This window comes from Triturus cristatus, chromosome 8, assembly GCF_964204655.1.
Source record: "Triturus cristatus chromosome 8, aTriCri1.1, whole genome shotgun sequence".
Taxonomy (NCBI): domain Eukaryota; kingdom Metazoa; phylum Chordata; class Amphibia; order Caudata; family Salamandridae; genus Triturus; species Triturus cristatus.
In genome coordinates, this window is record NC_140591.1 from 356,803,218 (window position 1) to 356,875,306 (window position 72,089).

Genomic DNA, 72,089 nt, shown 5'->3' on the forward strand with positions numbered 1-72,089 from the left:
TGGTAAAAATTATAAAGATCCTCTGGCTGCTTTGTCTCTGGATGCTGAAAAAGCATTCGATCGTATAAATTGGCAGTTTATGTTTAATACAATACAATGGTTTGGTTTTGGCCCTAATTTTATTTCTTTTATTAAACTGTTATACTCATGTCCGAGGGCTAGTATTTTTGTTAATAACCAATTTTCTCAATTTTTCCCCCTATCTAGAGGCACCAGACAAGGTTGTCCTCTCTCCCCATTACTCTTTATCCTATGTTTGGAACCCTTCCTTGAGCGTATTAGAACCAATCCTAAAATTAAAGGTTTTGCCTCTGCTTCTGTTGAAACTAAAATATCTGCCTACGCGGATGATATATTGGTATACATGTCCAATCCAAGTGAATCCCTTCCCCCTTTTTTAGAGGAGGTCCGCCTTTATTCTTCCATTTCTGGGTACAAACTTAACCTATCCAAAACGGAGGTTCTTCCTTTAAATTCGATATGTTATCAATTTATGTTTGCGGATACTGCCTTTGCATGGTGTCCTTCCAAAATTAAATACCTTGGCATTTGGTTTGCCTCCAATATAGCGGATACTATTAAATTCACTTTTAACGCACTAATGAATAAATTGAAATCTCTTCTCCTCGTGTGGTCCCCCTTATTTTTATCATGGTGGGGTAGACTAGATACTATTAAGATGATGGTCACTCCCCATATCCTTTATACTGTTTCTATGCTCCCTGTCAAAATCCCTAACACATTTTTCTCCCAATTAAACTCTTTATGTATCAAATTTTTATGGAACAATAAACACTCCCGCATTGCTTTGAACAAACTTATTCGCCCCAAGGAAGAGGGGGGAGTGCGCTTTCCTAATTTTAAATTGTACCACTCTGCTTTCTTGATTAAACAATCTTTCTCATTGGCCTTCGATTTTGGGGATACGCCTATACCTCGATGGATTATCTTTGAGCGGTCGCTTTTAAAAGAGTTTCAGTTTCAGCATGTTACATTTATGTCCAACTGCACCTTTTTGTCTAAAAGCCCTGTATTAAAATACTCCCGTGAATTGCTGTGCAATACATTTCTTAAAGACCTATCCCCTATCCAATGTTTTTTAACTTCTACCCTATGGTATAACAAATTTCTTAAATATAAAGGTAGATCTTTTTATTACAAATACTGGAAGGAAAAGGAGATTTTTTTTGTGCATCAGTTTTTGAATGGGTTTTCTATCATCTCCTTCCAAGAACTACAGACACGATATCAGCTCCCTGACTCCTTTTATAAGGAATACATTATTATCTCTAATGCTATACAAACCCAATTAGCTACTTACTCTCTTCCATCAGTTTCACCCCCTTTAATACCCTCTTCACCATTATATTCTCTATTCCCGGCGCATAAACTTAAAGCTGCCACTGTTTATAAGTTATTGTTATCTAATGCCAATGTTCGTTCTAAATCCAACATTGAGAGTGCATGGGAAATGGACCTATCCATCTCTCTTTCTATTGATAGTTGGGACAAATTATGGTTGAAATTATTTAAAGTTTCGGCTGCAGCCAGGATAACCCAATCTCTGTTTTTTCTATATCATAGAGCCATTATTACTCCTGTTGCTATTTGTAAGTTTTCCCCTACATCCTCTCCTCTTTGTTGGTCCTGCTCTACCGAAACTGGTACATTAGTCCATCAGCTATATGAATGTGCATCTGTTTTATCTTTTTGGAATTCAATTTGGAATGTATGCATGTTAGTTTTCAACTTTAATGCTACCTTAACTTTTGTAAATATCTTTTTAGGTTCTTTAGCTCCTGATATGGAAACTACTTTACCTAGTTCTAGGTTATTTGATCTTTTTATTGCATTAGCATTTAAAGTGATCTTGTCTGCTTGGAAAGACAATTCTAAACTGTCGTCAATCACTTGGTGGAATTTTATTTGTGACGAACATAGGATTGCTTCCGTTTCCTCCTCTTCTGTTTCCCAAAAAATCAAAGTTGACCTTCTCTGGCTCCCTTTTACTACTCATCTTTCCTCGCACCCTCCCATGTGATAATTCATTTTCTTTTCATTTTCTTTTCTCTCTGGTTTTCTCTTTTATCTTTCTCTCTCTTTTCTTCGCTCTTTCCTCTTTTCCTCCCCCCTTTCCCTCCTATCCTATTTACCAGTGCCCTTTCCTTAATTACCCTATTATTGATCCTTTTTTTTGATTGCCCAGTTATTGTAAACCAATTTCGTTTATATATTATTTCTTTATGGCACTATATTGGAATATTTGTTTATTGTATCATTTGTTTTTTCTTTCTCTGAAAATTCAATAAAAACTTCTTAAACAAAAAAAAAGAAATATATTCTTCTATAACCCACCACTTCTTCCAGTGGAAATTCTTCAAAATGACACATCAGGTGCATAATGGAGAGTTTCATTCACAAAACATGCTTTCTAGTGCAATCGCCCCCTTTGCATCAAAGCACTCTGTGCTCTGCGGAAACTGTGGGGAGAAATGACTTGCAACGGGTCACTGATTGGGTGGGGGTAATGACAGGACCAAGTTGAACTGAACACCAGAAACTGCATCCATTTTAAACAAATGATCTCTTGTGTGAAAATGTGGCATAACTATATTGCATTATTAATCAGACATCTAAACAAAGTAATTAAGTTGTTTCAAGTGCAACATCCTTAATTTGTTGGTTACGACTATATGTATCATTAAAATTACTCAGTCACACAAGTAATTTATCAAAAATCTTTTACAGGCAGAGATGGTGTTGTGCAAGCAGGTGAAGTAAAGGACTTGGACTTTTTGTAATTTAGTAATGGTGCAATGTTTTTCCAAACACAGATATTGCCACAAAGAAAATTCACAATGTGATTTTAAGCATTGCCTTGCAAAACCGTTTCAAGTATCTACATTTTTTAATTAATAAAAAATAAAAAGTATTTTTTGGGAAGAAATTATTACATGTACCCTTCAGTTGCATATCTTACAGTACAGATCTGTAGTTTCGCTTGACAGATGTATGTTCATTGTTATCTTTGATGACTTGGGGAGCATTTCGCTGGGTGTAGCGCCTCATCAGTTCTTTCCCTCAATAACCCTCCTGATAGCAATGTGATTCTTCCAGACCATGGTAAAGGAATCCAAAGAAGCCCGCATGGTGATACCTTCCATAATTTATGGGACCAGAGCCCTTCAGATGTGTTTACATGTGGCGGGTCAGAGAGCGGACTCTGGATGCTGCTGACAGCCTGCCAGCTTTAGCAACAGGAAGATTTTATGAACAGGCTGAACAGCAATTTTGCTGAGTGGGATAAAGTTAGAATTTTGTGTTCAGCAATGCTGTTTTATTGTGCTTTGAGCTTTATTTCTGGACGCCAGCCATCATTTTACAGCTGTGAGCCTGTGCAAGTAAAGGTTGGTTCAGCTTCACACAGTGAATACATCTGCAAATGAAACTCAGCTTTGCTGGGAGCCAATCACGTGCCAGGAGGAATGTCTCAGGCTTACACAGTAACCTAGAGAATTCTCAAGAAAGTGTTAATTATTGTTCAGTGCTCATTGTTTACTAGACATTTCCAGAGACACAGTAAAACAGACTGATTGTGCAGGTGCACTGTATTGCAATTGTATTTATATAGCACCAAACCATTTTGGGTGCACAGATAGCGCGTCAGTCCATAGGGTTGGACTCTGGGTGAGAGATTACTTGATATGTAAAATATTTCTCCAGAAACGCACCTATGATAAACCAGAACATCCACTTGTGGTATGTTGCTTTCTTTGAAGGCCTACAGGCAGTAGCAGATATGAGAGGTTAGTCAGGTAAAGCCATATATCATGATGTGTGATTCAAAACATCGCTAATTGTTAGGCAGAAAGTTCTTAATGTCAAATGTAGATATTCCAGGGAAGACCCAATTTAAAATATGCAAAGGCTCAACCCCCACTCGCGTGTTTTCAGCCTCACCTGAACCTGATTCAACATTGAGACCGGAAATCGGCACTACAGTTGCCCTTTTCATCTACAAGGGCATCCACCCTTGTTTTACCTATGTCATTCCTTATGCTCTTGCTACATTTATCCAGGACTTTAAGTGGGATGAAACAAGTGTGTATTGGTGGGGGCCTCTAAATGGGGTGTGGCCTGTATGATTAAGGGCGTGGGTTAAACATGTAAACTAATTTTCTATGATTCCCATAGTATGCCACCCAACCAGTATTGTGGTGCCTTCATGAGCTTTCTCTTATTGCAACCAGATATTTAACACCACAACTGGCATACATCTAGAACAGCCAGGCCTTTTGGCTTTGTCAAGTATAACTAGATGTTTAAGATGAAGCACTAAACAAGGGTAATACGCTACAGGGGAAAAAACACAAAAAACCCCAACAGATTGGAAATAGTTAGCATTCTTAGGTAATTTAAAATTAAGTGAAACAAGTGAACTAAATGTCTGACATGGATTAACTTAACGTCTTTTACACTCATTATTCAGGAATCACTCACTATTTTTACCAGTATAGTTAAGGACAATGGTATAGGAACCGATAGAAGCCAATTTCAATGTCCATTTTGTATTACTACTGGGTCTGAGACCCACATGGGCCCAGACCACTTAACGCCCAGTCTTTATCTATCTCTGCTCCTCTCTCCTACAGCCTCATTTACGAGGCTCAGCGGCACTTTTGTGCAGCAGGATCGTCACTTTTTTGATGCTCCGGTGGCGCAATGTGCCGCAGCATATTTACAAGGCCACACAAAGCCACTTTACGTGGCTTTTCATTGCCTTGTAAATATGTGCCCCTTTCATGTAGAACACTGTGTGAAAGGGGCGTTCCATGAGTGTTGCTGTGGGTGTTTCCACGCAGCACCCATGGAATCTGAAGCATTCCCAGACGTACGAGGAATCGTAAACCTGGGAATGCATCAGATTATCACAGCACCCCAGGGAGGGCGTTAGCGAGGCGCAATATCCTTATTTCTCCTAGTTTTTTCGTCATTTTGCAGCACACATAGAAAGAGGAAATTGCCTCCACTGACTGATTTCCTGCAGAAAGGTGTCCCTTCCTGCACAAAATCAATAATCCCTGCAACGCAGGTACCGTTGCAACATGGTGCAAGGGCGCTTGCGTTGCCGATAGGCAGCTTTATTAGTGTTGGCGCAGGTGCCAGTACAGGAAAGCACCGTATTCTTGTAAATACAACGCATTCCTGCACTTTTAGAATAACGAAGGCACGGCGCTGCAAAATTGCTTGCGGGACTGCGCTGCGCCATTCTGTTGTAAATGAGATCCCCTAGTGCGTTGCACTGACGCAGGCAGAGGTGATTCCGAGATGTCATCAGCTCACTTTTGGGAGCTTTGGTACCTCAAAGCCTAACCCTGCCAGAGATGCTGTGATATATAGGAAAGAATCAGCACATTGTACAACTGTTAAAATCCTATAATTACTGGGACAATATAAATTGTTCTTTTCAAGGACAAACCTAGCACAATTTGCATTTGCCACTATATTTACCTCTATGGGCTCATTTTTGCATATGTTTTTCACAGCACTGGTAAGTTCATGGAGAGCTGCCCAGTGGATATAGACCTGCTCATTACACATTATAATGGGAACATGGTGGGCTTGGAAAATGAGTCCAACATACTTCATAGCAGCAGTGCACATATGTCATTGCAAATGCAAATCTTCAACATGTCACTCAACCGGGCCCTCAGTCGGCGACTGAAGATCAACAGCGGGGTTTTCAAGACCTGGCCCCCCTTATCTCAGTGGCGTAGCTAGGCCTTAGGCAGCCCTTGCGTCTGAGCAGGGGGGGGGGGATACTGGCACTTCATGCAGCCACGACAGCCGAAGGTCAGACTGGGAGGGGTGATGACGATTCTTACAGTTGAAGGTAAGAGCGGGGGGAGTGGCGTAGCTGGGTGGGGGGGCGGTGGGGCCGCACGCTGACCCCAAAGCTCATGCCACCTGGGGCGGTCTGCCCCCACTGCCCCCACTGCCCCTCCCCTAGCTACGCCACTGCTCCATCTCGATGCCATTGTCAACCGCAAGTAACCACCCATGGTGCAAAGGCTTGTCCCAGAGTGTTTTTCTGCAGGTGGCTAGCCCCATGGCATGTCTGTCATACTTCGCGGTGAGACCTTAGTAGTCCATCATTCACTAACGCTTTGGTGGTGGTAGGGCCTCATGCAGAATAGGCGCTTCTGAAATGGCTCAGGACTGAAGTTGGGATGAAAGAACAAATTGGAGGACATTGTCCACTTATTGATTAAATTTCATCCCAATATTCATATTTGGGGCCCACCACATAATATTCCAACTAAAACCTCCCCTATTTAGCTTGTATTGTGCATTTACTATGAGATATTTGTTTCGACTCATTGTGCAGTTTTGCACTACTCCGAGTAGTTTATGAAGCCAAAAGTAGCCATTACATTATGAGTATTTTCGTATTTTATGTGGTTTGTCTCATGTAGCCTGGAAGTGGCAATTTGGCCTTACGTGAATACCTAAATCAACATATGGGTCTAGTAACTGCCATAGAAAACTGCAAATGCAGAAAAATTAATCTTTAAACCCAAGTTTACATAAAATGGAGCATTTTTTTTATTACTAAAAAAGCTGTGCTTCAGTGCTGTTACGAGCCTAAATTACTTGAAACGGCGTACTCTGAATTATAAAATCGAGCTTGTTGTGGCTGACTGCAATTAGTCCATTGCCCTAATAGAAATGCTCAATTTGAGAAAAGAGCGGGTCCCCTGCAAAACTGATACTAAACCCAGGCAGGGAAATAACTCAATGGGAAAAAGGGAGGGAACACCCGGCACAGTGTATATAATCTATAAAATGCATGTCAACTCTAGACGGGCAAATTGTCTAAACTAGAAATACAATCATAAATATAAATAAACAGTGAGAATTTTTTTGTGAATTACTTAATTTTTAATATTCTGATTTCTCTTTTTTAGATATACAAAAATAATTTTTTTTGATAGATAAAAGATATTCATAATAAATTAAATGTGTCAATAATATTTATAACCACATAAATTCATTTCCATAGAGCAAAAAAGATACATATATCTGATGGTTTCATAACATTCAATGTCTACTAATATACATGATATAGCCTTATTGCATCACTTATTATCATTATACAATCTGATATTTGAATCTGTGTTAAGTATTTAGAGTATTGGAGGCTTGGTGACAAACAACGCGTTTCGGCTAAGCCTTCATCAGGTATCCGCTCATTGTGGTTAACTAAATGAAAAAATAAACATCATTATAATCTAGAGTTGACCAGTCTAAAAACAAATCTATTAAAATTAGAAACACAATTACATTTGAGGTAGAATTAATTTAGTCTGAGGTTCCTGTACTCTTATCACGCAATATAACTCATATTAAACTATTGATTGCAACGAAACATACATTTGCATAATGTTTCTGTATAAGTTAGCATAAGAGAAAAAAACGATTTAATAGGAAAGGGAAAGGATTGCTGTGTGAACCTATACTCAATTGGAGAGTGTAGAGATAGCAATAACAGTGATGACATCCAGACAGAGCCACACACCAGTGTACAAAATTCACAAATGATGAATGACTCAAACACAATTTAATAAGGAATATGTCTTGTTGGGATGTGAGAATATCACTCATGATCTAGGGTTAAGACTCTTAAGGCCTACCTCTTCAATATCTTGACGTAACTATCTTCAGGTGAATATGGCTGTAGATGATGTTATTCTCAATTATAGGAATAACTGTATTCATTGAAACAAAAGAGTAGGAAGAAAAACCTAATATTAGTTGCTCATATTTATATAATGCAAAATTAGGTTTTTATTAATTAACTCGATCTGATCTCTTGGTTAATATATACCTACTGAGAGGCTATTCTTATTCTCTTTCTCTCGGCTGGGCTGATATAGCGTTGGTAGCTATGCTTCTGTATTAATGTTGTTCAATAGGCATACACCTAATATTAATAATAAAAGCAACAATAAGGAGAACATGGCTAAATACTAGTCAGATAATATCTGTTAAATGTAAGTAAGATTGCCATCTCGACCTATAAATGTCTCGCTGGCTAAACAATATAAAATCTGCTATTTATGCAGATGTGGGCAGAGACATTGTTACCTTTTAGTAGTCATTCATAGTTTCTATTTTGAACGTTTTAGTTCTTCTTCGAAAAAAGAGAGATCTCAATAGCCTCAAAAAATGATTTGCCTAAAAAAGATTAAATAGATAAACATGTAATCTGTATCTTAAGAGGCAAGTATTCCTCATATAGCTACAACTTCCAAATGTCTACTGACCTTATGGTAATAAGATAAAACGATCCGCTTTAGACTTAGTTATTAAAGATACTGATTGAAGCTCCTTCAGGATATCTCTGTATCAGTCAGAAGGATAAATGCAACTAGAGTACAGACAAAAGGGTGCCGATATAAGTATAAAGCAATATGTCATGATGCCAACTCATGTGGGTGTGCTTCAGTGCTAGTACGAGCCTAAATTACTTGAAACGGTGTACTCTGCATTATAAAATCGAGCTTGTTGTGGCTGACTGCAATTAGTCCATTGCCCTAATAGAAATGCTGCCTGCCGAAATTTAGATTTGACCACCGAGCTGGCGGTCATTTCCAAAGTATTGCCGGGAACTGCCATCCCCGTCGTTCCTCTAAATTCTGTTTACAATTTGGTGAAGGAACGTGAACATGATGGAGCCCTGCATCAAACAGTTTCTTTTTTTTTCTTCAAAAGAAACCCCCGAAGCGGGATTTCTTTTTTTTAAATGAAAAATAAAATGCTCCCCTTGCCATGTGAGTCATCTCCAATGGCGAGTGGAGCATTATTCAGAGCCCCCTACTGCCAGAGCTTTCCTGGTGGTGACGGGCAGTGAAAACCCAGCTTTAATTGCACCCATCTAAATTAGGTGGGCGAAATTAGAGGTCTGTCTTCGACAGCCCTTACTCCATAAGGACATCAGAGGGGTTTAATCACAACAGACACAGAGCTGTCTCAGCTGTGATTAAAGCTAAGGTCCACCCGCATAAATTTGGCTGGTGGACCATTATCTTGGCGGTATAGATATAAATCGAACCCCTTAGTCCACAGCTGTTACTTTGTTGAATGCTATGGAGAAGTGGATATAATAGGCAAATAAGTCATTTCCATTGATTATTATTGCCCTTCTTGCTAGGGCGGCTATAGCCAGGACGTTATCAATTGTAGAGCATCCAGACCTAAAACCTCATTTGGTGGAATTGTATTATGTTAATTTCCTTGAGTCAGTCAGACAGGAACGTTAAGAAGATATTTGCCCAAAACTCTCCCTTCTGTAGGGCTTCTACTTGGGTCCAATGTCATCCATGTTTATGTTTTGCCATTAAAATGGGTCCTTTTGCTAATGGTAAGATTTGTTTTATAAAAATCACAAAATTATATGGAGTTGCCAACAGGTTACCCCACTTTGCGTTTTCATCTTTTATGACTACTGTGGGAATTTCTTTTTGAGCCAGGTTAGCAAGATACCTTACAGCTTTTTATTAGTGTCACTGCGGTCTTTAATAACTGTCTGATGTTTGTATGGTGTGTATTTTGATTGGGGTGGTGACTTCTTTTCATTAAGGTTCAGATATAAATGCTTCCCAACACCTTCCCAACACCTATATGTAATGAGATAGCCGCAACTCTGCTTATAGATTTGGGTACCATAGCTTGCTAAAGACCAGATTTTGTACATATCCTTACTTCTTAAAGCTTCTAAGAGTTCCAGACACTTTCCGTGCTTGCCTTTCCTTGCATAGTCATACATTTATTAATTTCTTGAGCTCTTCCTAGTAATTAAAAAAAATACATATTTTTTGTTCAGTTTTTACAGCACATCACAACAAACCAATTTGAAAAAGAACTAACAATGCCGGCAGGCGTAACTCAGAGAAAGGGCAACTGTGATCAGTTAACATAATAGATGAACAGTTAGAGGTGAAAACAAAATCAACATGCTCTTGCAAGGCAGTGCGTCCCCCTAAGAAAGGGCCCAGAAGACCAAAGGAGTATGATGAACACAAAATTGAAGTGGACAAGAAGTGCCACCCCCTCTCAACCTACCCACCATGCACAGACCCCAGGAGCACTCACCTAAGACGGTCTGAATAGGCAGAGCAGTGAAATAAAGAGATCTGAGGGCCAGCAGGGGGCGCCACTCGAGGACGGACTCAGCGCTCCAGCGTTTGAAGCCGGCACAGAGCCATCTGAATGAGAATCATCCACAAGCACTCAGCCCTCTCGGTCCATACTCAGATAAGCTAACAAAATGGTATCCCATACAAGCAGTATCGGTATCTCCCGAGGCTGCCCGAGTCTCCTCCCGGCAAAACACCTCCTTCTCGCAGTCCACCCATTTCTTCATCTCTGACCGCCACTGATATTGGGATCCCAGGTGGAGTTACAACTCATAGTCAGTTGTCTGCAGGCGAGGATCAAAATGAGATCTACGGCGGTGCTGCATCGGAAAAACAGCTGCAAGAAGGGTGATGCGTCGGTTTCTTCTGGTTCTTCCAGCTCCCTACAGCAGTAACAACCTCCAGAGGCCCAAAACTGGAAGAGACACCTCCTTGCAGGTCAGAAATCTCCGCAGTAGAGTTCAGGGAAGCTGTGGGGGAAGTCTTTGTGTCCCTGAGACTTCAGAACAGGTGGCCAGCACACATAGGCACATGGAAATTCTTCTTCAAACAAGTTCACAGTAAAGTTCCAGTCTTTGTCCTTTCCTTGGCAGAAAAAGCACTGCAGGCTAACCCCACACAGCACACAGCAAAGGCGCAGTATTATTCCTCACAGCTCTCCAGCTCTGCTCCTTGGCAAAGGTTCCTCTTGAGTCCAGAAGTAATCTAAAGTTTTGGGGTTGAAGGTCTACTACATATACCCCATGTTGTTGTTGTTCTTCTATGTGCAAGAGTCTCTGAGCCCAGTCCAAACCAGTTCTGTCCTCACTGGTGCAGTATGACCACGGCGGGTGGAGACAGGATTGTGCAAGAGAGTCAGGCGCTATACAGGTGCAAGGAAAAATCCTCTCACTTCTCTAGATGCAGCCTAGCCCCATTCAGCTTAGCTCTGAGACATCCAGGAAGGGCCAGGCACACCTCATCCTCCCCACCGCCCAGTGACAGTCAATCCCCATACAGGCAGAGGCACATAGAATGGTTAAACAAGAAAATGCTTACTTTCTAGTGGCATTTTCAAACACATAATTTAAAAACCATTTTTACTAAAAGATGTGTTATTAAATTCCGAGTTCAGAGAGCCTAAACTTTATTTATCTTTCTTATCTGAATGGGAAGGTATATTTGTAAGATGTTACAAATTAACTCCCATGATATCCTCTGGGACAGGTAGCCTTTCAACAGTGAAAAACGAAATTGACAGTATTTCACTATCAGGATATGTCACATATACCAGTTCATGTCCTACCTTTTACATACACTGCACCCTGCCCACGGGGTAACTTGGGCCTACATGAGGGGTGTCCTATATGTAAGAAAAGCGAAGGTTAGGGTCTGGCAAGTGGGTGCACTTGCCAGGTCGACATGGCAGTCACAACTCCGTGCAGACACCAGTGCAGCCAGAGTGCCATGCTGAGGGGACCCCCTGGAGCTTGGGGGCCCCCACACCGCGGGGGCTGCAGGGACTGCAGGGGCCTGGCTTACGCCCCTGGCAGACACTTCAGTGGCAGGTATGAGATACCATTTCAGGGCTACTCATCTGGGTGGGCCAATCAGTGCTGCAGGCCCACTAGTAGCATTTGATTTACAGGCCCTGGCACACTGAGTGCACTTTACTAGGGACTTACCAGTAAATCAAATGTGCCAATCAGGGAGAACCACTTGTAATAGCAATTTACACAGGGAGCACTTGCACTTTGACACTGATCAGCAGCACAAATGAAATCCAGCACAGCATCAAAAATACAGGAGGTAGAGGCAAAAAGTCTGGGGAAACCACGCCAAAGATGACAAGTCTAACAGGTACTATTTGGACACCACAATTTCTAAAAACATATTATTTGATAGTGCTGAATGTTTTACCACCTAGCTTTAACTGTGTATCTGGAGTAGACCCACAATATTCCAGGAACAGATCAGAACACTGTCTAGGGAGATCTATGATTCTGGGAAATATTTTTACCAGGACCACTGTTGTCAACTGTTGTTTTTTGCTTCCTGTTGTTCAAGAGTTGTTGGTCAGTGTTTGGTGCTTCAGATGCAGGAAGGTATACTTGTCTTGACATTTTTGGGTAGTTTCTTACCCTGATTTCTAAATTATCTTCATTTGTAGCAAGTGAATCTATCTGTTGTGTTTGCCAAAATGGGGCTAACCTCGAATAATCCACACGAGTTTTGCTATTCCACTTTCCTTTTTTTATAAATATATATGACTATTTCTTTTTCCCTGCTGTTTTTAAATTAATTCCCTAGTTTCCAATTTTTCTGTCTTGGCCCAAATTTAGTTTAGACATACATTAGTTATCCAGCATGTCCTCATGATATGTTTTCCTGAGCTGTAGTCTGGAATAAACACCATGGGAACTAGATCATGGACTTTTATCTTGCTCAATTCCTTCAAAAGAGTGGAGCAGTTTTAAAATGTTCTGCCTCTTTAAGATGTACTGGTGGCCCTCAGAGTGGTAGGTAGAGAACTCTTTTTCAGATATACAGTATATATGCAGATGCACAGAGGTTAATATACTCCTCCCCTCTGATCCTTCACAATGGTAGTAAGCAGCATATTGAATTCAACAGATCTGCATGTATGGTTTATTTCATGCTGTTTAATCATGTTCAATAGTTTTCGCCAAAAATGTACAATCATAATCAGAACTCAAGAGGGTAAATACGTGCAGTTAGAAAGTGAGATGAATTCACACTAATCAGACCTTTAGCATGGCCTCAGTTTTTTTCACCTGAAAATTGATTCCAGAATCAGTGCTTTCTCAAGTCACTTAGGGTATACTGTGATAGGCATACTGTTAGAAAAATGTAAATAAATACAGAGAGAGAATCCACATGTCTGCTTTGAGCCAGGTTCTGCATAGGATATGGCACTAAAATCACTGCATGTAAATGATGCAGTGCCATCATTTGCTGTCAGCTTGATCTGAAGGATCTGGGAGACCCTTCTATGGAAGGGCCTCCAAGCTGCTTGAGTGCAGGTGGAGAAACTCTCAACTGACTGTCTCCAGCATCATCAAGTCTGATCAGTTTCAGTGCCATCAGTGAACACTTTAAGGCCGATACCGAGCTGCTTAACTTCAGCAGATGGAGCTACAAGCTGAACCCACAACTAAACATCCATTAAATATAGATTACCATAATATGGTGAATGTAAGCGCATATAGATATGTATAGATTTACCATTCTTTTTTTTTTGTTAAATCTTTTAATTAAACATACTTCAGCATCAAAATATAGCATTATCATGAGTCTGATATTCTATGCATCCTCAGTACACTAGTGCATAATCAGCAATCAGTATTCGTATATGACAATGAGCATGTTACAATCAGAATCTCAATCTAACACAAATCTCTTCTCCTACATTCTCCCTCATCTAGTTTCCAGGAATATCCCAGTTGCCCCTATAGGATTCCCACTGTTGCCATACTTTTCCCCACTTCTTGGGACAACCCCTACTTTCGTATATAATCTTTTCTGCGGTACAGCACCAGTCAATGTCTCGCTTCTATTGCGTTGCTGTTGGCGTTTGTGTGGCCCCCCAAGCTCTGGCAATGTTCTGTTTGGCAACCATTGCGGCCACTAATAGCCATTGTTTTGGGTATTTAGGCCATGCTTGTTCCCCTGATACACATAATATATGCCACCGGGCTTCAAGAGGTACCTCCTGTCCCACCACCTCTGACAATATGCGTATCACTTTCCGCCAAAAATGCTGGATGACAGGGCATTCCCACACCATATGAAAGAAGGTACCACTTTGACTACATCCCCTTTGACATTGTTCCGTAGGAATATGCCCCAGCTTGAACGTGAGTATACTAGTGGAGTAGGATCTGTGCATTATTCCTAGTTGAACCAGCCTGAACCTTGCTCGAATCGCCACCTCCCTGGGGCTTTGTATCACCTTTGCCCAGTCATCATCTTCTAATAGGCCTACATCAGTTTCCCAGGACTCTCTTAACTTTATCAGGAGATCCGGGGCATTATTAATTATCTTTCTATAGGTACATGACAGTGCTTTTTCCGGTATTGGGACCAGTAGCAGTCTATCTTCAAGTGGGCTATATTCGGGTATCTGTTCCCCCTCCTTTAAATATTTGTTCAGAGCGTGTCTCAACTGTAGATACCTGTAACGTTCTGTTCCCGCTAACTGCTAATCAGTCTGTAGTTCAGAGAAAGTAAGCATATGTTACGCCCGCCACACATCTCCTAGTCGCAATATGTCAATCAGTTTCCATTTTCCAAAGCTCTGCAAATTACCTACTTCCTGGAGCATATCACTGTCCCAGAGGGGGGTCTGTTCCGTTAATTTATTAGTCTAGCCGAGAAACCGGTTGGCCTTTATCCATATGTCAGATTTACCATTCTTAACTCTACCTCTACGTACCTATATATATATCTTCAAGATGCATATATATAAAGTTAAGAATAGTAAATCTTTACTTATCCATATATATTTATCTTCACAATATTTCGGTAGTCGATATTGTGGCACAACATTTCTGTTGCACAACATTTAAAATACAATATTGTCGTGGTATACCGTGACATTGTTCAGAAATTGCTACAGTTCAAATGGACGTTTATATTGGGTTTGGTGCTCATCCCTCCAGAGAATTTGTGGGGAAATTCTAAGGTAAACTGTGAATTTTAAAGTACACTGGGCCAGTAACATTGGTTAGAAATGGATAGAGTTAAAGTAGAAGTGTATAGTAGGTTGAGTGCTCCTCCTCTACAGAAGTTTTGGAAAATCTGCAGATGTTTGCTTATTTTAGAGTTTATTAGACCATCAACACTTGCAAAACTGATGAACATATAAAGGCAACTTTAAAAAAAAATTGAGGAATATCTGGTTAGGATTTTAGGTAAACTTATTAGAAATAACGGTTTTTTAAAGAACACTAAACCAGGTCAAAACTGGTTAGGATTTAAAGACCGTTTTAGAGGGATGTGTTGAGAGTGCTTCCCCCAATAAATGTTCTCGCAAAATGGTACATTTTGACACACATTTGGCTAGTGACACCAGTCAGAATTCTTCAGGATCTTTAAGCAGTGTCAAAGATGGTGGTGGTTGGCAATGGAGCATGGGGGTCTCCATGATGGGTGGGTTCCTTAGACTTCTGTTGCAATTCTAGCCATCTTCAGTTGGAGCTGAGCTTTCACTTTGGTGGCTAGGGAGCATAGATCCTGGGGCACTCATCTGGGTGGCTCACTGGTAGCCCTCCATTGTAGAGAGCCCAACAAGCCACTGAGACAGGTTGTTCCCCAAATTATAATGGCAATGACGTTACAGTGTACAGAGGCCAGGCGCCACTGGTATGCAGGTGTTCCCGAGTGATATCCTGGCGACCCCAGGAGGAATGTGGTGATCCCTCCAAAACAGCTGGGTTAGGGGATGGAGAAAGATGTGGACAGGCTGGTGTGGTGTGGAATTAAAAGACCTTGCAGGGCAAAGCAGGTGAGCGCTAAAATGGCAATTACTCTGATCTTCCCTACTCAGTAACATTCAGTGTGAAGCTCCATTGCGGAAAGTGGCACAGGTTCCCAATACTCCATGGATCCAAAAGAGAATAATCAGCATGGCACTAATTCCAAGAAAGACTTTCTTATACCGAGGGCTTAGTCTGTTAAGGGATTTCAAGAGGAAGATGACAGCCTATTTTTTAGCTCCATGTTGACCCTCACACAGGAGAAAGAGCTAATAATGGCCACCACAAAACGTTCATGGAACGACCATGAGGATAAATAAGGGACCGGCCTTGCTTGAAGGAACCATGGATTAGATCAAAGGCCTCATTGCAGGAGTGGAGAAAGAAGTAAGCTCCCTCAATTAGTGAGTGGTTTCTATAGAGATAATGATGGCTGGCCAGGAAAATACGAATTAGAGCTACCACAGATTTGAGAATTTTGCTTTTTCATCCATGATAAATCTGGAGGCCCAGATAAAGCTTTTGGAGAGCAAAGCGGATAAGATTTGCATCCTGGGCCTTCTGGACTTTCTGAAATCTAGCGATTTGAGATCAGCAGTGCAACAATTTATGAGAGAGGACTACTGGTGAATAATACAGAGGCCAAGGTCTTTGTACTAAAGGCTTCCTCATTAACAACCAACCAGAGGAATGAAGGATACAGGTGCTTGTAATTTCAGTTTTACTATTATAAGTATGGACTCAAACGACCCAGCATGCAAACGGTTGCTGACTAATAGCCAGGACTGGCTGTGGTAAACACACAATAAGCTGCTATGGAAATGGTAATTGTGCCCCCAAAATGTGGTCATATGGCTGGGGTGTACTATAAGCACACATTGCATACTGGATGGGTATAGATGGGCTTGCGAAATTAATATCATTCTAAAGAGAGAGCAACATGCAATTAACAAAGCCAAATAACAACCTCCAGATTAACTGCTCTCACCTTGATGTACTACTTAAATGGTAGCAGGACACTCCCTAGCCTACCTGGTAGTCCATAAGTCAAAAGCTCCACTCACCTCTAGGATTGGTACACTGTAAAAGTGTAACAATTAGGCTAGAGCAGTGCTTTCCAAACTTTTAAGAACCGCAACCCAATTTATAGAGCAAAAATCTTTTGTGACCCACCGCCTTGTAATGGAGATGATGCAGGGTGATTATTTATGTTACTTAAGGATCATGTAGTACTGCATTCTTTTTTTTAACAACAAATTTTATTCGTTTTCAGAGGTGCCAAAGAAGCAAAACCAACAAGCATTATACGCGATACAGGCATATTGTAGAAATTTTCGACACCCTAAAACACCCCCCGAGGTCTGCAGAACATCAGACCACAACCCCCACGTAGTACTGCATTCTTATTTACAGACATCACGTTTTCCATTGAAATAGCCACTAATTTTTCACAGGCATAGACTTATAGTTTTATTGATAAACCTATATTGAACACAAATGATAAGGAGTTAACATTGGGTTTCTGCGAATATTTAACATTACTGCATCTCCACCTAAAGTGTCTTGATTTGTTTTGATCCTATTAAAATCCCTGTTTCCAGCACAATTCAGAATTTAAAAAAAGATATGTTCTTCGTTTATTCTTTCCTAACTGCTGAAATAATACAGTTCATTTACAGGTATTTGCATTTTGTTGTGTGTTGTCAAACAAATGACATCATACAGCCTTTCCTTTCACACTCTATGGAATCCAGCAAGATTGTCACATAATTCACTTTGCACTCCTCTCACTTTGCAGTCAGAGAAAAAACAATTAAACAGCAATCCTCATGTTAAAAGAAGAAGCACCAATTTGTCAGAAGACATAACCTGATATTTGACCTCCGTCTTTGAAGCACCTGGAAATGTGAGAAGATAAACACAGAATTTACATCTTTGTTTAGCGGTTTGACTTTCCTGACCCACCAATAATCAGCTTGCAACCCACAGTTTATGAAATGCTGGACTAGAGATTTCACCAATCCAGACTCCATGTTACTATAAGGCATAATGGTTATGCCCCTAACAAGACACCCTGAACAGAGCTTTTTGCTGTCAATAGTGACACAGAAACAGTTTTCCTATGTCGTTGTTGTTCTCATTATTGGGTCTCTTCCTTACCTGAGTGGTGCTTTAAGATGACATCTGTTGATTACAATACATATGTGAGATGGTATAACACAGTAGCTCTATTTAACCTGCTATGCCGCCTAATTAGGAATCGTCCTCCATTTTATAAAATGGGTGGAGTTTGCATATTTGGATTCCACTAAATATCTTCTCCCATCTGTAATTAGAACACATTCCTAACAGAGGACCCAAATTAGAGTTTAGTAGAGAGGGTACTCTGTTGCAAAGGCAACGGAGTACCCTTTCTGCCAAACGCCTCATTTGGAGTTGGGTGGAATTAAAGTATGTCAGCAGCGGAGACTACTCAGTTTCCACTGTCCATATACTCCTCCGACAGCCCAACAGGGTAAGGTTCATTGGAGGTTTTGCCATTTATCGCCCGCCCTATTAAGAGTTGGCAATCAAATGGCCAGTTTTCATTGTCTGTTACCTCCAGGTAAAACCTGGTGCTAAGGGATAGTGAAAACTTGTACATAACTCCCACGCCATGGAAGACGTCTCCCATGACAAGGGGGTTGGGGGGAGTCATTATTATTATTATTATTTTTCAAAAAGGGAATATTTTTGGGATTTTTTTTTTTTTTTAAATGCTGAAGTTTTGCTGTATAGCTCTATCATGTTGACAAAGCCATCCTTCACACTTTCAACGCATTGACAGGAATCGTCGTGACAGGGGTTCCTGCCATTGCAAGAGATGTCAGCTGGGCTGGTGGACTTCTCTAAATACGGTGGGTGCAGTAAGCTCGGCGTGGGGTTAGTAAAGTACTCTGCCATGCCGACGATATATCCTCCATACCTCGAGCTCTAAATGAGGCGCAAAATTTTAATGTAACAGAAAACAAGGGATGAAATATATTGTGCGAAAAAAGATGTGTTGTGAGCATGGGCAGTATGTGACAGCGATTTCAGGCTGCAATAGTTACAACTGGGGGACGCAGGTGGAGATATCCGAATGCAGTAAAAGATGAAAGTACATTTTCTTCCATTCGTAGATAGAATAAGAACCTTCATGTAACATAAAGAGGGGAGGAGAACATCAAGAGTTCAAAAACAGTAATTACTTGGCGTAGACAATTGGCAAAAAAATGAAGATAATATAAGTGCAGAAGGCGTATCAATCACGTCACTGCTGATGTAGTAAACAAAGTCTTGGTTGCCAGGGCTACATAGATGAAGCAACCGAAGTGCTGAAGGTAAAGGAGCACTTAACACGCGACCCGCAGAAAAATAATCAGTGATGGTGAAGCAGCGAAGAGCCTCTGCCTACCTAATTCAATATGAAAATTAATTGAGATGCAGAAGGAGCTCAACTCATGAGGTATCTACACAGTGGGCTGCATCCCTGGTTGTCAGGGTTACGGATGCAAAATATTGAGAGACTGATTGAGAGTTGGATGACAATGGAAAATCCTTCAGTATCTGGAGAGAATGGTCATTCTGGAGGATAATTAATTCTCCACAATAGGGGTGGCATGAGGGAGGTGATTCAGCTGTTGCACTGCCCTCTTGTAGCTTTAGCCTTTTGTCCAAAAATCAGGTTTTCCATTATCAACCAGCTCTAAATCAGGCACCGAGGGCTTGGGGAACTGCATGTGAGGGCCTGAGGGCCAGAGGCCGGGAACTGACATGTCATGTGTGATTCATACTTTTGAAACTGATGGGGCAGAAATATCTCAAGAAACCAAAGAACACTGACATTCACCCACAACTAAAGGATGTTTCCATATAACAATTGTTCAAGACAGGATAAATATGATAAAGTAATAGTGAATAAAAAGGCAAGACTGCACACGAGCAACAGTTACCATCAATATAAATAATAGATCAAATAAAAAATTAAAAAATAGATCAGGACATGGAGATCTAGGCTCAGTAAAGTACTTTGAGTAAATAATAAACCGGGAAATGTGATAATGAAATAGCAAAGCTGAACTCAGAGGAAAGAAATGGCAACATCATTAGTTTCTGAGGGGATAGGTGATTATAATCTCAATTGCATGAATACATCCATCCCTGAAACCTACCACTGCATTTAAGCCAAAAATCCCAAAAGGTTTACTTATGCATGCTAAAAGCATGCTATCTTGATTATGTCCAAAGCAAGTTCCTACCCAAGACTACACAAGAATTAAACCCCATTCAGTGCCAGCTTGTTGATCCCAAATGGTCAAAACATTTTACCACCAAAAAGTAAACCCCACACCCAGTGGAATAATTTTAGCCACATTACTTGAATTTCACACAATAACCAATTCAAAGAGCAAATATGAGAAGCAAACCAACATTTTTAACAGTAAGCTTTGTGATGAGCTCACCAAGAAGTATTTTTTTAAAGTAAAGTCAAAAGGGGATTTTTACAACACATTTGTTAAACAAATTGGCCAAAAACATAGTTTTTATGGGAGGTTTTGGACACCTGCATGCGTATTTATCTAACAGTTTAAGGCAGTGGCGGCTCGCATAGTGCGTGCTGCGGGGTGGTGAGGTGGGGCGGGGGAGGGGCAGGGTGGAGGTAGTAAAATTGGGCCTACGACGGAATGGAGGATAGTAATAATTACTTTCCTCTGTTCCGTCCGTTCCGTTCCAACCCCAGGGTCTACCCACCACTAGGGTCTGTGACCCCCAGTGGTGGGTAGACCCTGGGGTGTGCCCATACTGGTAACACTCATAAAACTTGGGTACAAATTTCCCAGTGTTTTTGAAAATCGGACCCTTTCCCATGAGAACTATTTTGGGGAGCTTGAGAGAACTCCTTGTTTTTACCTACCCCCTCTTTCTTCTGGTGACAACCCTGATCACCCTTTTGGGAGTTCCCCCCAAATGCTTTCTTGGACACCCTGGTGCTGAACCAAAGGTCTGCCTCCTCAACAATCTTCCTGGGGTCAGTAAGCCTTCTATCCGCTAGGTGCTGGCACAGCTCTGTAAAACAAGTATTGAGCATGCGCTCCCTCAAAATCAAGTTATACATCCCAGTATAACCATTACCTCTGATGCTCTTCACCCAGCTGTCCAGTGCCTCGCTGGAGTAATCTAAGAAATCCACCTAAGATGGTTTGGGAGCTTGTGGCTGTCCCTGAATATCTGATGGTATTTTTCAGGGGTCAGCCCAAATTTAGCAAAAAGTATTGCTTTCATGGGGGCATACTTTGTCTGGTCCTCTGCCTCAAGTGTGTGAAGTGTGTTCCTCTCTACTGTGGGCATGTGTTTCCATAAACTGTCCCCTGTACTCTTCTGGAACCCTGTGTACCCTCAGAGCTACCTCATATTCAGAAAGCCACTTGTCTATATCATCCCCTACCACATAATTGGGCACCAGCTCTTGTGGCATGTGGACCCTCACCACTCCAGTAGACGCTGCAGGTATGCTGCCACCAATGTTGCCGGCTCTCTGAGACTGAGCTCATGGGCTATTCTTTTTTCCTCCATGGCCAGTCTTTCCCTTGCCAAGGCTCTCACAGCCTTCCTCTCCTCCCCTCCCAGCGTCATCTTGGCCAACTGAAATTTGAGCTCCATCCCTGCCTTCCTGCCTGGCTCTCCTCTGGAGTCAGGCCCCTGGCAGGCACACTACTCCCTGCCCCATCCTGGGCATCCGCTGGGTTTGAGTTGGGCTCTCCTTGTAGCTCATGACCGAGGGCTGGGTCCTCAATCTCCTCATAGACCTCTGAGATTGCTCCCCCTCCTCATCTGGGATTGTCTGCCTTCTCTGAACTTACTCAAATGCTCTGCAGGCTACCTGGAGTTCCAGTTCGGTAGCCCTCCTGCCTGCCTTCAGCCTTGTCTCCTTGCAGAGCTTCAGAATATCAGCCCTGCTGAGGGTGTCAAGGTTGATCAGATCCATCTCTACAGTGCAAAATGGAAGGTAGGGCACTTACATTTACAAAAGGGAGAAAACAGCCAATAGAATACTATGAAGAATTTAAAAAGAAGTCAACTCTGGTTTCTAATTATTTATCTGGGATTTTGTGTAACATAAATCACTGTATGGCACTGCACCAATACAGTCCTGATCCACACTGCTGAAAAACAAATGTGAGAAATTGGGTTGTTGGTTGAAGGAGGGTGACACTATTCAAGCAACGGCTCCTGACATCGTACCTGAGCAGACAGACACACGCTGTCCTCCTACTTGGAAGGATTGGCACAGACTGCAGTTGATTCATTCTCCATAAGAGACACCAAAGTGAGAATATTCTCACCCTCCATATGAAAAGGTATGGCCTCGTTGTGATTGACGACAGGGGGAAGTAGCCTGCTTCCATGCATGCGCTCAGAATCGGAACTTGACCCGTCTTGACAGCGCTTTGATCCTGCCATCTTCCACACACTTGGATCCTTACATTGTGCACATTCACGTAATAGCCAGCTCACCACCCACCTCACACATGGACTCCTGGCTGGGACCCATGTGAGTATCCCTTTCTTATCCTTTGCATGGTGCCACACCCTCCACACGAGCCGGTCCATTACCCTTCAGGTGTCCCTACGATTATAGGTCCAGAAGAGACCCTACACTGCACACAGGGTCGAAACGCCGTCTGCAAGTTGCATAAACGAACCATTGTTCACCAGCACTTATCAATGTATCTAGCGCTGTATACTGTACATATATATGTAAATGGTCGTTTATATGAAGCATTGGAAATCTTGTATATATTTCACATATATGTCACTAATTTTCTAGGTTCCGTTTTTCACTGGGACACCTTTCACTCAAAACTATATGTTCAAATGTACTATTTTGTAACAGTATTTCATTTGAAGGATTATAAAAATATTTTTGATACAAAAACAAATCAGAGGTGTATTTGCTTCCTTCTCTCTCCAATATCACTAAAACCTGAAATATATTGCCATTGTGCTCATATACATTGAGATTAATTCATTAAGTGTCCACAGGAGCCTTTGTCCTTTGATAATAAGGTTCTTACCCTGGTTCCGCGTGAGTAGGATTCCCTTGTCCTACTATTCAAGCAACAGCCACAATGTTCATCAGGGTGAACCACAAAAAAATCATAATTTAACCTGTGCTTAACCCTGTGGTAGCTTCCCACAAAAGCAGCCAGGCTTAACTTAGAGGCAATGTGTAAAATATTCATGCAGCACACAAACAGAAATTAAGTGAAAACGCAACAAAAGAAAACAATCCCACTTCAATTTAGAAAAATAGAATACATTTTAATATATTATCTGACACCAAAACGACAACAATCCAATCAGCATAAATATAGCTATGAATTTTTAAAGTTTTTAGTAAAAACTAGCACCTAAAAGATCAAAGCGCCAACCACAGACATTTAGTCGTGCAAGACCGGGTCAAAGTCGAAAAATATGGTGGACCGTGACGGATCGTGGGTCGGACACAAGAAGTGGATTGGGCCTAGTCAGCGCTTACCTTTTGACTTAAAAGACATTTTAAAGAAAAATGTCTGAGAAGTTCAGCGGGGCAAGGCTGCAGGCGGTGTCCGAGGAGGGAGCGTTGTCATCGGGAGCCGCTGAATGAAGTTGTGGTGAAGATTTCTACATTCGGACATATTCACTTTTTTGGAAGTCGAAATTTCCAGCGGGACAAGGTTGTAGCCCATGAGAGTTCCAGGAGGCCAGGTACGCTTTGGGCGAACGACCACTGAACAGGATATGCTGCTGTAGAGAAAAATGTAGCAGGAGCTGCTGCAAAGTCAGATCGGTGATGCATCTTGGGCAGATAGACAAGCAGGTTGATCCTGGTTTTGCACTCTGTGTACTTTACTACAGCTAATCTGTGTGAAGGTGTTTGTGCTCACTTCCCTAAACATTGTAAAACTGGTTTACATCTGACTGGCTTATTTAATGTACTTCCTTGTAGAGTACCCAGGGCCTGTAAATTAAATTCTGCTAGTCTGCGTGTAGCACTTATTGTGCCACCTACTTAAGTATCCCCTTAAAACATGTCCCAGGCCTGCCATTTCAGTCTGAATGCAGTTTTAATCTGCCAATTCGACTTGGCAACTAATTCCCTTGCCAAACCTTAAACTCCACTTTTATTACATTTGTTACCCCTAAGGTAGGCACTAGGTTCCCCAAAAGGCAGGGTCTATTCGAATTAAAAAGTAAGAACATGTACTTTTAATTTTTAGATGTCCTGGTAGTGAAAACCTCCTAAATTCGGATTTCATTACTCTGAGGCCTACCTGTCCCATACGATAAGATTGGGTTGCCGTATTAGTAGTAGTTAATACTTTATTCAGTTTGCCAGAAACCGTCAAAGTATACAAACAAAAAACTGTTAAAATATATTTGTCATATATAAAACCACTGCCAACTCATAAAACAGTTTATATTATAGTTGCAAAATTGTATCACCCATATTAATTGCAACAAGCTCCCCAAAATAAAAACATTGCAGTATATCATATTATTTAAAAAATACAGTAGATAAAAATAGTCTAGTCGAAGGGGTATAATTCTGGCTAGGATGATGAAAATTTTCCATGGTGCATATCACATTTAAAGCTCCGTGGGATTTTAGATAAATACAATACATTACAGATGTATCCAAGTAGTAGTCATACATGCTGACTCAGGTGGTAATTTGGGAAAGAATCTTACTATGCTTATACCAAACATTAGCTAAGAAATGGCTAACTGCAAACACAATTAGGTAAGAAGTGTCAATTTTCAATATTCTCTGAGCAACAACATATCTGGTTACCCCCAGCTTTACACAGATCGGGAGTATCCATTTTCTGCCGGAGCATATATACCCTAAACAAAAAAGCCAACAATGTGCCTCAGTTTCAGAGTCCAGACTTCAAGCTGGGCACAGGCTAGGGGCTAGATCTTTGCTCCATTTACTAGGTAAGGATTTCAATAGGAGAATTCCCATCTGAAAGCACATGTACATGCTCTTTATTAAAGGTGGGAATATTGCGTCCAGAAATGGCTCAAAACAAGGTGTAATCTTGAATTCCATGTATGTGCTGGTTAGTGGACCCTTGTCCACGGTGCCTGCATAGCAATCATGAACATAAGCTCAAAAGCAGGTTTTTAAACTGGCAAGGTCATCTTTACGTATGGATTCCGGATCATTCCACAATCTCGCCAAACACATCTTATAAAACCAGTCATGGACAGATTTTAACCAAGGTGCCCGCCTAACAGTAATACATTTTAATAGATCCTTAAGGAACTATCTGTAATCACTAAGCTCAGGTGTAATTTAGAGGTGGACCCAATATGCTAAGGGAAACACCCATTACAACGACTCTGTTTTCACGCGCTGCCATCGCAACGCGGCCTTCACATCGCAGGAGGCATGACACCGCATGCTTTTAGATCGCATGCTAGTAATGCGCATGCACATTTACATCGCGAGCATTTACATCGCAATAATGCACTTCCATTACCACAACAACAATTTGAGTCGGGTGAAAGTGCATGTAACAATGTTTAAGAGAGTAAGAAAAGCAATTGCATTTCTTTCTTTTTATAATTGTTGCCCAGTCCTGGCTGTAAAGTCGCTAATACCAATTTGAAGATGGGTACCAAATGTATATTCCGTCCACTGTGTGGCTTAATCATCTACTCGGATCTTCGTCACGACAAAGAAAAGGAGACATCCTGCGCAATAAAATGACAACACGTCAACCCTAGGGCTTTTTGAAAAAGGTATAGGTTACCCCTTTGTAAGTCTCTTATGTGCTTCTCAGCCTGATTGAATCTCAGACGCCATCAATTTGTCTGGAGCAAACAAACACGCTTTGACAGACGCTTCGAACTTCACAAAGTTTATGCACCCACTACAAGTCCGAAAGGCAACAAACAGGTTGCTCAATGATACACCCCATTGTGCTAATTCTCATATGTGCAGTACAGGCTGAGGATGTTAGGAACAGGCTCTCACCCCATCGTTCTCCTGATGTCATCAATAATAATAATCACGAATAGAAAAAAAAAACCAAAGTCATATATGTCCTTTAATATGTCCTTTAAGGATCAGAGGCAACGAACTGTAATCACTATCTCCTCCGATATGGATATGCAGATGCAAGATGACGTGCCTGATAAAGGCAGATGACGGATTATGACAGATGCAAGATGGCGTCACGCTACCAATAACAAAGCGTGCTGAGATGATGCCTGCATGGCACATGAAGGCTGGCACTATAGCAGATGATGTGTGACAGATGCAAGATGACGTGGCAGATAAAGGCTGGCACTATAGCACATGATGTGTGCTGGATTATGACAGATGCAAGATGACAAGATGACGTGCCAGATAAAGGCAGATGACGGATTATGAAGACAAAGATGACGTGGCAGATAAAGGCTGTCACTATAGCACATTATGCGTGCTGGATTATGACAGATGCAAGATGACGTGGCAAATGACAGATGTGACATGAGTTTTAAAACATATTGGCAAAGGCTGGCACTATAGCAGATGATGCGTGCTGCGATGACATGACAGATGACATGCCTGCGTGCACAAAATGACGGATTATGACAGATGCAAGATGACGTGACAGATGGCAGATGCGACATGAGGTACGTTTTAAAACAGATTGCCAAAGGCTGGCACTATAGCAGATGATGCCACATGATGTGCTGCGATGAAAAGCATATTGGCAAAGGTTGGCACTATAGCAGCTGATGATGATGTGCTGCAATGACAGTTTGATGACAGATGCGGTGACATGACAACGCATGCACAAGATTACGGGTGTGAACATTAGTTTGTAAGTAATGCGCTGAACTGTTTCTTAAAAGCAATGAAATGCATAATAGTTGGTTTCGGTAAAGCAAACCAGCATTTGGAATGCAGGCTCGGCTTTCAAACAGAGGATTATTCAAGTCACTAATAGACAAATTAAATCTTAGCATTGCGCACCACAAACCCACAATCAGTATGTTGCAGTATAAATAATGACACAATTACAGTAAAAATAATGTTTCGAAATTATATTATAGTAATAATGATGGACCATGCTTTCATTACTCATTCATTTGGTCACGGAGCCGCGGAAGATGCCATGGACAGCTCCATTAAGGTACCACATTTTGGATTTAGGATTTTGAAATATTGACATAATTATATGACATTCATAATGATTTACAGCTACGTGATTTGCGTCATTCATTAGGTCGTTGCGAGTCACGGAAGATGGCATGGATAGAGAGCAGGTGGAAGACAGAGCTCCCTAAAAGGTAAGTGACTTTAACTCTCCTATATACTTTTTTAATTATGGCATGGACAGCTCCGTTAAGGTACCACAGTGACAGTTTTATTTTTACAGTTAGCGCTGACGCGCACGTTCATGCGGAAATGTTGTCATTCATGGGGTGGTCGCGAGACACAGAACATGTAAGGGACTGCTCCAGTAAGCTAACACACTTTTATATTACTTGTAAACATACTTTATTTCAAAAGTTTAGTTTAGCGTGCAAGTAGAGTCCAGGGAATTACATAGTAAATGAAAGCTAATACTAATGATTGTTATGTAAGCCTTACTGATTAATGAAATTGTAATAACATATAGCGAATGTGTAATACAATTAAGGTATTAGATGCTGATTAAAAAAAGCGTTGTAATGGTACGCGATGTTGTTGTATGCTTTGTCATGCCTTGTTTCATAAGGGAACGTACATTGACGTTGCAACTGCACGCGATGTGAAAACTTGCGAAGTAACAGTCTTTGCGATGTAAATTCAGCGTGGTTACAGCATGCGATGTAACGGTTGGCGATGTAGCATCATACATCCTATGCTAAAGGCTTATATAAAGCCAATTCAGCGATTCTGTTCAGGCCCAGATCGAAAAAGAGTGGGGTCAGAGGGGCGCTGGATGGCAGAGATACAAGCTGACGAGCAAAGATATTCTCTACACAGGCTAATTGATGAGTATCTGTGTAGCCCCACACATCAGCACCAAAAAGAGCGGCACTTTGCACCTTGACTAAACCTCCAGTGCCGGTAATAACGAACGAGAACTTGACTTTTTGTATAACCTTAAGATAGCATTGGATCTGTGTTCATTTAGCAACCTGCTCTTAAGTGGTTTGGGCTAGCCATTTGAATTTATCTGTCAGTCGGACCCCCAGGTAGTCAAAACTAGGTGCTCTCTCGAGTACTTTGGTGCCAACTCTAATGGCTAAACTCTTAGGAGCGCCCAACCCAAACACCATAAACTTTGTTTTGTTGTAATTGAGTTCCAAGCCCCTGGTCATACAAATGTCCAGATGCGTTGATATTCCCTGAGGAGAAAGATTTATTTTTCTTAAGATAACCCTCACTCACTAAAAGGCCCCTTGGTGGTTTGCTGCATCATCTGGTACTTCCCGCCCCGCTGCGAGACGGGGCGTGCTGTGCCCGACGGAGACGTGGGAGCACTTTATAGGAGGTGCAGGCTATATTACAAGAAAAAGGAGTGGGAGTGTCTGTGAGATAGTGAACAAAATTTCAAAAAAATACCTGGCCACTAGGAACCTAAACTTTATTGAATCCTGTGGCTGGTATGGTTAAAAAAGGGGGTAGTGGGAGGTGCACAATATGATGTATGTGTTACTCCAAGTCTACATGTTTCAAGCCTTCCCCTGTAGTTTTTCGTCAGGACCAAATACCCAACTACGAAGGGAGAAGGGGACAAAGCAGAAGAGGAGACTATCGCGGCCAAGAGGATGGGGCCCCAATCAAGGTCCACCCATGTATCCAAGTACCTTTCTACTATGGCCCCCCTGCTACACAAGGCCCACCAATGCCATTTAACCACTGGAATCCGGCACCTCAGGATGTTTAATACTATCCACAGAATCCTTTTTTAGGATCACGCCAAGGCCCAAGAAGGGGTCGAATGCGGAAAAGGAACCATGTGCACTGGGTCACAGAGGAAGAAGATATGAGAGTAACAACCAGGAGCATGACAGGCACCCAGAACCATCAACCCTCAACCAGCAAACAAATAGCCTAGTGGTAAACCTGACCAACCTGAACCTGACTCTTCTCAGCATGGTTTCTGCGCCCAGTACTCTACAGAGTCAGCACTTCTGATGGCAGCAGAAAATGTGCGTACTATAGTTGACGTGGAGGTCGGGCAGTCCTGGTGATGTTGGACCTCTCGGCGGCCTTCGATACTGTGAATCATACGGTGATGATTCGGAGGCTCCAGGAGTTTGGTGTCCAGGGTTCCGCATTGGCCCTACTAGCCTCTTTTCTGGAGGGCAGGGAGCAGAGCTTGTCGTGGGATGGTCTGCAGTCCGACCCCTATCACCTACCGTGCGGAGTGCCACAGGGCTCTGCCTTATCTCCCACGCTCTTTAACATCTATGTAGCCCCCTTGGCCAAGCTCATTAGGGCACATGGCTTCACGATTATCTCCTATGCTGATGATTCCCAGATCATTGTGTCCGCGGGTGAACAAGCCAATGACACGGCTATTAAGTTTCATAGGTGCCTGTCAGAAATCATGAGCTGGATGCGAGAGCATTTTCTCAAAATCAATACGGAGAAAACGGAGATAATAGAGTTTGGCCGGGGAAATCCAGTGTGGAGCGGTTCCTGGTGGCCAGCAGAGGCTGGCGAATGCTCCCTGTCCCATGCTTAAGGTCAGAAACTTGGGAGTGGTGTTCGATAATCAGCTTAATTTTTCTGCGCATGTCAGTAATCTGGCCTCGTCCTGCTCTTATCTAATAAGGACATTGCAGAAGATTTTCCCTTTTATCAGATTTGATCTTCGCAGGAATGTGGTGGTAGCTTTAGTGCTGTCCAGAATGGATTACTGTAATGCATTGCTATGAGGAATAAACAAGACCTTGATGAGGAGACTGCAGGTCCCGCAGAATGCGGCAGCCAGACTCTTGCTAGACGTTCCCAGAGGTCAGTCTATCGCTGAGGGAATCAGGGCACTTCATTGGCTCCCAGTCCAGCAGCGCATAGATTTTAAGGCTCTATGCCTAGTACACAAGGCTGTGTCTGGGGGGGGGGAGCTAAGGAGGTTCAGAAGCTTTTTATTCCCTACTTCCCAGGTCGGGCACTTAGGTCCTCCTCTCAATCCCTCCTTAAGCTAAACCGTGTCAGGAAAGCCAGATGGGGCGGCAGAGCCTTTTCTTTTCATGCTGCCAGTCTCTGGAACAAACTTCCTGGTTCTCTGAAACTAACAGACAGTCATCAAGTCTTCAGAAAAATGTTAAAAACACGGCTTTTTGATGTGAGCCGGTGTTAAGATGGAGCTGTTTCTCTCTACCCACCAGCGCCAAGACGCTTCGGCATTCGTTCGCGCTTTTCAAGTGGCTATCCTATCCTATCCTAACCAGGAGCATGACAGGCGCCCAGAACCATCAGCCCTCAACCAGCAAACAAATAGCCTAGTGGTGAACCTGACCAACTTTGCCCTGTCCGTAACATAGATGGAAGTTCTTGAAAAGGGATTAGGCTTCATCCCAATGGAGAGGATGGACACATTCAAGATGTGCTTTGAAGTGAACGTGTTCATTAGAAAACTAAAACTAAAAGCCTTCTTTGCTTACAAAGAACCAACCGACCCAATACAGGATGATACGGGGCTGAGACTGAAATCCACATTCACCCCGCCAAACACTACCTTGCGATCGGAAATTTGGCATTTCAAAATGCGGTGTTAAAGGATATAGAAAGTCTAAACCCCGACAAAACAAAAGTATTTCATATTACTACTAGAGAACAGAAACAAGTGATAAAGGAATTGGGAAACAACAAAGACCTGGTCATAAAACCAGCGGACAAAGGAGGAGCCATAGTGATTCAAACAGCGGCTGCATATCACAATGAATGTATGAGACTCCTAGAATGACCCAAGGAACTATGAAGAACGGACAGCAGACCCAACAGCAACCCTGAGGGTACAGATCTGGAGCATGGTAGAAGAAGCCCTTACCCATGATTGGATATCTAAGAAAGAAGGCGAGTTCTTGATCAAACAGGATCCAGTCACACCTTATTTCTACACAATACCAAAAATGCATAAGAACCTCACAGATCCACCAGGACATCCCATAGTATCAGGGATTGGATCGATCCTGGCACCACTGTCCAAATTCGCTGACGCTTTTCTAAGATCACAAGTGCAAAAAACTGACACTAGCCTGCGAGACACCAAAGATGTCCTTCGAATTCTACAAGACCAACCTTTCGATCCCATACAGACTTACTGATGGGTGTTGACGTGGAGAGTCTATACACCTCATTGTTGAGGTCCTATTCGAAATCGACTGGGAGTACCAGACACCGTGGAACATCGTGATGGAGTGTTGCAAGCTCGCCCTCACCAGGAACTTCTTTCAATTCGAAGAAAGTCTCTACCTCCAAAAGCACGGGACCAGCATGGGGAGCTCCTTCGCCCCCAGCAAAACAGGACTATATGTACACCACCTAGAAAAACACAAGATCCTCAACGACAACAGCAACCCATTCTTACCTCACATCAGTCTATAGAAACGATACATAGATGATATTCTGGTAATATGGAAGGGAGACAAAGAAAAAGTGCAGAAATTCCTAACGTGGCTGAATTATCAAAATGACTTCTTGATATTTACAAGCACCACATTCAACCAGGAACTAGTATTCCTGGATCTCAATATCCTCTGCCAAGGTGGCACCCTGAAAACAACTACACACATCAAGCCAACAGCAAAGAATTGCCTCCTGGTCTATGACAGTCTTCGTCCCAGACACCTGAGAAACAACCTCCCATTTTGCCAGTACCTACGTCTGAGAAGGAACTGTTCGGATATAAGAGACTTTAAAGAGCAGGAAGCAGACCTGCATCAGAAACTGGCGAAGAGGAACTACCCTGCACAAGTAGTAAACAAAGCATTGAAACGTGCTCGGAATAACAATAGAGAAGCGCTACTGGAGATAAGACCACCAAAACCAAAGGAAGACAGACTCGTATGTATCACTACATATAACACGCGCTGACTTTTATCACATGTTCTGGACGTGTCCGGGCATTCAGACCTATTGGTCATCTATCCACTCAACACTCAGGGAGCTTACCGGGTTGACCCACCTGACCACCTGGGAGGGCTGTGCATTGGGCATACTGGGACGGAGGAAACGACACAAAATACCAATGCGCTTTGTATCCCTAGCCCACTTGCTGGCCAAGCGCTGTATAGCCATGCACTGGCGTGATCCATCGGGCCCCCCGCTGGCGGCATGGGCAGGAGCGGTTCTTAAATGGGCAGCTGCTGAGGAAGAGGTAATCCGTGCGGAAGAAGCCAAAGGTATCCGCAAAATCCCTATTTCCCTAGAATGGGCGCTCCTATTGTACCAATTCAGACAATCCCAGACCCCGGAAGCCACAGCCACTGCCATCCAGACCCCCAACACGGTACAGCCTTCTGCTATACAGGCTCCCGAGACAGTGGATCTTCCACCACTACTCCCTGTGCCATCACCGGACCAGTCGGGTCCGTCTTCGTCACTCTATCACACTCAACGGCCCCCCACATAACTCCACACACCCGCCTCCCCCTGAGCAAGCAGCAACTGCACTGTCGAGTAGGCAATAATGGACCCATCGCGTACGCCCACTCAAACACTACACACCCCATGGCACATCCTAGTTCAGTTCTCCCCCAGTTCCCCTCTCTGGCAATGCTCTGCTACAACACAGACCACATCCTCACTGAACAAGATATTGCTGTACTCCCTATGTTGATGGAGGTCTACTCTAATACCTATGTACCACAACTCTCTCTGCGACACACGTTGTATGTACGTTTAAACCTCAAAATGCCAATAAAAAGAATTTTCAAAAAAAAAAAAAATGTATCACTACATATAACACAGTTAGTAATCAGATAAACAAAATAATCAATAAACATTGGCGTCTATTGAATTGTGGGGATCTTGTTTTTCCTTAACCCATGTTCTCACACAAAAGAGGGAGAAACCTAAAAGACCTACTGGTTCATACCAGACCGCACAAAGCCGCAAATGAGGGGACGCAACAGACTTTTCTAACACCCCTATCTGGTCATCCCCCAAGTGGGAAATGTAGTGTTTGCAACCTTACAACCAAAAGTAAAAAGATATGGTTTAATGACAACAGCAGTTGGGAATAACGACGTTTCACCAATTGCAACACTAAGAATGTGATCAACATGATCACTTGTCCATGCCAATTACACTATATACAGAACACAAAACAATGAACCCGACTCCGTACTACTGTACACTCCTACTACTCATGGAGTAACGAACAGTCAACTCTTTTATCTGTCCGAATGGAATTTTTATTAGACCATTCCTGTTTCTTATTAATTTAAAAATTGATCAAAACAATTTTTTGGACTGAAAAAGAAACACAGACTTATCAAATTCACACATGAACTTACACGTATATACAATTCACATTAACATACACTTAAAGAAAAAAATGGACTTAGTCACTGTGAAAAAATTATTGGCAACATCTTGCAACATGACAAAATCAGCAAATGCATTCATACATTAATCTGATGCAAAACACAGTTTTAGAAAAATTTACATCATATACAAAATTTAGTAATAAACATGAAAATATCAAATGTTATGAACCATATGTGTTATTCCAACTCCAGCGTCAAAAGAGTGTCTGAATAGTATATCAATCCTTTATCCAATAATTTCATTCAACGCTCGCCGCATTCAGAATTAACTAAATGCCTCTCAAAATGCCAACGCTTTTCAAGACCCAGTCGAATAGTACTGAGACTGTCATCAGGGCTTCATATAAATGGACCGGATATTCTAAAACAAACAAAATAAATAAATGATGCAAAAACAGCGTCAACACGAACTAACTCTCTCTCTTGTACATGTAACTAACTTAGTGAGTACCTGTTTTCTAGAGATGGAGCGGCCGCTCCAGCTCGTTTACTCCAAGAGTTTTTGGCTTTTCTGCCACTGAACTCGTTTATGTTACTGCCTACGAGGCTCCCTTAACACTTTGCCAGTATGAATTTCTGAAATGAAAGAACCAACGTATTGAATATATCTACTTCTACTCTCAACTTACACTCCCAGAGGGAAGCACCAAAAAGATATGTACCTTTACTGCAGAGTATGGGCAGGACTGAGTTTCTTGAAGACACTTTATTCTACAAATGAAAAAACGATATTGTCCTCATCTAAAAATGTATCCAAACAGGCAAAATGCATGAAGCACTTTAAAACACTATTAACGAGCGGACTTACTTTACCTCATCTTCACCAATTCAAAACTCTGAATGTAATGGACTTTCCTTTTGCTCAAATACGGGCGTGCTTTCCCTCACGGGTACTATCTATAAGAAGTACAAACGTAAGCGCATTTAAGCATACGGTCGTATATTTTTTAGTATTGTAGTTTTTAACCAAACAAACACAGGGGCAAAACAGTGACTTACTTTTCACTCAAAAACGAGAAGGAATATTCGACTCGTGCACCATGCTGGTTGTGACTCAACTCGACATCTCAAACCAGAGCACTTCCTGTTTGGAGAGCTATGATTCATGGGAACTAAAGTCCCTCTTTTTGCAAATGCTCATGAATTGCATTATGGGATTTGTAGTATACACACTACACTCTAGGTAATTCAGTCATACCATTCAATCCAGTGGAAGCACTGTCAAATTTTAAAATAAGATAAGCTTCCTTTCTCAATAATGCAGCATCAATATCAAAATAGCAATTGGTTGTTTCAAAGCTAGACAAAGTCAGCGCTCTATACACTGCCTAACTCAAAACAGTAAATACGGGCACACAGACAAGTCACTACCACATACACCCTATAGCCAGCGATAGACATCAGCACTAATTGTGGCATCCATACTCGGACCGACATAATATTGATCTCGCCAATCTCAAGAAAAAAGACATTTTTAGACACAATCCGGCAACCGCAATACTCCTCCAGGCATGCACTAAAAGTAGCCACAGAGCGGCAGCCTTTTTGAAAGGTTGACAACTCATGCACCACTAACACGAGGAATGAACGCGAGCAGACCGGTCTTTAAAATCAGACGGCCAAGTCGCTCACTTTCACCCACGGAGCCATGGATAGGCAGAGTATGCCAAGCGAGGGAGTAGCTTTGAAGCAGTAAGTACGACATAACCGCTCCCCGGATCATTGGAAACTAGGTTGAGCCCTTAATACTGAACCTAACTTAGTTCTCGCATTTCGTTTTACCTCCCCAGAGTGTGACTACAAGCGTCCCTCCCCTCCCGTGCTGAGCTCATGGGGCAAAGTTAGGATTATTATAAGTAAGAATTTTCAGCTTAGTACTGACACAGAATGAATAGAGCGTTTAAATGACATTGAAGCACAACGTGTAGACATATGCATGATATTGCTAGAGAAATTAACGCCTGAACATGAGGGCATTTTAAAGTGCATGTTTTCTGTTATGTGTTGTGTATTGTCTTGTCCGTCCGATTCCCTTACACAGGATAAGAGCACTTTGACAATTACACACCGATAGAAAAATATATCACGATTTTTCCACCAGATGGTGATGTGGTTTGCAATGCTTAACGTGCCGGTTAGTTAACCCATGTTTTATATACCTTTATCGTTCCAGAATGAATTAAGACAACAAGGATTTCTCTGCTAGTTGCTGAAGAGGGTCACATAAATTCAGCACATTGACACTTGATACCAACTCAATTAACATACTTCATAAAGGTCCCACGACAAATCTAAGTTACAAAAGTCTACTTGTTAAAGCTAAAAGTGAGAAACATATTCAATAGAATTGCCATTTAGTTTGAGAGTGAAAAGATAGAATATTTGCTCCTAATTATTATTATTTTTTTTTCTTTTTCTTTTTTTTTTTTTTTTGTCCTCATTTTGCCCTTGGAGAGTCGCATAGAAACTCTAGCAGAGAACAAAAGATACGATACACTGTCACAGATAAACTGGTAGTGCTCTCACACACTAGGATAGCACTCAGTGTTGTTCATAAACTCTCCAGAGTAAACACCGCGAAAAGTTAATCCATATAGGGGCAATGTTGCTGCTGTTAAGTAGCCATATCTGGGTATATCCATATATAGGAGGGAGAGCCGACCAAGCAGCGTTAATCATCGGACAGAGTGGGGAAAAAAAAAAACAAAAAAAAAAAAAAACCCCAAGCACATACTTAGGCCCAATTCAGGAGGTGCCAAAAGTCTCGTTTTTCGGGATTACCCGATCTTACTAGATCTATTTTTGATGTACGTAATACTGATAAGCGCCAGTCCAGCAAGGTGGGAGGCAGTGGATCCTTCCATTTCCTACATATCTCTCTTCTGGCAAGTAGGATACAATAAAACAAAAGCTTTTTAACCGAACCTTGAACTTCCAGTGATGTTCCAAAAATTACGAACAGTGCATTAATTGAAATTTGATGTCCCACAGATGTTGTCAACAGTGTACTAATAGCATCCCAAAAAGATAACACCAGTGGGCATTCATAAAACATATGTAGATCCGAGGCTGCTAACAATCCGCATTTAGGGCATGCCACAGTGGATTCATTAGAAAATTTAGATAGCCGCTGTGGAGAATAATAAGCCCTGTGTAAAGTAAAAAGGTGGTTCCTACATAACCATGATGGCTTCACCGTATCCCATAAGATTTTACAAGAGGAATACCAGATGTTCTCAAGGTCTTCCCCTGGGAAAGAGGAACTCCATAATGTCTCAGGTAAGGCAAACTCCCCGTCGACTTCATCTAGTAACAAGTTGTACCAAAACGAAATCTCTTTAGGTGCAGGGGGTCTATCCATCAACAAGGTCACTATACTACTCTCACCACCTATTTCGAACCTACCTCTGACAGAGCTCTGCATACGGGCCCAACTTGCTATCTGTAGATATTTAAATTTAGAGAGACCTAGCCCCACTCTAGCTAGTAAGTGGTCCCAAGATAGAAAAACTCCATCACAGAAAAGATCTCCCCAAATTTCCAGACCCGCCTCTCTCAGAGGTACTGCCAAGCTGTCAAGAAGCCACACCGGGGAACCGGGAGAGTTCCATAATGGTGACCTGCCTGAGAAATAACCCACCTTTATTGCACCTCTAATTTTGACCCATGTTCTTATGAAACCCAACAAAATCTTCAACTTAATCTTTTTAAAAAACTTGGGATCCCCAAATTTAAACAAAAAACCATTCTGGTCTACTCCCCCTCCTCTCAACAATGCAGCAAACATGCTTCCTATACCCACATTTGTTGGCATCTTAAGCAGCATCCTGGCATGGGAAAGTTGGAAAGCCCAAGCATATAGCTGTAAATCAGGTGCTGCTAATCCCCCCTTTTCTCTGCGGCGTCTAATCTTTTTCCATGCTATCCGAGGTGTATGCTCGTTCCAAATAAACGAACTAATATAACCTTGCAGTTTTTGTAAAATAGAAGGTTCAAAGTACAATGGAATGCTGTTGAACAGAAAAGAAATTTTAGGTAAAATAAACATCTTTACCAAATTAGCTCTACCCAAGATGGAAAGGGAGAGCGAAGACCACGACCTCATAAGCTTTCTACAATCTCTTGTCACTATGTCTAGATTCAGCGGTACAATTTTGTCTATATCTCTAACGATGGTAAGTCCGAGATACCGCATGGAACAGTTGGGCTGGACCCCTACCACTTGCTCAGCCTCGTTCCATATCATCATCTCTGTTTTGGATGCATTAATCTGGTATCCTGACATCTCACCATAATCATTGGTCTGTGCAATGATCGCGGGTAATGCTGTACTCAAGTCAGAAGAAAAAATGAGAATGTCATCCGCATACAGGGCTACCTTCCTCTCCCATCCCCTATAGGTAAAGGGCTTGATATTAACATCATCCCTCAATCGTTGGGCAAAGGGCTCGATGTATAAATCAAATAGGAGAGGGGAGAGTGGGCAGCCCTGCCTGGTACCCCGAGTGATATTAAAGGGATCTGACAATTCACCATTGACTAATACAGAAGCTGTTGGATTCCGATACAGCAAACCGACCGCTCCACGGAAACCCTTGCCAATATTGAACTTCGCCAAGACCCCCGACAGGAATGTCCAATTCACCCTGTCGAAGGCCTTGGCGGCATCCAACGTGATAACAGCTAAGGGCAAGGAGTCCGTAGTCGCCATGTCGATAGCACCCATCAGATCATAGGTCAACTCAAACAGCTGGCGACCCTTCACAAAGCCCCGCTGATCCTGATGTAGAATATTTGCTCCTAATGTTAAAAGGCGAATTTGGCTTTTTTTCGTAATGTGTACTCTCCCATTGTATGAACTTTTAATCTTTTCTTGGAATTACCACTGCAGATAGAAGGTGGGAGGCGCTATCCTAAAGCACCTCGTCTGCTTCTTCTTACCCATGTCCTTCTTGATTCTAGCCAACAAAGCTGAGAATGGGCCACTTCCTCATTCCTTCTTTTCTTGTGTTCAAGTGCTAATCTTCTGGAATGCCAAACATAACAGAAAAACACAAGCACACTTTTCCAAAGTAAAGCAGAATCTTTCCAAATTATCCTTTTCCTTGAGTACTTAAAAACATTTTGATCTTCTTCTATTTTAGCCTACTGATAAGCATAATGCCATTAATAACATTTTGAAATGGTTCTAACTCTTTTCATTCTCGATATTTTTTTCAGGTTATGCATTTACTATTTTTGAAACTTAAGTTTCAGATGCAAAATATTTCAAACTATTTGTTATGAACTTGTCATGCAACATCATCTGTCATTTTCAACGATATATGTGCCAAGCTGCTAACTGTTCTGAGATTTTGGGGCACATGCATCAAAGTTGTATTTTGCGATTACCAAATAGTGATTTTTCAGAAATCGCTATTTGGTAAGCGCAAATTGAAATGCATAAAAACAGGCTACAAATAGCGATTCTCTAATTGCGATTCCTTAAGAATTGCTTAACGCAATTAGGGAATCGCTATTTGCATTTGCAACTCCATTCTTTCCTATGGGCCTCAAGGCCCATAGGTGGGAATGGTCATGCATTGCCTAAATTGCGATTACCTAATTGGTAATCGCAAATTAGGTCATGCAAAGGCAAGGGTGCCCGGGGGCCTAAGGCCCCCCTGAGGCACCATTAACAGAAAAAGGTGCAAATGTAAGGCACACACATGCCCTAGGGGCATGTGTGCACCACATGACACTTGTGCACAAAACCTGCAGTTTTGTGCATTTTTCAAAGTATGCACATATTAGCATCAGCTTGAAGTTGATGCTAATTAGCGTTTCCTAAATGCACAGTTCGCATTTAGGAAAGGCTTCTTGCATATGCATGAGGGAATAGCAAATTGCGATTCGCTATTTGCATTTGCAATTTAGGTAATCGTAAGATATTGCGATTACCTAAATTCAGAATCCCAAAAACGTTCAAGCATTGCAAAAAGCCAGTTTACGATCGCAAACGGGCGATTTTTGCGAATTGCACTGTTTGCGAGTGCATGTGCCCCTAAGTTCTTAATACCACAAGGAGAGCCGACGTTCAGGCTGCACTGTATTTTACAGAAAATAACCAACCAGCAATCACCAAATAAAGCATCGAAACTATATTGTTTTACTAAAAATAAGCAAACAACAGTTTTCATCTTGATTATCAAAAGTGACTGTAGCCTGGAGCTTTCTCCAAACTGAGAAGTGAAACAGCTCCAATCATTCACAAAACCATTTAAAGACAATAAGTTAATGGCTACAAAGTATTTATCAGGCCAATTATGTGTGAAAGCAACTTCAGACCATCATCAGGCTATGGGGCTCTGACGTGGGTGATACCTTCTAACAGTACTTTGCATTGTGGGGCTTAAAAGACCAGTAGGAAGCCCAATACCGGTCGGTAACGGCCGATTTTCGGTAAAAATCACGTTACCGACCGATATTCAGGCTTTGGTATGCAGGGGGGACATTTCAGGATTCGGTAATTTACCGAATCGGTAAAATTACCGATTCGGTAATTTTACCGATTCGGTAAATACCGAATCCTGAAATGAGATGTAGGGGGAGTGTGTGGGTGTAGTGTGGATTCGTTATTTACCACCAACTAAAAGTTGGTGGTAAATAACGAATGTCTTAGAAAAAACATTATTTGGCCCTTAGAAGTGTGCAATGTGGCAGACATACATGCCCTTAGGGCATGTATGTGTGCCACATGTGCACACATGCAGGAATCAGGGGTGCAACAGGGTGTCACTGTGACACCCTGCCACCCTTGATTGTGCTCCCCCCATTACCGAATCGGTATTTACCGATTCGGTAATGGTAACTGGCTTCCCATTGATTCCTATGGGCCTCCTGGCCCATAGGAATCAATGGGAAGCCAGTTACCATTACCGAATCGGTAAATACCGATTCTTAATTACCGACCAATACCAAATCGGTAATTTTTACCGACTAATTACCTACATAGCATTTACCACTTCATAAATACCGAATCGGTAAAATTCGGTATTTATGAAGTGGTAAATGGTAGGCTACCTACATAAGGCCCCAGAAGTTGAATTCCAAATCACAGAAAGCAAGAGCTTGGGCAGGCTTACTGAAGGTGTCACACATGACATGGGGCCCCGAGAAGGTATGACAATCAAACAGCTGTGGGTACAACAAGACCGTGATTGGATGGACAGGCACGTGAGTAGCAATGGGCACGCATCATCCAAACCAAAACAGACTTACCAAAATGAAGAGCTATCCTATTTTTCAGTAGAGCATTCACATTATGTGAAATAAACAGAGTAGTCTCAGGATGGTATATATGGACAGTGTAGTAGTAGTCCACCATTCATCAAAGACAGGAGACCGCCCAACCACATAGATGAATGAATGAATGAATAAATGAATGAATTAATGAAATATTTATAAAGCACACAGCTGTCCGGAAGACGTCTCAGCGTTCGCAAACTGAAGGAGGTCTCTTAACCAAGGCTAACTAGACTGACTGAACAACCAGGTCTTCAGTGATTTCTTGAAAGTTAATGTGTTCGGTACTTCATGGATTATTAAAGGTAAGGCATTGCAGAGCCAGGGGGCTAAAAAAGAAAAGGGCTGACCCCATAACGGAGCCCGGTGAATTCTTGGGACTGCTAATTGGAATTTATTTGCGGATCAAAGTGTTTCAGTAGGGTGGAACATTTGGATTCTGTCTCTTAGATAACAAGGTCCGTTACCGTGAACCGCTCTAAAAGTAAAAAACAGACATTCATAATGATTGCAGCAACCAAACTAGCAGCTGAAGAAATAAATAGTTAACTAGCCAATCTCACACCTAAACACCCTGACCGCTATTCTGTACTTCAATACGGGTACCTGGATGTGGGCTCAGATCAGGTCAAGATCTATTGCCCCGTTGTTTGGCAATATTGTACAACACAAAACACCAATCTTGCACACAACCTCTTGGAAGCACACTAACACCACCCCCTACATAGTGAAAATACCTAAATAAAAACTTGAGGATCCCAAAAGTGTGTTCAATAATAGCTCATGTACATATGTGTGCCCTATGGTATCTCAATGAAGTAGTGTGGTTGGAAATCTGTAGGATGCGAGCATATGTGGAGAGAAAGCATTCCTGGTATCACTTGCAGCAAGGTTGGTAAGCTTATAAAGTGGCCTCTATTGTACATTTAATACATCATACCTACAAGCAAAGAGTGGATGTGGGGGGCATGTATGTGTATTGCCATGTAGTAATGATTGAGTATGTTAGGGATAGCATTCCCAGGTGCACATGAAGCTGGAGTGGGGTTTTACTTCCCAATGAGCCGCATGTCATTGGAAATCCTCAGTAACCAAATGACATGGGAAAGGTGACTGTCGAAAGATGTAGTTGTTCTTTGAGGTCACAGGAAAGGCAGGGTACACATCAGTGAAGCAGCTCCTGGCATTGCAAACAGCTTGCATGTTGATGAAGTGCCAGCGTTGTGTGTATCAGAAATCGTATGCTGTGTGGTAAGGTGTTTAAAGTGTTACGTGTGTGCAGTCAATGGCACCTAGCACAAGAGAGATATTGGCCAAGGTCACAGATTTCCCTTGCCACCTTTCCACCAGTGACTATGGCATGGTGATGAACTGGTGAACTCTTCTATTGATGCATCTCAGCATCGAGAAGGGCTTGGCTGTGAGATGCAAGACTGCCAGAAGTGATCCTATGGAAAGGTTCAGTGTGTATGGAATAAAGTGCAGCCATATTTTGCCATAGGCAGGGATAGTGTGAGAGAGGGCTGTAGGTGAATCAGACTTCTGCTCCCAGTCTCCAGCCATGTCAAGGATCACATCAGATGAGAAGCGGTATCTGACAATGACTGCTTTCCTAGACATCCCAAAGATGTTGACCCTCTGCCTGCAAACTCCAAGTCTCCTCAAATGGATACTCCTCAAAATTAAGGGCAAACCAACAAACATGATCACTGAAATAGTAAATGCAGCAAAAGGTTGTTTGGTTTGTCAGTTCTTAACCTTTGGGCTCAGCTTGGCTGTGATTGATTGGTGTTGAAATTTGTTTCAGTGGAAGTGGGTGGTGGAGTTGAGAACATTCACTCCTTTCATTACCAGGTGTGCTGCAAGTGCTGTAATCCTTGGTATATAACTCTACAGCATTTGCCTTTAAGAGAAAAATGGAAATTTTAAATAAAATATTAATTACCTTGGTTCTAACATTAAACAGATTTTATTTTAAGAATTAACATCTTAACAAAAATTAAAATTGCACTTGGTACCATTCCATTTATAAGCATATACATTAATATAAGGGGAGGGGAAATATATACTTAGCCACAGCATACAAATACATATCAGACAATATAAATATTACTGCTCCTTTGTACATAGGGGTATATATATGGAGGGGCTTATGTCTGGTACTAAAACTTTACTAAGTGTCATGTATATATATGTATTTGTGTGAATGCATATCACACCAATTTTGATGTATGTGTATGTCTCTATACATGTATATGTTAATTTCAGTAATTTGTTTAAAAAACCTTCAAACTTTGTCTCATCCTTCCTCTATCTGACTCATTTCAGACCTGTCTCACTGTTATAAAACTCCCAAACATTGTTTTCAAACTCCCACCTGTAATAATTATTACAGGTGCACATGTCCACTACTCTCAATAACAGGTGCACATGTCCACTTCTCTCAATAACAATTCACAACTTGCATGATCTAATCCACTTCCATTATTCAGTCCCTACTCAAAAACAACTGAATGCATGAGAACTCGAGAGCCCAAACTTAATATACTTACCACAACAAGGAAAAAAGGAAGCATGTATTCTACTAGAAAAAGGTCCAAAGCGGCATAATCCGGAATGAGGTATCTTGCATCCAAATGCTCCGGCGAGCAAGCCTGCCATGATAAGCCTGAAAAGGGCACTGGAACTCCGCACTGCCACTCTATATGGGTGTTGTACACTTTTCATGCTTATCAAGGCGGACACACTCGCTAGAGCATTTGGGCGTAAGTTTGCCTCAATTCAGTGTATCTTGCTTTGGACCTTTTTGCGATGATATACTTCTCGGTTATTTATTCAGCGGAAGATGCGATCCCTTGATGCACTATTGAGCAGTTGATATAAGTGGAACACACAGCTTCCACAGTTATTGGAGACATACACACCGCCTTGTTGGCCATTTTGGAGACTATGTCGTCCATGGGGGCCCCACATCGCAATTTGCTCCCAAGATTCTGATGAGATCTCCTCCATGCTTTTTGGACTGCCTTGGACATTGTCCTTACTACGGGACGCTCAGAGTTGAAAAAGTCCAATGAACAAAACATGTGTCGGCTGCTTCTGCTTGAACATACCAGATATTATGGAAACTTCAAATTAAATAAACAATTCACAAAAATGAAAAAGAACTTGATGGGCTTTATAATACGGATTACTTTTTCAATTGAATGGACTTCTTGTGTGTTCTTCAGTACTTATTATTTTGCATATACTTCGATGAGTATAAATCGATATCTTGCACACCGAAAGCTTTAGGATTAATGCTCAGGAAAAGTCTTGCCCCAGTTAAGATGAAATACCACATCCGCCAAAATGGTAATGGGGTACCAGAGTCAGCCGTCATGTTCCGGATGACCTTACCAACATATGCCTCCCACCAATGACCTTTAACTTTACCTGGTGAAAGAATAACATATTTCTTGTCTGATCAGGGACTTGTGTGAACGTTGAGAACCACATCAGACAAATCAGTGACACAATTATCAACATCCAGATTGTTGGCTCTAAGCAAAACTTTCCCACCCCTGCAAACCCTTTGGGGGTGACCCACTTTGCTGCACTTTTTACAATGTTTACCAAAGGCAGGGCAGTTTAGATTATTGCTGAGGTGCAATTTAGACACACATCAAAAGCAAACAGGTAGATTTTTCTTTGACACTGTTAGACCTGTCAGCCATAGAGTGGTCTTCCCCCAAATATTTTTCCTTTGCCTCCACTTTTTGCTGAAGTTCCTTTTTGTTGGATTTAGGACTCCGTGCATTTTAGTACTGCTAACCAGTGCTAAGGCGCTTGTGCTCACTCCCTGGTAGAATTGGCTTACACCTCATTGGCGTATTTAATTTATTTAGAAGTACCTAGTAAAGTGGTAAGGCGCATACCCAGGGCCTGTAAATTAAATGCTACTAGTAGGCCTGCAGCACCTATTCAAAACATATACTAGCTCTGTCACTGTACCCTGAATGCAGTTTCAAACTGCCAATTCAGGTTGGCAAAAAGAAAAAACCCTTGTCAAGCCTTAAACTCCTCTTTTGTTTCATATAATTCACCCCTATGGCTGGCCATAGCTAGCCTTGGGTAGCTCAAAGGGCAGGGTGCATTGTAATTAAAAGGTAGGACATGTACTTTTACGTTTTGCCTGCACTGGTGCTGAAAAGTTCCTGAATTTGTTTCCGCTTGAGGACAACATTGGGCTGCCTTATTACATTTAATACATGCTAACGTTTGCTTAGGAACAGGTAAATATTTCCTGTTTGGTGTCTGAGAAATTTCAATTATAAATTCTCTTTAATGGTAAAGTCGGACTTTAAGTTACAATTTAGAAAAAGCTACTTTTAGAAATTCGGCATTTTCCTGCCCTAACTATTTGGTACCTGCAGCCTGTTCCTGAGTCACATGACTAGGTGCAGTTGGCAGCTAGACTTTTTTTATGTCTTCCATACAGCCACACAATAGAGGGATTAGGTGTGCCACAAAGGACTTGTCACGCCTGCACAAATTCTACTAACTGTTTAACTCTTGGGTTCCGGAGTAGCGTGCTACTCTCTGCAAAGCACTTCAATGACTTGTCAGGGGTGGTAAGCACTATGTAATTGCAAATACAATTAAAACTTTGCTAATTTTTGTATTCCAACATATTTCTTCAGTTATTTGTTGGCTCTGTTGATTTTTATGGAAGGGGTTTGCAGTACCAGCTGTTGGCCATGTGTGGTGCTGGATTTTCTCCAAAGCTGAGATGGAGCCCATTTACTGCAGTTTTGGGTCCTTTTGGCTGTAGTAACTTTAGAAGTGCAGTTAGTGAATAGCAATAGTGCTGCTCTTTTGTGCATGTGTGTGTCCCTCCGTAGAGCCCTCCTTACTACTCCTTAAATCCATTTTGTTTTATAGTAAGTATTCCCCATTTTCACACCACTCCCCCATGCCTCCCATAGTTACTTCAAAAAACGTATCTGTACTTGTGTGGAGATCACCGCAGTCCAGCATAGATATCTGCACAGAAAAGATAGTAGAGGCGGAGGCTAAGACCTATGCATGGAGGTACTTGCCAGGAATTAGTGCTAAATGGGACGTGTAGGACAGATGAGGCTGAGACCTTAAAAAACAGTTATGTAAGATCTGTGCTAGGAATGATCAATTGTACACTACTTGTGTATTTTCATTACCTAATGTGTAAGTTAAAATATTTTTTTTAAATAATACTATATTTTCCAAAAAGCCTACATAAGAAAAAGGTGGTGTAACACTTCCGCCCTTCCCGCCTCAAACAAAGTAAAACATGTTTCCAATGTAATATACGATGTTACATCACATGCCGCTATTGCCAACCCCGCATTATACTTAATGAACTAGCAGTATATGTGCAGAGAATATAAGAAAAAAATGCAGGTGTATTTCGATTATTTTCTTCCAAGCCTCACTATGTACGCTATGGCAGACAGAGAGCAGCTTTTTACGTGAAAAACATGGGTATTTAGGCCCTCATTATGAGTGAACGAATATTTTTGATATGTACTGTAACGCACATATTGGAATTCTGAGTTTTATGATTTTTCTCACACCCATTTGGGATCTGCTACATGACCGCTCATCAGACCAGCTTTTCCTGACTGAAACTTGGCTGACTCTCTATTTCACCCCCGTCATTGCCACATCAATCCTCCCCCCGTACAAGATTGCAAGCCAGGATAAGACAAACAGATCCAGAGGTAGAATCACTATCATCTTCAAAGAATCAATACAAAGCTTCACCACCTCTGAAAGCACCACCAGTAACATGGAACATTTGACCCTCAAACTCCTCATCACAGCCAACTACAGCGGTGCCCTTGTGTGCTGCCATCCTGGACCACATGGCAACTTCGGCAGCACCATTATGGATTTGGTTGCCCCCCGATCATCGAGTTAATCCTCCTCGGTGACCTAAACTAACAATTGGAGGACCTCCTCGACCCCAAGCCCAACCTTCTTAAGCGCCTACCTCAAACTCGCCCAGCTAGTGGAAGGCCTTATGCATGCCCCCATACACCTACTGGACCCCATCTTCGCCAGCATCAGCAACATTCCAGTAGACAAACCCAAAACAATCACCTGGTCCGACCACACCCTCATCAACTTTGACATACCCATCCCATATAACTGAAGAAACACCATCACCAAATATTCACTGGCCTATCTCCCTGCTATCCTACCTAGCAAAAGTCATGGAAAAGATGATCAACAAATGCCTAGCCATCCACCTCAACAACAAACACCTCCTTGACACCACTCAATTTGTATTCAGGCCCAACAACAGTACAAAGACCACCCTCACTGCTGCCATGGATGACATCGAGATTATCATGGACAGAGTTGACACTGCTCCCCTCATCCTACTGGACCTTCTCACGGCCTTCGACACAGTCTTTCACCCCATTCTTATCCAATGACTGCATGAAGCCGGCATCCAAGAACCCACACTTTGCTGGATTTGCTCTGTTCTACAGATCACACCTGGTTGGTCAGTCCGGCCCTTTTCACCTTGGACACTGTAAACCTCATTCGCGGAGGAAAACAAGAATCCTCACAACAGGACCATTCGTTCCCATTAAATCAACATAATATCCTATGCAAATGACACCCAGCTCATACTCTTCCTCTCCGATATGACACCAAATACTCAGACCAGTTTCTCCACCTGTTAGACTGAAGTTGTCAGATGGATTAAAACCAACTGCCTCAAGCTCAACTCAGACAAGATGAAAGTAGTAATCTTCGGCCAAAACACCTCACTCTGGGACATCACCTGGTGGCCTGCCGAACTCCCCTCCCGACAAACCACGCTAAGAACCCCGGAACAGTAATCAACAACTCACCATGACTGGTGAACGCAGTGTCCGTCTCCTTCTTCCACATACTCGAGATACTCAAGAGCACCATCACATGGCTCCCCAACACCATGTGCAGAACCACCGTCCAAGCCCTCATCACCTGTAAGCTGAACTCCGGCAGCACACTCTATGCTGGAATCAATGCTCAACTGACCAGACGACTCCAGATCAATAAAAACTCAGCAGCCAGGGTGTTTGGGGTGTTACACCACCCTAATAAATGTATTATCTGTTAAATAGTTGGATTCAGGTGCTTTCAGTTGGGTATTGTAAGGCGTCTGTCGGATTTCAACAGGAATTTTCGCCTGCACACAGACAAAAACACACCAACACTTGTCCCTCTGTTTTAAAAGTCTATAACATTGTTGGTTATTTTACAAACTAATATGTTTTCTCTCACTTAGCACCCCGACAAATCCACATTTGTCTCCTTTCCCTTGCCCCTTTGGCAGTAGCGGTTCCTCGAGGAAGTGCTGCGGGGCGGTGGGGTGGGGCAGCGGAGGGGCATGATGAAGGGTAGTAAATTCCGGCATACGGCCGAACGGAGGTAAGTTAAGAAATAAATAAATAAAACAAATTACATTGCGCGCGCTGCATCGCCATTTGGCGTTGCAGCGTGCGCAATATAATTTGTTTTATTGATTTATTTCTTTACTTACCTCTGTTCGGCCGGATGCCGGAATTTAAAAACCCCACTCTGCCCCTCCCCGCCCCGCTCCACTGCCCCGCAGCACTTCCTCGAGGAGCTGCTACTGTCCTTTAGCCTTCTCATGTGCCCTGCTTGCTGTATAATGTTTTTAAATGTTGAAAAATCTGAAGTTTACCCCCTCAATCTTACTGACCAAGCTACGCCCCTGTCAGCAGCCAGGCTCACCCTCAGCCTCCCACCTCACACTCACATCCCTCACATATAAAGCCTTCCACAACATTTGCCCTATGTACCTCAATAACCACATAAACCTCCACAAACCACCAGACACATCTGGTCAGCCAGACTCCTACTTTCACCCCCCACACATAGGCAGAACCAGATACGGCGATCATGCCTTCTCTTACCTTGCTCCTAAAGCCAGGAACGGCCTGCTTCTGCAAATCAGAGCTGCCTCCTGAGTTCTTGAATTCTGCAAGAAGCTTAATATATGGCTCTTCACTTGGCTCCAACCCTGGCTCGGCATACAGCTCCTTCTTCAGCACCAGGATACCATCCCAGTTGAGTAGCGAGCTGTAGAGCTACACATAACATACTAGCACAGACTTGGTGTGATAAACACTGCATTCCTTGTACATTTTGGAAAGTCAAACCTAATGAAATTTAAATGGAGATAAAGGCCAGCAATAAACTAGGACTTGCAGATTTTGCTGCATTAAGCACCAAAAGCCGCATCATATACCCCATTTTAGGGGAGATCTACCCGAATAGTATAATTATTTATCAGGTGTAATAATTATTGCACCAGGTCACTCATAAGGAGGGTATTGAGGTGAAGTAGGGGAGAATAGAAACCACCGACAAACCTTAGCACTGCAGTTTCTCTGCTCACTTTCCCCTTCCCTCCCATCTTTGTAAGCAGGAATCATCTTACAGAATTTATTGGCTCTCATTTTTCGACCGCCAGTTTTGAGGTGGAAGTTACAAGTTTGCTTGTAAATGGACAATGGTTTTCTGGAAGAGAAATGCCTCTAGATTGTTAAAAATGTTTTATGTCATAACGTAATTAATGTTTTCTGTTTAATTGTTTAATGGAAACCACAAGGGCCTCAAACAATCTGTGGCTTTTAACCGCCTGCACTCTGACTCAGTGGGATGGAAGCCTGCTGCTAAAAGAAGCTTTAAAGAAAAGGCTTCTGATTACGCCGCAGGGACTGTTAGACCTGCCATCTTTTAGCGTGTTTCTCCTGTCTTTTCGCTTTCTGGTCTCCTGGTTTTGACAGTTTTTTCTGTTTTTTTGACTCTGCACACTTTCTCACTGCTGTTCACTGTTAAAGTGCAAGTGCTCCTGTTGTAAATTGTGTTATGGATTGGTGTTTCCATGTATGGCATATTTGATTTACTAATAGGTCCCTAGTAAAGTGCACTGAGAGTGCCAGAGCCTGTAAATCAAATGCTGCTAGTGGGCCTGCAGCACTGTTTGTGCCACTCACGCAAGCAGCTCTGAAAAGGGTTCTCATACCTGCCACTGCAGTGTCAGCACCTAGCTTGTAACTGTCATGTCGTCCTGGCAAGTGCACCCACTTGCCAGGACCTAACCTTCCCTTTTATTACCTGTAAGTCACTCCTAAGGTAGGCCCAATGTACCCCTGTGGGCAGGGTGCTGTGTAAGTTAAAGCTAGGACATGTACTGATGTGTATGACATGTCCTGGTAGTGAGTAACAGTGTGTTTCGTTTTTCACTATTGAAAGGCTATCTGTCCCATAGGATAGAATGAGAGTTTACTTATAACATCTTATAAGTATAACTTCCCATTGGGACAAGATGCACAGATGGAGTTTAGTATGCCTGGACTCAAAATGTAAAAATGCATCTTAAGTAAAGATGATTTTTATGTTCTGTGTTTGAAAATACCACTTTTAAAAAGTAGGTGTTTTCTTGCCTAGCCATCCTGTGTGCACCTGCTGGTTTGTGGATTGACTGTCTGGCTTTGGAGTGACAGGGGCTGGGGATGTCCATTCACTGTAGACAGCCACTGGGGGGGGGGGGTTGAGGTGTGTCCTGCCTTTCCTGGATGAGTCAGGACTGGGCTGCATTTAGAGTAGTGGGAGGAGATTTCCTTGCACCTGAATAGGCCTGGTCTGCCTTACACAATTCTGTCTCCACCTTCTGCTTGGAAGCTGGGACAGAGAGGACAGAGCTGGTTTGGACTGAGCACAGAGCCTCTCTGCCAAAGAGAACAAAGAGAAACGAAGTATAAATATTGGGGCATAAACCCCAGAACTTTAGAACTCGCTGGAATCAAGAAACCTGCCAAGAAGAAGAGCTGGAAGAATTGCTAGGAGGAGTACTGCCCCTTTGCTGTGCTGTTGCTTTGCTGGGTTGGTCTGCAGTTACTGCTTCTGCCTTGTGCAGTGAAAGGATTGGACTGAACCTGTTGCTGAGTAGAGCTTGCCTCCTGTTCTGAAGTCTTAGGGACTGCAAAAACTTCACCAACCTCTGGGTCCGGCCTCTGGAACAGCAGTTTCAGTTGCCACAGAGGGGGGAAAGCAACCAACTCCGTCGCTGGCTCCGTGTCCTGAAGGCACCGCAGAGGGCACCGTTGCATCTCGCACCACAACCCTGGTCTCACCGATGACATTGACCACCGCCACCACCACCAAGCCGCTGCTTGCACCGTGACCTGTGGGGACCGCCACTTTGCACCGCCTCACTTCACTTCACCGCCATGGTCTCACCGATGCCGTCGCTGCACATGGACCACGACTCCCGTGACCACAATGTGGTTTGTGTGCACCACTCATAAGTTACATGATGCACCTCCCCATCCCAAAATGCAGTCCGAACCAGCCAACGCCAGCTCCCTGCAACTGACACTGTCGCCTGCACCGTGATCTGTCAGCACCGCAACGAGCACCGCCTTCACTCAGCACCGCAGCCCTGGTCTCACCAATGCCGTTGGAATACCGTCACTGAGCCACTACCTGCAGTGCGACATGAGGGCACCACTCTGCTTCACACCGCAACGATGACTGTTGCCACGACTGACCCGCACCAACGTGATTGGCTGCAACACAAAAGGTACTGTTTATGAGTCTGCCGATAACCCTGACCGAGACGGTCAGACAGAGCTATTGGATTCTGTTGTTTTCAGCACCGTGGTAGCACCAGACGGAGCTACTGACTTCAATGAACTGTATTTTTAAAGTATTCTTGCTAAGTGCATATTTTTAAGTACTGTATGTTGAATTTTTGATTGATTGATTTAAGCTTTATTTCGACAGAAATATCATAAAAGCTATAATTAAAAAACACATTACTATTCTTTAAAAAGAGAGAATACAGATGTGCAACATTATTGATTTACATAGATGTTAATGAAACAAAGTGATCGATTAAGCTCTTGATACAATAATGCATATATTGTGTTCAAATTATTAAAAATTAAAGCGGGACAACAATAGATATGTACCCTTTTTAGTTCAGATTATCTAATACAAGTTAACCTTAAAAACCAAGATAAAAACAGGCGATGCTTCTTCATTATAGTGGAGCATTAAAATACTAGAAAAACATTTAATTTTCCTTGATTAGCAGCAGAATTTTAACAAATAAAATGCTTGTGCATAATAAATCTAGCAGCTTAAGTGTTAAAACCTTAGGGTTCCCACTGACCTACTTTCGATTAAGGCTATGACTTTCTTGAAAGCACCTTACACCTTGTGAGCCATGCTTGCCCTAAATATTTTGCTACGCAGCATGCATAAAACGGCTTGGGATCGGACCTGAGAATGCGTAGTTCTGTGTGGTGGTCCCGTGTGCCCAGTTGTTGACAGAGCGGTTTCAGCCATTTTGCCCGTGATGTTTTGTACGCCGGGCAGGCAATCATTAAATGGGCGGTGCTTTTGGTCGGGCCTTGCAACATGGGCAGTTTTTCCCATTGCTTATGCCCCACTTTTCTGTCACCTCACAGACAGGAAGAGTCCCGAACCTAAAGTGCATATAGAGCATTCTGTCTCTCGGTTCCTTGATTTTATCAAGGAAAGGCTCGTAATATCTAATTTGTTTGTGGGAGTAGAATTCTAATGTTAGTTTACCCACATTAGGTTTGCAGTTCTCTCGTTGATCCACCCATTCCCAATATAGGCGTTTCAGTTCCTCTCTCCTCTGGGATTCCTGACTGGCCCAACAACCACGAATTTTGGTCTTGTTTTGGATATATAAAAATATTGGATATTTTCCTAAACCGGTGTGGTGTCCTTTTGTAGTGTTTTCACTGCATTACTGTTGGTTATGTGCAAATACTTTACACACTGCCTCTGAGATAAGCATGACTGCTCATGCCAAGCTGCCAAGGGGGTGAGCAGGGGTTATTTTAGAAGTGTAAGCCCCTTACCCTGACTAGGAAGAAATGTCCTTACTTAGACAAAGGTACCCACCTCTGCCAACTAGAGACCCCCATTTCTAACAATGACATTTATAAAAATTAAATTTAAAGAAAAGCACCTCGAGATTCTGTCCAGGATTCAAGCTCTGATCCTACACAATGTTCCTTGAGTAGTAACTGAGCGAACCTATGGTAACTTAGAATGCTTCTTCCTAAATAGGTCTCATCTGCTTTCAAAAAACGCAAACCGCCAGGCGAGTCAAACACTACAGGACCATTCGCAACAGATGCTTTCTGCATAAGTGGAATATGTGAAAATTGATGGAGGCGGAAATAAATGCCACTATTAGACTCTCAGGAATTAAATATTTTATCACCTTCTGTAAAGATGGGTGAGCAGTTGCAGCTGGTAGGGAACGAGAGTGGAGGGGCAGGGTGGAGGACAGGAGGTTACGGGAGTGGTACAAAATATAAAAAAACACTTACCTCTTATTGTCGCCTCTGCCGCCGTCCCTCATCGTCTCTCTGTGGGGAAGCAGGAAGCACATAGGCTCACTTCCCTAAGCCAATCACAACGCTGCAATGCAGCGTTGTGATTGGTCTGAGCGCCGTGGCTTGGCGCTCATCCAGGCAATGGGAGCTGGGCCTGTTCCTCACCAGGCTGTGTAATACAGCCTAGTGAGGAACATGAAAAGTGTGCATGACTGTTTGGCCAGCCGAAGAAGGCCGGCGACTCGGCGATGCAGCGAGCGCAAGGTAAGTGGTTTTATTTATTTTTTTAATGAAATTTTACCTACCCCGTCATCTGTTGACTTCCTCTGCATCCTGCCCCGCAACGCCCCACCCCACCACTCTTACCTGTGCCTGCTGCTACTGAAATTTATGCCCCACACACGTCCAGCTGCTAGCCATGCACATCACTGCATTGCATCAACTGTTTTGCGCTGTTCTTACCAGAGTACAAGTTACAAAAATTAAATCCCAAAATGCATTATTTTTTCCCCAGCTGGTACAAAATTACCAGTATGCATTGTAACCAAAAAACTTTGCTTGATTTTCAATTACCAATCCCATGAGGTGGGGTGGGTACTGTAGCACCCTCAAAGATAATCATGTTGGGGTTCCGAAGGTGTATGAGCAATAATGATGCCTTTACATTTTGTGTTTATCTTATCACATTTGCTGTGTTTTCAAAGACAAAGGTCAAAAAGTCATGCTATGTCTTCTGATAAATTGCTGCTTATTGGGAAATTGGTGTTTGCTTTTATTTCTCGGACTGAAAAGTACGAGGATTTTGTAAAAGTGACCTAGGTGACATACTCCCCCACCCTTCTACGCTCCTTTTATCTCGTCTTCTATGCTCTTTAAATGTTTTATTTATTTTTTATTTATTTTTTGCAACATATGTAACTTGTAACTGATGTAACTTTGTAACATTGTGGAACCTCATGTGAAGCGCTCTGATACCTCTGGGTCTAGCCAGCACTATATAAAACTCATTTAATAAATAAATAAATAGGTGACAATCTTGATGGGGTACTCAAAGTGAAAGGGAAGTATTTTTCTAACACACAACAACTTTTAAATATGGATGAATGAACACATATTTCAAAATGTATCAGCAATTACGAAAGCAAAAATGAAGCATGTTTTGCAATTCTAAAGTTTGATGGAAGCAAATAGTTTAATAGGGTCAAAACAAATAAAAACACTTTAGTTGGTGGTGCTCAAATGATAAATATGCGCCAAAACTCAATTTCCACACATTGTATCTTATATATGGGATAAAGTACCCCATTCTATACATTATAAGGATATTGCAAACCACTGAGGAATTCCATACCCATATAGAGGAATGAGACCGAAGGCTGAGTTCCTTTAAAAGGCTATGGAACTTCGAGGTGACTAGCAATATCCGTTTCATGTACGGCAGCAGGTCCTTCATTCTTTATAATATGAGGTCACATCATCACCATCACCTGTGGAGGCGGCTGGCCTACGACGCGCCGGGCTCTGGGGGTGGAGCTCAGCGCAAGGACACGCAAGGCCTGCGAGGGAAGCCCGGTCATCCGTGGAGGCATCATTGAGGTTGGCGGTGTGGCGGAGAGAACGGCGGCCTTGGGCGCTCAATACTGACGGTTGGAATAAGGCCCGGGTGGTGGGCCTGCCGGCGGCGCCTTCAGCTGGCAGCGGTAGCACAGGTGAGCTGGTGGGGCCTGCCCCGGGGGAGCGACGTGAACGAGCCCACGGCCTTTCGCCCAGCACTGCTCGAGGTGGAAGGCGGTCCATGGTGTGGTGGACGGGTGGTGTAGTGTGAACGCCGGCGATTCTACCGCGGTGACGAGGCCGGCCAGAGGTGCGGTGACGGGGCACTGCCCGGGCGGAGTGGAGGTGAAGACGAGGCTCAGGGGGTGCTTGCCGGCGCCCGGGATGGGCCACGGTCCTTGGCGGAGCAGCAGACTACATCCACCATGCGCCCGAAGGTGGGGAAACCCACACAAACCAATAAACTGGATAAATACGCGGTGCCCACTGGTCAGGCGCAGTCTGGGGCGACGCTGGAAACCGCTGTGGAGCATGCAGAGCCCTCCCTGACTTCCATCATGGCCGCGATACAGACGCTGGGCACTAACCTTGAGACAGAGATGGACAAGATCTCGATTGAGGTTAATCTGCTGCGCACGGACCTTGGCAAGACTACGGAGAGGTCGAAAGCTAATGAGACTGACATCAAGGCCCTACAGGCCTCAGAGAAACGGCTTGAGGGGCGCATAAATGAGCTCGTCCTCCAACACCGCCAAATGGCCCTTCGGCTCGAGGACCAGGAAGGGAGGGCACGACAGAGTAACATCCGCGTAGTAGGTGTGCCGGAAGGAATGGAGGGGCGCAGCGTGGAGCTCTTTCTGGAAGACCTCATTCTGAATCATCTGAAGCCCAGAAGGCTCTCAAAGCTTTTCACCATCGAGCGTGCTCACCGAGCCCCGCTCCCTAGACCCAGGCTGGGGGCCCCGCCGAGGACAATTATCGCTAAGATATTGAACTATCGGGATCGGGACGCCATCCTCCAGGTGGGCAGGCAGCAGGGAGATCTCCAGTACGAAGGGGCCACCATCAGATTCTTCCCTGATTTCACGCTGCGGGTTCAGCAGGAGCGCCGCTCGTTCCTGGGTGTCAAGGCGGCACTCAGGGACCGAGGTATAAAATATATGATGTTCTTCCCCACTAAACTGAAAATCATCGCGGAGGGCAAATCTCACTTCTTCACCTCGCCGGCGGCAGTCCAGGAGTGGCTCGATGCGGCGACGACGGAGGTGCGAAGGGGGCACGATCGTGACCACACGCCGCAGGGAGGAGCAGCGTCCCCCGGTTCAGTGGACGGAGGAGCAGTGAGAGACGAACAGAGTCAGGGGTGGTGGCGGTCCAGATCGAACAGCCCCCGCTGGGACTCGCTCCCGGACACAGCGGCACGATGAGACTTCCGAACATGGTATCAGGCCACACCGAACAGTAATGTATATGGCATGAACTGGGGTCCTGGTTGACGTGGCTGGGATGTGAGGCGGGCGTGTGCTCTCCCTCCCTTAAGAATCTTGAGATAGACCCCTGATTGACTCACACACTTAAGGGACCAATAGTTTGGGGTAACACAGTGATGGCGGCTGGAGTTGGGGCCGGCCTACGTTCTCCCTAACAGAGTTTCTACGGGGGGGGGGGCAGTCACTCTCTCCGGGGTGGGTCGGGCGACAGGCGCTCTGCTAATTGGGGCAGTGGGTAGTTTAAAACCTGCGGAGCAGGGAGCAGGGTGGGGGGTGGGGGGGTCTGTTCGGAGGGATGTTACAGCGGTTACTGACGGGCTGGTAAGACAGACGGTGACGGATCCACGAAGTGTAGTCCTAATTGTTATGTATATTGTTGTGAGCTGTTGGGGGGGTGGGTCGGAGGGGGGGAAGTTAGACGGTTGGTATGGTCACACACTGATAGTATGAAAGGGGTGGCAGGCGGCACCGGTACTCGGAGACAGGCGGGCTCCTACAGTAATGAGTATGGCTAGTAGCTGGGAAGACAGCCTTAGGGTCCTTAGCTGGAATGTTAATGGGCTGGGGGATGGACTCAAACGCACGTTGTCTTACAGTTTATCAACTGCCACCTCCCGGAGGTAGTATTATTGCAGGAAACGCACTTGATGGGAAATACATGTCAGGCCCTCAACAGATGGGGATATACTCTAGCGGTACACTCCGGCTTCACCTCTGGCTCTAGGGGAGTGGGGATCCTGCTTCGCCGTTCCCTGCCACTCCACATTGACCACACGGAGACAGACCCACTGGGCCGCTTTGCGGGCCTATCGGGGAGATGTCTGGCCGTCGGTTAAATCTCATTTCTGCATATATCCCCCCCGGCCTTCAGACTCAAGCGTATGTAGACCTGGGTAAGCTCCTGCTGTCCCTCCCTGACGGGACGTTGATCATCGGGGGTGACTTTAATGCAGTGATCTCCGGAACCCTTGATAGTCATCCCCCCAGGGAAACGCCTCAGGGGCAAAGGTGGCTGGCGGACTTCCTCGAAGCCTTCGGGCTCACGGACATCTGGCGGCTGTTGCATCCCACGAGTAGGCACTTTACCTTCCAATCTGGCCCTCATCACTCTTTTTCCCGCTTAGATTACATCTTGACTTCCTTACAGCCTGACATGACCATACGGGAGGCCTCCCTCCTGGCGCGCGGCATTTCTGATCACTCACCGGTATACATGCACCTCACGCTGGGGGGTGGCCGGGAGGGCTGTGTCTTGCCTATACCCGCCTGGCGTCTCAAGAGTGAGGACATGCGAAAAAAGCTGTCCCGCTCTATCGAGCACTACTTCGAGCTAAACGTCGGGTCGACAAGCTCCTCGGTCACCCTGTGGAAAGGCTTTTAAAACGGTGCTGCCGGGAAAGGCCCTTTCGGCCATCTCCGGCAGCCGTAAGGAAAGGGTGGCGCAGATCGCCTCGGTTGAAACGGACCTTAGGGCACTTGAAGAGGCCGCGTGCACGGATACTGAGCCGGGGGTGCAGCACAGGTTGCGCCTTAAAACCGCGGAGTATAGGGAGCTGGTCACGCACGCTGCCCAGACTGCCATTCAGCACAAGGTGGGCAGGATATATGACCAGGGCGACAAAGCGGGCAAACTTATCGCTTGGCTCGAGAAAAAACAGAGGGCCACTACAGTGGTGCCAGAGATTGTGACGGCGTCGGGAGACGTGGTAACGGAGCCCCGAGAGATTGCGGTGGAATTTGCGAGGCACTTCCGGCAGGTATACAGTAGGGGGTCGGGCCATCCCGGGGAGGACTCTGATGCCTTGCTCGCAGATATTCGCATGCCCTGCCTGTCGGAGGCTGACCGTGAAGCCCTGGAGGCCCCTCTTGCTGCGACCGAGCTGGAACGTGCGATCGCGGACCTTCGCCCGGGTAAAGCTCTTGGACCTAATGGTCTGCCGATTGAGCTCTATAAGCTGAAGCCCGACGTCCTTAGCATGCACCTCCTCCGTATGTTCGAGGAAAGCACGGCGACGGGGAGATTGCCGCGTGATCAGCGCCTGGCCAATATAGTGACCATACCAAAAGAAGGGAAACCGAGAGAGGCCTGTTCATCGTATAGACCGATCTCCCTGCTCAACGCAGAGCCGAAAATACTCGCAAAAACTCTCGCCAATAGGCTTCACTCCGTCCTTCCCACGCTGGTCCATCCGGACCAGTCCGGCTTCATGCCACATCGCAATACGGCACTAAACATCCGCCGCCTGAATGGTGTATTGGGGAGGTGCCACACGATCCAGGAAGATGCGGTGGTGGTGTCGCTTGACGCCACCATGGCTTTTGACACCCTCGAATGGCCCTACATGATGGCGGTACTCCGCAAAATGGGCTTCGGCCCACGCTTTATGGCATGGGTTCGCCTCCTGTACTCGGAGCCCCTGGCCCAGGTGGTAGTCAACAACAAGGTTTCTGAGGTTTTCGCCCTGGAGAGGGGCACCAGACAGGGATGCCCGCTCTCGCCTCTCCTATTTGCGCTCTCCCTTGAGCCACTGGCGGCGTGGATCGGGCAGGACATCTACCTCACGGGGATACGATGGACGGACGGCTGGGAGGACAAAATCTCGCTATACGCCGATGATATCCTCCTTTACTTATCCCAACCACAGAGATCTATAGTGGCAGCGATTGATATATTTACTAGTTTTGGGCGGAACTCGGGGTTCCGCATCAACTGGAACAAATCCGTCCTCTATGTCCTCCATGGCAGCCCCCCCAGGCTTACCAGCGACTGCCCGCTTACCGTGGCGGAGGACGGCTTCAGGTACCTCGGAGTGTTTGTCACCCTGGATAAGACTCTCCGGTATGAAAAGAATTTACTGCCAACACTGCGACGGCTCCAGCGTGACTCAACTTCCTGGCAGCGACTGCCATTGTCACTGCTGGGCCGTGCGGCCCTCTTTAAAATGATGGCGCTCCCTAGATTTTTATACGCCCTCCAAAACTACCCAGACTTGGTGCTCAATTCCTACTTTGTGGCTATAGAGGCGGCGCAGCGAGCCCTCCTTTGGTCGGGTACGCCTAGAATAGCGCTGCGAAAACTCATGTTGGGATGGTACGACGGGGGGATAGCCCTCCCGGATATCCGCAAGTACTATTGGGCTGCTCACCTCTCGGCGATCAATCAGGGGACGTATAGTAATGGGAATGACCCAGGTTACGGGATGGACAGATGGTTGCTCCCGGGGGGGAATTACGATGTCGCGCTGTACTCTAAACCCGGCAAGTTTCAACTCACCGGACCGACGAAACACTCGGTGCAAATATGGCACGCTGCACATCGTAAGTTGGGCTGGTCCAACGCTTTGACCCTGGCCACCCCCCTGTGGGCGTCGGAGAGACTGGGAAGCCTGGGTCACACAAAGGGGTTTCGTAGCTGGGACCTTATCAGGATCTCCCAGGTGAAGGACCTGTGGGGGTCCGAGGGGATCAGATCTGTTGCTTACTTACAGGAAACGTACGACTTGGCGCCTACGGAGTATTTCAGATACCTGCAGATTAGACACTCCCTCCAAGCTAACATTCCACCGGGGACTCGACCCCCGCAGGCCTCCCTGGTCGAAGATCGGCTGCTTGACGGACACATGCCGGAGCATGCCATCGCGCTCACGTACAAAAAACTGATAAATAACCCCCCTGATCCACTCGACTCCCTGAAAGAGAAGTGGGTGGCTGATGGACTTGAGATTGACGACGAGGAGTGGGTTACCGCTCTGGCGTCCCCAAGGGAGGTGGCGATATCGGCTAGACTCCGGCTCGTGCAGCTTAAAATATTGCACAGAGTATACGTTTCCTGCACAAGACTTCAGGCGATGGGGGGAGGGGGGGAGGGGCTCTGCCGGCGGGGGTGTGGGGCGACTGGCTCCTTTTTCCATATCTTGTGGGAATGCCCCGGGGTGCAGAGGTACTGGAGGCGAGTTGTGTCCTGCATGCAGGAGGTGTGGGAGGTTGACCTTCGCACAGAGGCTAAGAGATGTATACTGAACATATGGGAACCCACGGACTTATCTACCCGGGGGAGACTTTGGGTCACGCTTGGGCAAATGGTGGCGAAAAGAAACATAGCCCGTCTGTGGGGTGCATCGACGCTGCCGAAATTGGTGGACTGGCAAAAAGACATGGATTGGTGAATGTTGCAGGAGAAGACCGTATACACGGCACGGGGGTGCCCCAGAAAGTGGGGGGAGGTGTGGTCGCTTTGGAACACCTACAGAGGTGACATATGTGAGCCTCCGCAGGCCTGCCTGTCCGGCCTGGAGATCATGGACTTAATCTAGCCTACCTTCAGAACTACTGTGCATACGTCTAGTCCTATACTGTTGCTGTATGTCGCCGGTGCTGCGGCAACTCTGCTATCTTGGTGGAAAAAAAAAAACATTTCCTTTTGTGACCTTGTTGTGTTTTTGTAAACAATAAAAAGAGTTTAAAAAAAAAACAAAACACAGTATCTCAGAATGTGCAGAAACATGCAGAAGGATTCTAACTTTTAAGGATTCACAGGCGGTCGCTCCTTCCACGTTGCTCTGCCGCTCGCCTGCCTACTGCCTTACCTGCTGCCTGACCGCTGCCGCTGCAGATTACCGCTCACCTCTTTTTCGCCGCTGCCCTCCGCTTCTTCCTAAAGTCCGCCTTCCGCCCGCAGCCTGCCGCCTCTGCCCCCGCTCCTAACTTGCTCACCGGCCCCGCTGCCCCGGTCACTTCCTTGCTTTCCCGCCGCTGCCCCGTAGCCCCGCCTCCCCTCCTCGCCCATTGGTCCTCCCGCCTCCCGCCTCCCGGCTGACCCTCCCTCCCGGCTCCTACTTATGACTCCCCCTGAGCGACCGTGCAGCGGACGCGCGCAGCGGGAGCGCCGACTGAGCGCTGAAGGTGCGCCAAAGGTAAGCCCGTCTGCGCCCGTCCGCGCCTGGACCGCGCCCAGCGCCAGACCCCCTGGCCCCCGCGTCCGCCAGCCCCCCCGCAGGACCTACGATGCCGCCACACTCATCGCACTCAACACCGCCCGAGGTGCTACCGAGCATCCCCGCGACGCACCCATGGACCCTTCGCCTGCCGATCCTGCAACTTCTCCTGCCTCCGACCCGGCACCGCACCCATCAGGACGGACAACAGCAACCACCTCAAGTGCATCCTGCTCAACACCCGCTCTGTCCACAGACACGCCGTGGAACTCTGGAACCTCCTCGACACTGCATCTCCAGACATCGCCTTCCTCACGGAAACCTGGATGAACGCCTCCTCAGCCCCCGACATCGCCATAGCCATCCCGGACGGCTACAAGATCATCAGGAAGGATCGCCATCGTTCACAAAAGCACCATCCGCATCTCGACTGACTCCATCGACACATTCAACGCTGCCGAATACCTGCACTTCCAGATTGACACCGACCCCAAGACTACCCTCAGAGGCACCCTCATCTACAGACCCCCTGGACCGCGCACACAGTTCTGCGAAGACATCACGGACTTCATCAGCCCTCACGCCCTCCCCTCCGCCGACTACATCCTCCTCGGGGACCTCAACTTCCACCTGGAGAACAACAACGACCGCAACACCACCGCCCTGCTGGACAACCTCGCCAACCTCGGACTCCAGCAACTGGTCAACACCTCCACCCACTACGCCGGCCACACGCTCGACCCCCTCTTCTCATCCAGCAAGCACGTCACCTTCAGCCACTCCACCGGACTTCACTGGACTGACCACAGCTGCATCCACTTCAGCTTCAAAAAGAACACGTTCCACCACCACCCGAAGCAGGTTCCCCACAGAAACTGGAGCAAGATCACCGTCGACTAGCTCACCACCTCCCTCAGCCAGAACCCACCAGTCAGGACAACGGACCCTAACACAGCTGCCCTCGACCTCACGCAGTGGCTGACCTCCTGTGCCGATGACCTCGCCCCAATGAAGAACCCACTCACCAGACCCAGAAGCAAGAAGGCCCCCTGGTTCACCGACGAACTCAAGGACTCCAAGAAGGCATGCCGCACCCTCGAGAAGGCCTGGCTCCTCGACAAAACCACCGTCAACATGACCGCCCTCAAACTCGCCACCCGCAGACACCACCAGCTCATCCGCACCACCAAGAAGAAATCTCTGAAGGAACGACTGGACAAGAACGCCCATGACAGCAAGGAGCTCTTCAACATCGTCAAGGAGTTCTCCAACCCCAGCACCGGCAACAACGACATCACTCCCTCGCAGGACCTCTGCGACTCCCTCACCTCTTACTTCCACCGCAAGATCGCCGACTTCCACAACAGCTTCGGCGTTCCACCCCCACACCCATCGGTCGAACCTACACACCCCGCCGCCACCCTCCAGACATGGACCGAGGTGACCCCCGAAGACATGACACGCATGATGAACACCATCCACTCCGGATCTCCGACCGACCCGTGCCCCCACCATGTCTTCAACAAGGCCGCCTCTACCATCGCACCCCACCTCCGAGACATCATCAACACCTCCTTCGACACAGCCACCTTCCCGGAGAGCTGGAAGCACGCCGAGCTCAGCGCACTGCTGAAGAAACCAACAGCGGACCCGACCGACCTCAAGAACTTCCGCCCTATCTCGCTCCTTCCCTTCCCTGCCAAGGTCATCGAGAAGATCGTCAACAAGTAACTGTCCGCCTTCCTCGAGACGTACGGATCCCTCGACCCATCGCAGTCCGGATTCAGAGCCAACCACAGCACTGAGACCGCCCTCATCGCAGCCACCGACGACATCCGAGCCCTGCTTGACAACGGCGAAACAGCAGCACTCATCCTCCTAGACCTCTCCGCAGCATTTGACACTGTCTGCCAACGCACCCTAGTCCAACGCCTCAACGACACCGGCATCCAAGGGAAGGCCCTGGAATGGATCATCTCCTACCTCTCCGGCAGAACACAGAGAGTACGCCTCCCTCCGTTCCGCTCTGAGGCCACCGAAGTCATCTGCGGCGTCCCGCAAGGATCATCGCTCAGCCCCACTCTCTTCAACATCAACATGAAACCCCTCGCTGCCATCGCACGCCTACACAACCTCAACATCATCTCCTACGCCGATGACACCCAGCTGATTCTCTCCCTCACCAGAGACCCCGACACCGCCAAAGCCAGCCTACACGAAGGGATGAAAGACGTCGCCGAATGGATGAACATCAGCCGCCTGAAGTTGAACACGGACAAGACAGAAGTCCTCATCCTGGGACCGTCGCCCTCCGCATGGGACGACTCCTGGTGGCCCCCGGCACTAGGCACCGCACCCAAACCAACGGCCACGCACGCAACTTGGGCGTCATCCTGGACTCCTCCCTATCGATGACCAGACAAGTCAACGCCGTCTCCTCAGCTTGCTTCCGCAACCTTCGCATGCTCCGCAAGATCTTCCGATGGATCCCGACCGAGACCAGGAAGACGGTCACCCAGGCCCTCGTCACCAGTAGACTAGACTACGGAAACACCCTCTACGCCGGTACAACAGCCAAGCTCCAGAAAAGACTTCAACGTATCCAGAACGCCTCTGCCCGACTCATCCTGGACGTCCCCCGACGCAGCCACATCTCGAGCCACCTAAGAGACCTGCACTGGCTCCCTGTCAACAAGAGTATCACGTTCAGACTCCTCACCCACGCACACAAATCCCTCCACGACCTGGGCCCAAGATACCTCAACGACCGACTGACCTTCTACACGCCCACCCGCCAGCTACGATCCGCGAACCTCGCCCTCGCCGTCGTCCCTCGCATCCAGAGAACCACCGCCGGAGGAAGATCCTTCTCCTACCTGGCGACGAAGACATGGAACTCCCTGCCCGTCCACCTGCGACTGACCCGGGACCACCTCGCCTTCAGGAGACAGCTCAAGACCTGGCTGTTCGAGCAGTAGCAGCCCCCCTCCCCCAAGCGCCTTGAGACCCTTCCGGGTGAGTAGTGCGCGATATAAATTTCATGATTGATTGATTGATTATGATTACCTAAGGAGTGCACAAAATAAACATGTTGCTATAAATATCTCCTGTCACCTTACAGCTAGAAAAGCAGAGCAATTTAACTTCGAAATAATTTGATCTAAAAGGGAAAATAGTGGTGTCTGTTCTTATCAAGTTTGCCAATGGCTCTATATAGATATTAAAAAGGAGCGGGTACAGAGGACAACTCTGCCTTGTCCCACTAAAGATTTCAAACCAGTCGGACAACTCCCCATTAACCAACACCCTGGCCCTCGGGCCATAGTACAGATTTTGCACCGCCGTAACCATATTCTCTGAAAATCCAAAACTATGTAAGGACTCCCAAAGATACTTCCAGTGTACTTGGTCGAAAGCTTTAGCTGCATCGACCGCTACTATGGTAAGAGGACTATTCGGAGCCTCAGCTATATCTACCACCGATTTCAGCTGGAATGTTAATTCGTTAAGTTGCCTCCCAGGTATAAAACCTCTTTGATTAGGGTGAGTAACCTGTTTTATTACCTTGGCGACCCGAGCTGCTATGATACCAGAGAAAATCTTGTAGTCTGTGTTTAGTAGGGAGATCGGTCTGTAAGAGTCAACTCTCCGTGGGTCATTATTTGGTTTTAGAATCAAAGTAACTATAGCCTCTGACCATGACCTAGGAGCATATTCCCCACTCATATATATTTCATAGTACAAAACTTTTAAGACTGGAAACAGAACATCAATGATACATAAGAAAACCTCCACAGGAAGACCATCCGGCCCAGCAGCTTTCCCCTTTACCATTTTCTTACACTGGGTTCTTATCTCTCCGTCCCTGATCTCTCCTTCTAAGGCTTTCTGTTGTTCATTAGTTAGGTGCGGGAGAAGCGTTAAACCTAGCCACTCGGCGATAACCTCCTTATCTGGTTGAATATCTTCCATGTATAGATCCCTCATAAAACTACAATCCTCTCCGCATATGTCAACATTAGTATGCAATACTTCCCCTGTGGTCCTACTCGTTAGCTCTCGAATCGTATTTCTAGCTTGGCCTTCCAGGCTAGTAAGGAGCTACACTTCTCTCCATAGGCGAAATGTTGGAGCTTACTAGTTTTCCATTTATCTAGTACTTTCTTATCAATCCGCGCTTGGAAGGCTGCCTGTAACCCCTCTAGCTCTTTACTCATGGCTTGCACTCTATCTGTATCTCTATCTTCCATTGAGGCCCTCTGAAGTTCCCTTTCTTTTACCTTAATCTCTTCAATTTTATGCTCATCCTCTCGTTTCTCCACCCTTCTTTTTCCTGCCATTATAGATCTCAACCCCCCTTAAATAAGCCTTATAGGCATCCCAAACTGTTTGATTTGTCGCCAGGCCTTTGTTTACTTGGAAATATAACTCCGATTTTTCTCTTAAATCTCGAACCACCTCCCCCTCTAATAAAATGGTCCTGTCTAATGTCCATCTTCTCTGCCCCTCCTTTTGCTGCCCCGTAAAAGCCAGGAGAACTGCAGAATGATCTGAGACTATTTCAGGAATATGCGTTACACCAATTACTTCTCCACATAAATCTTGATCTAACAAAAAATAATCAATACAGGAGTGATGTCTGTACTTTTTATTATATTAAGTAAACTCTCTGACCTTCCTCATCTTGATGTGCCAAATATCAATTAAATTAAACTCCTTCATCATGCTTTTCAATCTGGAAAATGATCTTGATGGGTTGATGTACTTAGCTTTTGAAGTCCTATCTAGCCCTTTATCCATGACTAGATTGAAGTCTCCTCCCAACACAATAGGTGCAGTCATTTCTAATAGACAGGTTTCCAACTTAATTGGAGCCTCCGGGTTATCATTTTTTAATGCCCATAGTATACTGCACAAATCAGAGGCCTATTTTGAATCGCGAGAGTTGCCACTAACCATCTGCCTGAACAATTTCATATTTAACTAATCTTATTCCATTATTACTCTTGATTATGAAGACAGCTCCCCCTCTGATCGGAGCTTACTACCTCTTGAACCCATCTAAACTTATGGAAACATTGCCTACATTCAATTCTTTCTAGTTGTGTTTCCTGTAATAATATGACTTGGGCTGCGCTTTTCTTAAGAGTTTCCACAACCCGAGACACTTTCCTCCTAGACCTCAACCTGTTAACATTCCATGTTAAAAAATTAACTACTTTTAACGTATCCATGCTCAAAAACTACAATACCAGTTGTTATCCAATACGACTTGATTCCGGCTCATCGCCATTTCTGATCTTATCTCCACCCCTTCAAGAAATAGGCTAGTAAGGACTATTTTTTTAGTTTTTCTCCCATTGTTCCCCACACCCGGTGCCCCCAGGTCACCCCTCCCCCCAGGAAACGCCCTCTCCATACCTTTGGCGATGCATTCCGCCCTTCGCGATCTCCCCCATCTCACCCAGAGAAGAGAGACCTAAGAAAATGAAAATATTAGAAAGAAAGAAAACAGCCACTCTATACCCTTGTCTTGTTGCTAATGCAACTAATTTGGGACTCATGCCCTTTTAGCACAAACTTGTATCCTATGTCTAATCATCCCATCTGTGATATGAATATATCCACTTCCTCTGGGTTACTTATGTTGTGCAGTTTGTTTCGCCACATTATCTTTAACATGGCTGGAAATTTTAACTGGACCTGGGCTCTCTTACTTCTCAACTCATTCATTCTGGAACCCGGTTCCCACTGTCTCTGGGCTGTCCTCTTACCAAGGTCTGACCTGATTTGATAAGAAAACCCATTGTGGCTCAAGGGTCCCCCCTTCAAGGCCCGTTCCAACACTAACTCTTTCACAGCGAAAGTCAGAAAGTTTATCAGGATTTTTCTAGGGGTCTTCGATCCGGGTTCAACCTAAAGAGATCCCTGTGATCTCTCTGAATCTCCTTCTCCTAATCAATTTCTGGCCTATCCTTCAAAACTTCCTCTCTCAAAAGTTAAATTGGCACTATACGCCGATGACATGATGCTGTACACAAGAAACCCGTTGGAAGCAATACCCAATTTGATGAGGAAGGCAGAGTTATTTGGCCAGGTCTCTGGGTATAAAGTAAATATAGATAAAACTGAGATAATGGAGTGGAATCAGGACTCACAGAGTTACGGGGTAAAAAAACAAATCCGATATTTAGGGATTTTAATTACACAGAAATTAGAAGATATCGTAAAAACTAATTGGAAGAAAACTAGTCAGGAAGTGGTAGGACTAATGGTAAAATGGGTGAACCTCCCCCTAAATATCTATGGTAGGGTAAACTTAATAAAAATGATTATCCTTCCGAAAATCACCTTTCTTTTCAACTCTATTCCGTTAACTTTTAAGAAAGAAGACATAGCCAAACTCCAGGGGAAAATATGAAGTTTTATTTGGGCATCTAAAGGTCCCAGGATATCCTGGAAGAAACTGAGGAGAAGATTGGAGGTAGGGGGATTGGCACTTCCAGACCTGCTTGCATATTGCTACACTTTTCATTTTAAAAATGTGCGTATGTTGGCAAATAAGATAGATAAGTCATCTATCGGCTTACTCTTTGAGGCTATGCTGGAGCATTTTCCTTTTAAATTCAGAGACCCTAAGTTTTTTAAGAAGGTCCGATTGAAGGTCCTGAAGGCTGCACTGAATATGTGGATGTATGTGAGGAAAACATTGAGAGTTCCATATTTCTTGTCTTATGCTCCAATTTAGGATTCCCCAGGCACCCGGAGTGTCTAAGGGATCAACTTAGCCAGCCCCTGAAATCAGGGGGTATTAACTATTGGGCGTATCTGAAGGAGGGCGCAAATATGATGAGCTGGGATGCCATGAATAATTTATCTAAGGGACAGTTGACAAGGTTTAAATACTACCAGCTGAGTTCCTGGTGGGCGACACAAGACTGGGTGGAGGAAGAGGAGACAAATTTAGTCAGGTTTCGAGAACTGACTAGTGGAAAAAAGAAATGTCATTTTGGTACTGGGCTTTTTTGGAAGCGGATACAGAACTTGAAACTGAAATTACAAAACTATGGGGTCAGGAGTCTGGAGAGGGTGATGTGAAGCAAATGTGGTGTGATTCCTAATGTATCTTACAAACAGTTGTTAAACCTGCATCACTCAAATGCAATCACTTATTTACCACCTATAGAGTGTATTGGTCACCTGCGAAGCTGTCTAAGATTACCAGCAACTTATATAACTGCCCAAGATGTAAGTTGACAGCGGCAGATGATATGCATCTATTTATGCGTTGACCAAAAATGTCATCATATTGGAACTCTGTTTGTGATTTTATAGGGGAAACAATCGGTACACGGATTTCAGTAAGTCCTTGCCTAATTTTTTTGGGGTTAAATTCGGAGTAAGAAGTGCAGCTCTCAGTGAGTAACGCAAAGTTTCTGTTTTATGTGATTCTTTTGGAAAAACGGGAGATTTGTAGATGATGGAAATCAGAAAGTCCATCATGCTTTTCTGAGTGCCTTCGAAATGTTATATATACTAGTGAGTCAGATATGGCATGTGATCCTACAAGTGAAAAGAAAATCTGGGCCTCGTTGGTAAGGTGGAGAGAAAAGACTACGTGAGTCCTATGATTAAGCCAATTTTGCTGTTGGCTACGGTTTCTCCTTTTGGTGGTATCAGTGTGTTAAGGAGATGGAAGTTGGCACAGCAGTATACTTTAGGGTCACTACACCTGTTTGCCTCATGGGTCATCGGACAAGCCCCCTTGGTAAGACCTAGTGGGATCAGAGTACAACCTTACAAGAATGTTGGCAGAATGAGGACAAAAAAAAAGAAAGAAAAGCCACTTTTCCTTCTTTAAACTGCTGCTTTAATTTTGCGCTGTGACCTGGCCTGCCATTCCCCTTGGCTGCTGGGTCCCTCAAAACTCAACTGTAATAAATTATTACACTTGAGTTCTGACTCACAAGTTGCCGATTATAAAGAAATTAGAGACAGGTTTTTATACAAGGATTGCAGAATCCCATGTATTATATAGTTTTACCAGCAAAAATGCATATCTATACAAATTTAGTGGCCAGGTCAACGGAGAACGTTCTGTCTGTAAAGGACAGTGGGCTCCCACACCAGTACTCCCAACTACACCACCTGCTACATATCACACCCCTACCACTCTCCTATGAATGGTCATGGCACATTTGATACACTTATTCTTTGTGTGACCCTTGGATATTTCACAATACCTATGACGTCAGAGATATACCACTGATGGCAGCAGCCCCATTCTGAAAATTGTTCGAGCACCACTTACCAATCGGAGCTGAGAATTGGAACAGCAGATTGACGTCACCCGATTGCAAGTTGAAGCACCCACAACAGCCATCGCTATCCACAAGGGAAACATTTCATGATACAATTTTTAAACAAATTCACCAGAAGGTGACAGATTAATCTGAAATTAAGTAACTTTTCTATTAAAAGCAAGAAGGAATATACATGAGTTTAGGATTTTCTCGGTTTGACTACGAAATGCTGTAATTCCCTGATAAAAGGACATGTGTTGGACTTGAAACACTATTTTTGGTTACAATACATATTGTGTATTGATGTAAACAACGTGTAGCTACAATATAACAACGTGACACAAAACAATAGACCTTTGCATGTTGAAATGCCACAAGAAAGCATGGGGACTGGCAATCAAAGGTTAACCTTTTGTGTAGGTGGAGATACTTGAACAGATGATGCTGAAGACCTTTCAATGTCATGGCCAACTGCACAGCCATGTAGTGCTGAGGATACTGACTGTCATGTTGTTACTAGAGAACATAACACAATCACCACAGGACTGAACAGCAAATAAATCCTACTCAATAACGCAGCTCACTTCAGGTACTAGGAAGAAGTGGCATCAGCAATAACACCATTCAGAACGTGAACAGAGAACATCTGATGTACTTTTCAGTGTCAGGAGGGCACAGACACTGATGTCATAAATGGCTTCACCCACTTTCATGCTGAACTGGGATTCATTCAACAGAGCATGGATCCTTTACTTTCCTTAAGTCTGGTGGCTTAGTGGACTAATACACCCACTATAGGGGCCTGTGTTTGAGCTCATGGTCACAGGTTCAAATCCCTGTGGGTCCACTCAGCTTTTCATCCTTCTGAGGTGAATAAAGTGAGTACCTTTGAATTGGGCAACAATAAACATCTGTTATTCAGCGCCAAGGTGCCTACGGGTTAACATGCACTTTACAAATATACGTGTTATGTTAGCAGAGCAGACAACGTTCCACAGCACCTTCTATACTCCCTCTAAGTTATGGCCACTATGCATGGGCCCAGCCCCCACTCCAAAATCAGAAATCAAGAGCTTAGGGGTATGGCTGGATCAGGATCTAAGCCTAAAAACTCAAGCTAGGAAAACTGCAGCCCTCTGTTTTGGCCTACTTAAAATGGCCCGGAAAGTCTTACCTTTGCTCCCTACATTGCCTAGGAAAGTAATGATTCAGTCACTAATTCTTTCTAGGCTGGATTACGGGAATGCCCTATACCTGGGCTCCCCCCTCTCAGTAATCAAGAAACTTCAAGTGGTACAAAACAGTGCTGCAAGGCTCTTATTAAGAGTCCCCAATAGATTGTCAGCAGTACCGGCTCTTCGAGCCCTTCATTGGCTCCCAGTGCAGGAACGTATCAAGTTCAAATCCCTATGCTTAGTGCATAAAGCTATACAGGGACTTGGTCCCCCATCTATTTCTAACTTGATTCGCCCATACAAAGCCAATCGCAGACTCAGATCAGATGATTTACATCTGATCGAGGTCCCCAGGATAAAAAAGGCCAGAAGTGGTGGCAGACTTTTTTCATACAATGCACCCAGACTCTGGAATGGCCTGCCCCTACATCTTCGTACCACCTCTGATCACATGTCCTTCCGGAAACAAATAAAAACGTATCTCTTTTCGTAAGCACTGTCTTCCTCCCTCTTTTTTCGGTACTAGCGCTGGGATGCTTCCGGGTAGCCATGCGCTCTACAAATGCTTTTCCATTCCATTCCATTCCATTCCATGACAGGATTTGAGGATGTGTTAATGGATGTCAAGGAAGCTTTACTGGACCAGTGTGCAAGTAATGGCATCAAAAATTCCACTGAAGACATGTCTGCTGCACTTGACACTTAATGGGATTTGCAGAGATATCTAAATTTTAAAAGGGTCATTGACATTGAATTGCAAAAAATCTTTGAGCTTCAGGCGCTTTTTCGACCGATCACGCATCTCCATTAGCTCTGAGAAGAGGAGTAGAGCAACAGTCTCCTCTGAATCATTATCAGCCCCAGAGGTTATGTTATGTTATGTTATGTTATGGGTGATTTGTAACGAACACGGCTACTCAGAAGAGTGTCCCGGCGCGAGCCAGCAAATGAGAACAGTGAATACAGAAGGAAAACAGGCTTAATTGAATAGGAAATTTTTAAGTTTTTTCCTGAACGGAGAAGGGTTTTGAAGACTACGGAGCTCCAGGGGGAGAGAGTTCCACGACTTAGCTGGCATATAAGACAGTGAGCTGCCCCCCTTTCTTTTCAAACGGATTTTGGGTACGGAGGCCATGCACATATTCGAGGAGCGCAAGCTTCTGCCCGGGACATAAAACGAAAGACGTTTCCTCAGATACACCGGTCCATATTCATATAGTGCCGCATGGGCCGTAACTAAAGCCTTGAACAAGACCCTAGCTTTTAACGGCAGCCAGTGCAAATTTCTGCACCACCTGCAACTTATCCATAAGGTAGCCAGGGAGACCTACATACAATGCATTGGCATAATCAAGACGGGAGGTAACTAAGGCTCGTATTACTGTTTCTTTGGCGGAAAGAGGCAACAGGGGCAGAAATTTTCTGAGCATCTTCAAAATGCCGAAACATGTACCTGTCAGTTTACTCACCTGATTGACAAAGCTAAGTTTTTTATCGAACCAGATCCCCAGGTTCTTCACAGGAAGACCCGAAGGGGATGGACGCGGGGCATCAGCAGGTCAGCAGTCATGCCAAAACAGCAAAGGAAATTCCCCAAAAACCAGTATCTCTGTTTTATCTTCATTGCATTTCAACTGGGCCGAAGTGAACCAGTTGAACACAGCAGACAGACAGGTTCTAACGTGG